Here is a 56,879-nt window from a genome sequence, read left to right as displayed (position 1 = left end):
CAGCGAGCTCAATCATGTTGTCCAAGTCGCAGCTCTCGTTGTAGATCCCCACTGTGTCGTTCTTGGCCCGTCTCTTCAGACGGTGGCGTGACGGGCTGTAGCTGACCCCGACCGGAGCCTCCAACGCCGAGGGTGACTTCCTGATCCTGTTGCTGCGGCGCACTTCCCTGGATGGCGAGGACGAGTTCCTGCCGTCGTCGCTGTGGGGGGGAGGAGGGCTTCCCCTCCCCCGAGTCTTCTTGCTGGAGCTGCTCTTGGCGCTGTTGTGGGTGACGGCCACCTCCACAACGTCGCTGCTGTCGCTGGAGACGTCCACCGGGAATTCCAAGTGGTCCCCATAGATGGCGCTCAGGTCGGACAGGAGGACCACGGGCCTGGCGTGGTGCAGCGGGATGTCCAGCGAGCTGTCCGACGAGTCGTCCGAGGACGAGCTTTCAGGGCTGGGCGAGCTCAGGGGCTGAGGTAGGTGGTAGCAGGTCGTCCCGTCCTCCAGCGAGGACGCGGTGGGGGACAGCGGCTCCACGATGTGGCTCACGCCGTCCTGGATGAAGGGCCCACAGAGGAGCGGCTCCTTCGCCGTGGACACCAGGAAAATGACGTCGGAGCCGCTGTCGCTCTCCTCGCCGCCGCTGCTCTCGGGGACTGGGCTGCCGCTCTGCTCGTGTCCGTAGAAACCCGGATGCCACAGGTTGCGGTGGTGGTCGTGGTACAGATCCAGGTCCAGCCCACGGGTCAGCGAGGGACCCCTGTAGCTCCCCAGAGACTCTGGATGTTGCTCCACGGGGGGAGGAGCCTCAGGGTGCAGCCGGGAGGACCGGGCGCCGTAGGAGGATGAGGACCGAGTTCTGAATGGGCTGGTCGGCCGGCGGTGGTACCACTCGGGCTTCTTGGCCAGGTCCATGGCTTCAGGATGGCTGCAGGCCAGTGGGGGGACAGAGAAGTTCTTCGACAAGTCCATGGCCATGAGAGAAGGATCCTGAGGGGACACTTCCATCACTGCAGGAAACACAAGATGAAAACTTTTACTGCAACTTTTTATCCCAGATCCATGTGTGTGTGCAGATAGGAGTCAAAAAATGATATTATAAAAATTGTAAATAATTATTCATAATGTTTATAAATGTTTTTCTAAAGGCCCCAAAACAATAATGATTATTTATAACCAAAGACAAGAGTCAAGAGTAATAATTCCAAACAAAAAGCACCAAAACATCAAAGAACACAACATATTTAAACAGCTCACACCACAAAATGTTATTACATGAAAATGAATTGCACAAAAATGAAAACTGATTGAACCTGTAATTTAACAGGGTTAGACTACCCAACAAACACATTTGACACTCACAAAATATCAAGCAGCAAAAATGATTTTATTTGCTCAAGAAATTCTTTTTTAAAAGTACAAGAATATTTGTAAATGTTTTAACTTTTTTTTTTTTTTTTTTTTTTTTTTTTTTAAACAAAAACTTAATTGTCCTCTGTTTTTTCACATGCTAAGGGTGGATTTTCAAACATGAATCAAAAGGGGATAAAATATTAAAATATATAGACGACCGAAACAATCACGACTTCCTCAAGGGGTTGGAGCCAAATACTAACTTGAAAAAAATGTGCTAGTTGTGTGTGAGGGTGTGGGGGGTGGATTACAAAAACAGTTTCTCTGTATTTCAGAATTCTACAAAATGTTTTTGTAGAAACAAAAGGAGCTGTGATTACAAAACCAACAGCCTCCGCAGTAACTGTTGACAGGTAGGCCTGCTCAAAGTGAAGGTAACCCGGCCCTCATCACTGACTGACTGACTGGCTAACTGTGGTTAGCCCAGCAGGTGGGCTCCTACCCGGAAGCAGGTGGTTGCGGGTCGGGCGACTCCGGCTCCTCGACGCGCGCCGCCGGGGCGACGCTTCCCCTCGGACGGGTGGAGGTAGCGGCGGTGAGCTAACACACCTACCCGGGGCCCATCGCCAGCACTGGATGTAAACAACAGCTGTCCCCGCGTTATGCTAGCGAGGCTAAACGTCACTCAGCCCCGCTGCGCTACTTCCGGTCAAGGGGGCGGCTGTCCCCCCGCGCGCACACATTTTTTTGTTTATCCGCAGGTGAATCCGGTCGAACGCGCCAAACGCTGGTGCGTTAAACTTGTCATCATGGACACCTTGAGCCCTCAGCATCAAGTCACTCCGAAACCGGCCGACTGTCGCCGGGAAAGAACGAAGTTCTTCACAATAAAAGCTCCTTAGTGATGTGCCTTTTCTTGCCGCACTCGCCCATTTTTAAGTCGTTTAAAACGCCGTAACCTCTCTATTTTGGCCATGGTGAATTAAAAAAAAAAAAGAAGCTTAGCGCTATAAATACATAATTTCTAAGTCATTAACAGTTTACGTTTTACATCAAAGTACCAGCGTTACAGAAAATCTATACTCGTTATGTAATTCAGTCATTTTCAAATGAAGTTTTGCCTTCTTTCGTTGTAAAGTAAATACAGAGAGTTGTTGCATACTTCAACTTTTGTTGATTTTAATGAACACAAAACATAATCCAGTTTGTGGCTCAAGGCTTTATTTTTGAAATACTCACTCAGTCGGTGTCACGACAGCGTTCCTCTCCTTAGCCATATCCTCAAATGTTTGAACATTTAGGCATCTTTCACATCTTCACAATATTAAAAGTAAGATAACTCTCAGAAAACAATTACATTCCGGAGCTAAAAAATTTAAAAAAATCTTCAAAGTGTTTTGTGACATAAGAGGCCCAGAATTCAGTGAATGGTATAGATTTAATCCGACAAGTACAAATGAAAGCAAAAGAACATAAAAGGTGCAGTGTGTGACTATAAATAAGACCTTGTGCACATGTGAGTTCACTGGAAGAGGTGTTACTTCACACAGCAGGGATCAGAGGATTAAAACCATTGTGACAACATATGAACACTATGAAGCTCAGTTTTGACGAGTCGCATACAATTCAAATATAGCTGTACAGATAAAATATATGTACAAAAACAAAGTGGCAAAGTTGCTCCGACATCATCTGATAAATAGTGACTGAAAGTAAAATGATGGTCCACAGAACATTTTTCCTGAACAATAATAACAAGCCAGTGCCAAAACAATACTAAGAACAGGAAGAGGGGAAGTTTGGGTGAATGTCTTCCGTCATCCAGGTCGTGTCAGCCTCTGACAGCTGGAGCAGTGAGCAGCTGGACACATGGAAGCTCTTTAAAAAATAGACTTTAGCACGTGATCTTCAACATACACGAGGAAGGAACTTCTACAAGTCCAGTTGTTTTCTATTAGAGCTCCCACAGGAAGTGACCTCACACATTGTGATCTGTGTGTGCGTGAGCGCTGTGTTTTCAGCGTGCCTGGTCCAGAGCGCAGTGGGCCAACCTGAGGTTCTCCTTCAGCTCCTCTACCTCTCTGTCTGCTTTGGCCCTCGTGATGCTCAGCTCGGTCAGCACGTCCTTGTACTGCTTTGTGGCGTTCCGTTTGTCCTGCAACACAAGGCGTGGGTGGCCAGTTGACTCGTTACTCACAGAATATTGTCTTGACGCTTCTTTCTGCTGTTTTCCACGTGCTCTCACCCTTTGCGCTGACTGCAGCTCTGCCTTCAGAGACGTGTTCTCCTGCTTCAGACACTGAACCTCGGACTCCTTGACTCGCAGCGTGATCTGCAACGGCAACACCAGAACCTTCAGCTTTGGTCCTCCAGAGAGTCAAACTGCTTTCAATAAACGACGCTCAGGCGCATTTGGGATGTCCTGACAATAGGGGCATCTAGTGGCCATATATAATAATGCTGTTTCAGCACAACTTGGCGACACGTGACGGATCCCGTTGCTCAACCTTTTGCTGCAATGGCTTAAAATTGACCCCCAGAGGGAGCCGTCTACTTTGATCGGGGTCACTATGACGTGAATGCGCTAGCTGTGATAAAACGCACTATTCCAGCTGGTTTTGACGAGAAATCACCGAGCTGCCCAACTACTGAAAGTACTCACCTCCATCTCATACACACACATCTCCTGGTTGAGCAGCAGGTCGTCCTGCTTGGCCAGAGAGCACAACCTGGTGATCTCTGCTGCCAGGTGGCTGCTCAGCTCCTGCACCAATCACACGGCAAGACGACAGGAAGTGATTAGTGATAAAAACATTCAAGATTCTTCTTCTTCTTCTTCTTCTTCTTCTTCTTGCAGTGCCAGGACCATCCCGTCCTCCCAGCCTCACCTGGTTCCTGGTTCTCAGGTCCTGGTTCTCCTGCTGGCACTGACACAAGGCCTTCCTCTCGGCGTCCAGCGCCTGGACCAGGTGGCCGTTCTCCAGGCAGCGGAGGGAGAACTGCTGCGACAAAACCTGGAGTTCCCGCTGGTGGGAGGTCAACTCCTCGCTGAACAGAGAACCACAGATTCATCGTCACAATGTGAACTTGAAAAGGCCGAATTCTTGAGAAATTCCAGCATTTTTCAGGACATGATGAGGATCCAGAAAGCAATGCTTTGTTCAGGAGATCAGGTGCACCTGTGTTGTCTGTAAACGTCCTCCAGGCGAGCGTCTCCCGTCCTCGCCTCCATCTGCCGTCTCTTCTGCACCTCCCTCTCCAGCTCCAGACGGTGGGCGTTCTTGATGGCCTCGATCGCTGAGACACATCAGAGCGACGCATTATTTCACTCCAGTCGTCGGGAATTCACACCCGATCAGACTTCCTTGTTGCCCCGCCCCCTCACCGGTGGCTGTGGCGGCGCTCTCCTCCTCCAGCAGTCGGTCTCGTTCCACCAGGAGGCGCTCCGTTTCCTGCTGGTGGCGCCGCTGCAGCTCCTCGACCACCTTGACGTGGCAGTCCTCCATGGAGGCGAAGCTGTGCGTGCACGTGACCTGAGGGAACACAGACTCACATTTATTCAGTGATCACTCAGAATTCAAATCAATCTGACGAGCACGTGCTCGGCTTCAAACAGCTCCCTCTAGTGGGACTATTATAGCGCAGCTTGTTTTGTACAATGTATTGTATATATTACACAAGAATACTTGAGCTACTCATTGATACAGTCTGTCATCCACCTGTCTGATCTTCAGGTTGACCCACTGACCTTCAGCTTCTCCAGCTCCTTCTCGTGTTGCGCCTGAACGCATCTAAGTTTCCCATCAAGCTCCTCCTTCAGCTCCTCCTTCAGCTGCTCCTTTAGCTGCTCCTTTAGCTCCTCCTTTAGCTCCTCCTTCAGCTGCTCCTTCAGCTGCTCCTTTAGCTCCTCCTTCAGCTCCTCCTTCAGCTGCTCCCTCAGCTGCTCCCTCAGCTGCTCCTTCAGCTCCTCCCTCAGCTGCTCCTTCAGCTCCTCCCTCAGCTCCTCCCTCAGCTCCTCCCTCAGCTCCTCCTCCCTGATGCTCAGCTGTTCCTCCAGGTCCTTCAGCCTCCTCCTAAGCGCTGACACCTCCTCCGTGTCAGAGCCCGGCTCACTCCTCTCTTCCGTGCCAGCAGTCTCCGGCACCTGGACGTCTTGGGGATTTCTTTCTGCCGTTTGACTCTCTCCGTCCTGCAGCTGAATCTCGTCGGTCTGGCAGCACATGCTGGCCTGACTCCTCGACCGCTGCGACTCTCCGTCTTCCAGCTGCTGCAGTTTTATTCTCAGGGCCTCGTTCTCGTCCGCCAGCCGCCGGAGCAGACAGGAAGTGAGCTGTCGCAGCTCCTCCCGGTGCTCCAGCTGTAGGCGGCTCAGACGGCAGCAGGAGACGGCCTCTGTGGCCGCAGAGCGAAGCAGCTCGCTGGGAGGGCCGGCGAGCCGTTCAGCGACGGGGCGGAGCTTCTCCTGGACGGAGGCGTGGTCTCCACCGGCGAGGTGGTTCAGCCACGAGATCTTCCTCTGCGTGACGGCCTGGAAGCGTTTCACCTCAAAAAGCGGGTCATCCTGGTCGAACCCGCTCGTCACCAGGTCCTGGTCGGACTGGGAGAGTCCCATCAGCAACAGCTGCGTCCCCGCTAGCATGTGACCAGTCACCTGGCGGACGAGTTCTCCAACAGGTTCCTCCTCCTTGACCCCCTGGGAGGATCTCAGCGAGCTCCAGAACTCCTCCTCCCACCTTAGCTGACCCTCCACCGTCACTTGCTCCTCCTCCTCTTTCCTCAAACAGACGTCCGACTTGCAGATCAGCTCCAGCAGCTCCTCCAACACCTTCAGCCTCGTCGTCTCTCCTTCAATCACCTCCTTGACTCTCTCAACAGAATCTTCTCCTCCTCCCAACCTCTCCTCCTCCTCCGGCTCTTCGTCCAGCCCTCCGATGTCGGCCAGTGTATCTGCAGCCGTTTGGCTGTGAAGGTCCACCTCCTCCGTCAGATGCTCCTCGGAGTTCTCTTGCGATTGGCTGAGTCGTGTCTCCAGCTCTGAAAGCGGCTCCTCGCTGGGCTCTGAACATTGCAGCGGATCTTCTCCCTCCCCCACGTCCTCCGACTGGCTTCCTTCGGCCTTTTGCTGCAGCAGCGCCTCCGTCTGCCTCATGTTCTCCTCCAGGGAGGAGATCAAGCCCTGTGCTTCCAGGAGCTTCTGGTTCCTCAAGCTCAACTCCTTCTGCAGAACTTCCAGCTCTGTGCATCCTGACTGCTCGTCGTCCTCCTCCTCCTCGTCCTCCTCGGGGAGGTGGCGTGGCTCGTTGTACCTGCTGCTCAGCTCCGCCTTCAGCCTCTCGATCTCGCGGTCAGCCTCCGTCAGCTGGTTGAGCATCTCCTGGTTGCGCTGGTTGAGGGCCTCGTTCTGGCTGGTGAGCAGCTCCACCTCCAGCGAGAGCTTCCTGGCCACGTTCTGCTCCTCCAGAGTCGTTGATCCGTACTGGCTGTGGTTTGTCTCCACCTGCTGGCTCTCCTCGGTATCGCTCCGAGAGAAGACCTCCTCCTGGAGGTCCGACGCAGGCGACAGCAGCGGCGAGGCCTCCGTCTCTGAGGAGGAGGAGTCCCTCAGTTGCTGGAGGTTCCCCTCGGTGTCGTGCAGCCAGATACTGGGCGGTGGCTGCGTTAAGGACCTGTCCTCGTACGTGTCTTTCAGGGCCTTTACGTGGCCGTTTAGCTGCATCTCATTTGGACAAAACTCTGAGTCAGAGCTGGGCGAAGGCTCCTGCTGGGCAGAAAATCCGAGATAACAACACCTTAAGTGGATCATTTGTTGAAACGTGTTTAAAAAACTGGAACTGAAGCACCAAATGCGTCCGACCTGCTGCTGAAAATATCCCGCCGACCTCAGCTGGGCCTCCAGCTCCAGCCTGCAGCATTCCGACTCCTCCAGTCGCACCTTCAGATCATCCATCTGTGAGTAGAAACCAGTGACAAACCACAACCTTCAGATGCAATTCTGAGACGTTCTGTTCTGCTCAGAACGTCAGAAGAACTTGGCTCTATTTGCACCTCCAGAGGAGTTCCTGTGCTCAGGTCCTCACCTCCTTCCTGCAGGCCTCCAGCAGCTCCTCCAGCCCTGCAGGCTCTCGCCGCTCCGTCAGCAGCGGGACGCTCCTGTCCAGCCGCAGCACCGTGGCCTCCACAAGCCGCCAGCACTCCTCCACCTCCTCCTCCACCTGCTGCTGCCACTTTGGGCTCAGCGCCCTCACGCCTCCCCCTGCTGGCGGGTCGCCGCAGGCACTGAGAGAGATGCCCAGCGTGCTCTCGTACCTCCTCCTCCTCTCCTCCCGCCGCTTCCTCCTCTCCAGGTCGCACAGCTCCAGTGAGCTGGGAGCCTTGGCCTTCTGGGGGTCGGCGTCGGGCCGCGTGGACCTGATCTGGGGCCTGAACTCGGCCCAGTCGAAGGTCCGGTAGCGCCCCTCCCGACGCCTCTCGGTCACCGAGCGGTGTTTGGGGTGAGGCTCTGCGGAGACTTCAGCCGAGGGAGTCACGTCCGGTTTGGGGAGGGAGTCGGGTTGGCCGCGGTGCCCCAGCAGGCTGCACAGGACATCGAAATTTAGGAAAAGAAGAAGAAGAAGAAGAAGAAGAAGAAGAAGTTGGATTAACAACTTTAGCAAATGACATCCTTTCAGAAGTACTTGTGTGTGTATAATGACAAAACAAAATGAATGAAACTCCTGCAGTAGACTGATGATGCAAAAAAGCAATAGACAGTAACAGATTGAAACAGGAAGTGATGCTACCTGGCAATGTTGGGGGCGTGACCTGGGTGTACGTTCTTCATCAGAGCCTGGATCCAGTTCTTACGAATCCCAGACGTCATGGCTGACAGCGTGTAGACGCCATTTGGGGTCTGTGACATTAAAAAAAAACCTGTTGAGTTCATTCAGAGATCATTTTTCTTCCTTCTTTGTGTCAGGATGATTTTTTTTTTTTGTTTCTTTACGTGGATCTGGAAGCCGTAGTTCCTCTGAACCTGATGCTCGGACACGTTGTAGCACTTGGATAAATCGATCTCTCCTTCCAGGGCCGAAGCCTGAGGGACGGGTGAGAGGTGTCTTGAAGTCTTGTGCAGGAGACTCGGTTCAAATAGAACTCGTACAGAAGTGAATTAAAAAAAATACCTCCTCAGCAATGGAGTCCTTGTAGTACCGCAAACTGTCAGTAGAGAGCACAAACCAGAACTTCTTCCACTAGAGGAGGCAAAAAAAACACAAAAGAGTTGGCAAGAAATATAAACAGGTTGCAAGAGTTTACATTTAAAAAAACAAACAAACAAATAATTTACCTGATCAGTTCCTTCCAGTTTGACCATCCAGCCCTTTTTAAAGTTTAATAAATCAGGCTGCAAACAGAGACACAAATCTGACTTTGATGCATTGTCAATGAGGAAACAATCATTTGGAAGTTTGGGTTGTCGAACAGAACAGCAGGGTGGAAGCCTGCGGCGGTGACTCACCGTCATGAAGGTCTCTGACGTGCGGCGGTCCAGAGAGCGCGCTCTCCTCTGGGGGGCGGCCAGGCGGGGGGGCGGCTCTCCACACGACTGGAGTTTCTGGGGAGACAAAAGGCCTCGTATGATGCGACGTTGACTTTCCCAACGTCTCCTGTCAATACCGTCTGTTTATGTTCTGGAAGCAAAGAACACTGCTGCTCCCTTCCAAACACGTGGAAGGTGCTGCAAGGTCTCAGGGTGACCTGGAAGATGGAGGCGTTTTGGCTTTTTTTTTGCTGGGTATTGAATCTGGGTTCATCAATAAAATTATTTATTCATTTATTTATTTATTTAAAGAATAAATAATGAAATAAAATAAAACAGAAGAATGCAGAAGAATCTTGAACAAATGAAGACTTTGCAGTGAGGAGAATATTGCAGGTTTGAAATAGGTTGGACTGGTTCCCCTCCAGCAGGGGGCGTGAGAGATCATCCTGCTGGTTGGGGGCGGGGGAGGGTGTGTTAATCCGAGGGTGGGGGAGGGGGGGGGACCCGATGGCCTTGTAAACTCTGACTCACATTAGTGGCAAAAACGTTTCGGAGCTTGAGATCAGATTTTTTTTTTTTTTTTTTTTTTTTTTTTGGTGGCAACGTAATCCCTGCCAGTGCTCACATTTCAGAGCGATGCAGCTCTGGATTACAAAGATTTGAAAGGACCAGTTATTTTCCTCCTCTGCTGCTGATAGAGGGATTAATCCCCTCTCCCCTCTTATATAACTACTCTAACAGTAAAAAGGGAGCACTTTAGCCGTGACAGAGCCTCCTTTGTTGTGTTTTTCTTGGCATTTATGTTGAGCGCCATCCAAGGACGCGGCACGCAGAGTTCTGGCTGCGCCGCTCGACTCCCTCCAATTCTCGTTCGCCCACCCCACCCCCCCAACAACGTCCAAGCGGTGCAGACAGAGGAAGAGGAGGGAGGCCCTACATGAACTCCAGGCAGGTTCTTTGTCAACCATCCGGCGGCTACGACTGAAAACCAACAAAGACGAAGGAATAAATCATCACGTGATGTGTGGCTGTGTTCACACTGGAAAACATATCTATGTGAGGGTGACACTGTGGAGTGAGACGGTTCTGTATAATCAAAGATTAACAGCTGCAGTGACAGCCATCTGTCCATCTGGAGTGGAGCCCGGGGTGGGGGGGGGGGGGGGGCTGAATCTGTATTAAATGTTTTGCGACTCCGCAGGGACCCTTTAAACTCTGGAATTAAAAACTCTGGATGCATCTCAAAAAAAAAAAAGATTAAAACTGTGTCAATAAAGCACGAGCCGTGATTAAACGTGATTTTCTAGCCGTGCCAGCGAACACGCACAGCGACGTTGTTTCACATCATCATATCTTCCTCTCATCTCGTAATCAAACACTCTCATGGTTCCAGCAGCACCGTGGAAGTCATGACAAACATCTGATGTGAAAATGTTTTCTGGGAATTGAAAATTAAAATAGAAAATTGCTGCTTAATATCAGTAAAAACCTATCTTTTATCGTCATAGTGATCAACTTGACGATGATGAACATCAACTTGATTAAAAGACAGCAAAAAAAATGTTGCCATAATAATTCACTAATTTTGGCATTAATTCTGCCATCTGCTCACATAAGCCGAGTTTCCCTTAGAGTTTTTTGGAAAAAAAAAGAAGCGGTATTTCCAAAACTTTTGACAAAGTACGATTGCCATCGAATGGTGTGAAGCGCATAAGCGCCGTAATTCCCGTAAAATCCTGTCCTGCGCAATTACGAGAATTCTCGCGGGACGAGATTTCATGAGATTGTTGTCGAGAATTGTTGAAAAAATAATTCCGTCTCCTCCTGCGTCCAATTATAACTCGCCATTTTAACTTGAACGTACAAATGCGAAAAAGTGTTTCCATTTTGCGATATACTTCTTTATGGATGCGTGTGAAAAGCCACCTCATGAGAAACTCAAAATACCTTTTAGCCATGTTTGAGAGGTTTTTCCAAGCTGCTGTTTCCATCACCAGTGTTTTATCGCCATATTTAAGTATTGCGCAATTCTAGGGGCGATGGAAACGCAGCCATAGACACAGTTGTCGGCGCCATACTGCAGTCATCCAGCAGGGGGCAGGAGTCTAATGTTGCCACCACATCCCACTCCCTTTAATCACCCACCGACTGTTGCCCTCAAACAGGTGTGCTGGGAGTTTCTGAGCGCGCTCAGTAGACGTCCGTCAGCGACTCGCGCTCGTCCCGCTGACGAGCCGGGTGACGCTCGGCTGCGTCTCGTTTCAGGAATCCCAGGGAGGGAAAAAAAAAAAAAAAAAAAAAAGCTTGCGAGCGGGAACGTCGTATTCCCAGATTCCGAGCTGGGACAGGAGGCGGCCTGAAGGCCCGCGGGGCATCACGGCCACGCAACGCAAATGTTCTCAGAGGAGAAAAAAGAAAAAAAAAAAAAAAAAACGCTGTCAATGAATCACTGCCTCGCTCGCACCTGCACGCACACGCACGCACGCACGCACGCACGCACGCACACACGCACACACACACACACACACACACACACACACACACACACACACACACACACACACACACACAGACGGACAAGCCCGGGCTGGTTGGGAATGGCCCGTCGCTCCACGTGTTTCGTGCCAAACTGTCGTCACTTCTGTTTTAAGCGGCAACGACGCACCGTTAAAGCACGGAGACGCTTTTTTTCTTCTCCTTTTCTCACGACACCTGGTTGCGGTGAATCACAGGCCGGCCCAGGACAGCCTGGGTGCAGCTACTGGTCTGAGTCAGAGGCAACGTCCAGCTTGAATCAGGGCTATTCTGTTGTGACTACCGCCTGACAAATTGCCAATGTTCCTGCTGCCGTTGCCGCTAGGTGTTGTGTTGACGTGTTGTGTTGACGTGTTGTGTTGACGTGTTGTGTTGACGTGTTGTGTTGACGCGTTGTGTTGACGCGTTGTGTTTGACGCGCTGTCTCCTTCATCGAAAACCCTGCACGCAGACCTGATGGGAGGTGGGCTCAGCCCTGAAAAGGTTTCCCCCCCGAGGTTTGAATTTCACGTCTGAAGTCTGGCACATCCATCTTGACAGTGTTCTCCGCTGATCTTGCTGTTGTTTACCGTGGCAATAAACAATCGAACTGGTCGACTTTGAATGTGACAGACCAACCAAACCCCGAAAAATCTTCTGTGGTGTCTTTTATACAGATAATAAAGAGTTCAAACAGGTGCCGTTAATACAGGTGGAGGACAGAGGAGCTTCTTAATGAAGAAGTCACACGTCTGTGAGGGACAGAATTCAAATCAATTCTTTTGAAAATCATACAATGAGATTTCCTGGATTTTTGGGTTTTTTTTTACATTCTGTCTCTCACAGTCGAAGTGCAGAATGGGTGGCTGCCGTTTTGACCCCACTGTACCTGTGAGCAGGTCGTCTGTCGCTACTGTGCCACAACTTTTTGATGGGGTGAAAAATACCTCTCACTAACTTTGAAAAAACATTTTGGGAAACATTCCATCTCTTTTTTTTTTTTCCTCCTCCTGCATCTTTACCTCTCGCTTGCTGGCGCGCGCTTCGCTCCGCCCCTTTCTCGACCCCGCCTCCACGTCCCCCGCTCCCAGAATCCTCTCTGTCGGGCTGCCGTGTCTGGGGGAGAAACAGGGGGGGGGGCAGGAGTGAGTGAGTAAACCTCCACCGGAGGGGAGGAAAACAAAGCGTGACGTACAAACACACATGACGTCAGGATGATTGTTGAGCAGCTGCTGCTGCTGCTCTGCTGGCAGCTGTGTGGTTTCCAACATTAAAATCCTTTCTCGGAATGTGTGCGAAACGTGTCGATGGAGTCGTTTACGTCTCCGACCTTCGGGGCGACCTCTGCTGCCTCACCGAGGGTCCTGCTGATGTCTCATGGCCACAACGTTTTTACAATTTTGGAATTTGCTGGCCTTTATTTTAGAAAAAGGGGAGGCACGTCTGTTTGTCTGTGTGTGTTTCCCAAAAAGGCGGCCTGTGTGTGTGTGTGTGTGTGTGTGCATGTGTGTGTGTGTGTGTGTGTGTGTGTGTGTGTGTGTGTGTGTGTTCTCCAGCTCTCACTCTGAGAAAGGAAACAAACTGTAGGAGCGTTGCCTTGAAGCTATATTTGAAAATGTGTTGCAGTGGGATGTCTAGTCGGGGGGTGGGGGGGGCGGGCTCCGTGGGGGCTGGAGGTGGAGGGGGTAGGCTGGGGGCGGGGCCTCACACAGGCCCTGGGATGTGTCCTCGGCGCTAATTGCTTGCACATTTCGCCGTGCGTCTCCGTCCTTTTGAAGAATAAAAAGCTTTTCTTTGCCGAGCGAGACGACGAGTTTGGTTTTTTGTTTTTTCCCGACCTTCGGTGGGGGCTCCTGCTGCTAGGCTCCGTCAGCTGGTTGCTGATGTTCCTGCTGGCCACCAGGTCCAAGGAGGCCGGCGGCTCTGCGGGCGGCGGGAAGCCTGCGAAGAGACGATGACATCACTGGAAGCCACAGACACTCAGAAAGGCAATAAAACGCTTGTGAAGCGCTAACGAGGCGTCGGCCAGAGGCGGCGAGTCACAGTTTCCAAGGTCAGACGCCACCGCTTGGTGAGACCCCTTTCCCACTGGCCAATAAAAACTCTTTCCAACACGCTAACAATCGGCATTTGGTGGCAGTGGGAAAAGGCTCGTCGACCCGCGTCAAAACAACCCCGGCAAGCCACCCGGGTTCGAATCGGTTTTAATCTCGCTCGGCTCAGATGAGCTCGCAGCCGGACCGCCAGACCCGCGTCCACGCGCTCATTTACGTGATGGCGTTGAGCGTTGCGCGACGCTACGTCATCACATCGCGGCGGTCGCGTACCGAAACAAAGCTCCGTTTGGCGCTGGAGACTGAGCTCATCCAGCAGGGCGCAGCACTGGCACGACAGTGGCGCTCACGAGCTTCTCCTCATCCGTGGGGGAGAGGTGGTTCAGCACCAGCACCAGGTATCTGGGACCGTGCGAGACCACCTGTCCTGCCGCACCAGGCCTCGCATCACATCGGAGGAGGTTGACTCATCACGCTCAGCTTTAAAAAGGCAAAGGTAACGCAAAGGTAATTATCGTAAAATCGCGCGGGATGAGATTTCACGAGAACTACTATCGTATTACTATGGGCTACAAAAATCGCAATTGTACTTTGTTGAAATTTTAGAAATATCGCTTTTATTTTGCGAAAAAACTGCACTGTAAACGCAGCTATTGTCTCTCTTTATGTAAGCGAACTTCCTGCTCAGAGACGTCGAGGCCTCAGAAGCAGCGCGAGAACATCTGCAGGACGTTAGGACAGATGGAGCAAGAGAGGACAGGAAGTGGCTTTGCTCTGTGTGTATGTGTGTGTGTGTGTGTGTGTGTGTGTGTTGTGACTCTGTGGCACCTGAGCCCGGGGGTCTGCCGTCGCTCCACATGGGGGCCACGCCCGGACCGCTGGCCCGCAGCTCTTCCTGCCACTGAGCGCAGACGGACTGTGGTGTTTTCTGGCTGGACGCTGGGAAACTGGAGTCGGTGGCGGCCATCTTGGCTGGACTGGGCTCCTTTCAGCAGGAAGAGCACAAGAAAACACGCACACCACAATGAGGACAGGGAGCATTCATAGTGAGTCAACTTCTTCTTTCTTCTTTCTTCTTTCGCTGAATCAGCTGTAAAACTAAACCAGAGTCCACCAGCCGTCTTCACTCATTTTCAACACTATCACTCTGATGACCAGCGAAACCCGACTGGATCTGACTGGAATGGACTGGATTTGCCTGGACTTGATCATCTGGACTGGACTGGACTAGAATGGATTTGACTAGATCTGGATCTAAGTGGACTGGATCTGGCTGGACTGGACTGGACTGGACTGGACTGACTGGATCTTATTGGACTGGACTGGACTGGATTTGACTAGATCTGGATCCAACTGGACTGAATTGTACTGGATCTGACTGGACTGAACTGGACTGGACTAACTGGACTGGATCTGACAGGACTGGATCTGGCTGGACTGGACTGGACTGGACTGGACTGGACTGGACTGAAATGGATCCGATTCAAGTCTTGGGTTTTGCGTCTACCTGCGTAGCAACTGGTTCCACTTTGCGTTTCTTCTTCGGGTTCTGCTTGTTGGTCCGCGGGTAGACAGCCAGCTGCTCGCTCCACCTGGGAAGGACAGACAAGGTCAAGAGTGACTCCGCCCACACTCCGCCTCCTCCCCGCCCCTCCTGTCGTCTCTCCCACCCTCTCACCCGCTGATGATCTCCTTATTGTCCCCGCGGATGAAGATCTCCTGCTCCGGCGTGAGGATGCAGACGGCGTTCTTCTGGCCCGTCCGGGGTTCGGCGTCGCCGATCTCCGTGCACAGGTTCATGTTGACGGTGCCCTGAGGCAGCGTGCTGGGCTGAGGACCAATCACAACACAACTGAATTCACTCCAACCAACAGCAGTCCAGCCGCCCGGGAACTCGTCACTTCTTCTGCGTGCTGGTGACCAAGTGGCCACGCCCACCCCACCTCCCCAGGTGCTGGCCCTGCCCACTCAGCTCACTTTGTTTTAGTGCCCTTCCAATTACATCGAAGTTCAAACAAAGCCTCAGTTTTTGCAGGGAGGATGCAAACAGAGGGCTAAACGGGCTGTTTTTGGACATCTGGAGAGGTTGTTTTTTTTTTTTAGGTAATTAATTCAATGACGCTGCTCCACTGGAGTCTGAGGTGAGAAAATAAAGCTCTGAGAACTGTGATGTGGGATCTTTAATTATAATTGTGTCAGGAAAAGCCCGTTTAAATGAATGAAAAATGTGTCCTTCTGTTCCGACCGTGTCGCTGAGCGTGACGAGTTTGTGGTGCGGAGACAGATTTGAGGGGATCACAGAGAGTGTTTTTGTGTGTGTGAGTGTGTGTGTGTGAGTGAGCTGGGGGTTGGGGTGTGTGTGTGTGTGTGTGTGTGTGTGTGTGTGTGTGCATTAGAGGACAGGCTAAGCCCAAATCATCTGCTGCGGTTCCGCACACGACATCTGGCCTAAAGATGGCTGCCTGCCTGATCCCAGCAGCGTTTGCCGTGTTTGCGTTGCTATTGTTGTTGCTGTTGTTGTTGTTGTTGTTGATGTCGTCGTCAGGAGGTTCCTCACCAGCTTGTCCAGGGCGAAGCTCAGGCTGCCGTCTTCGTACAGGACAAAGAAGCGACGCTGCCATTTCTGCAAAGCAAAAATCATCCACATCACGGCAGAGTTGGAGAGAGGATCTGCGACGTACAGGGAGCGCCGTGGTCGCGGTGGTCTCCTCCGAGTCCAGGACTCACTCACCCTGGAGCGCTGCATGGGGTTGTCGAAGTCCGTCCCCTCCGGAGCCAAACACAGCCAGCCGCCGTAGACGGGCTTGGCCTGGGATGGGACGGGACGGTGTAAACAGAAAAACAGGGACTCAGTTTCAGTCTCGGTCTCTGGGTGGTTACATAAGAAGAGTGAATCACTGCTGGAACTCTTTCATGATTCCTCCTGATGATTCACTCATTGATTCAGCAGCTAATTGTTTCAGCGTGACAATCGCACTTTACGGGTTTTTTTTTTTGTTTTGTTTTGTTTTTTTTAAAGTAACAAATGGCAGCGGGATTGCTCGCACTTCAGCTTCGAAAAAACTGGCACATCCATCCTGCCAACCTCCCCCCACAGAGAGCTTCGGCCTTCCTCAGAGGATTCCCCACCCAATCGGCTGTGAGGATCCAGCGGGCAGGGGAAGACAGGGTCGGGAAGTTAATCTGACCTCAGATGGAGAATCGGAAGAAGAAGAAGAAGCGACATGAACGCTGCAGCAGCGGCTGCTCTGACAAACCCAAGAAATACCACCAAAAAAAAAAAAATACAGCTTCTCCCCCCGTTTACTGTTAAAACCAGTGCGAAGGCGTCTGACTTGCATCCATACATCTCGAAAACACAAACAAGCTGCGCGATTGATTTGTCGCAGGGTTGAGCAACATCGTTCCTTTTTAAAATTACAGGCCTGGGTGAAAGCAGGCAGGGGGGGGGGGGGGGGGTATCGGGGGGGGGGGCGTGGAGTAATAACACATCTCAGCAACGTGAGGCATGTAGGAAGCTGTCAGGAGTGTCGGCTGACATCATCTCCACATGACAGACCTGCACCGACAACGTCTCTGGCGGGGGCGGCGGTGGCCCTGCACGCACGCGCGCGCACACACACACACACACACACACACACACACACACACACACACACACACACACACACACACACACACACACACATCCACCTTGAACGCGGTCGTGCAGGAGGAGAGTCGCTCCTCTTTTTAAACAAGTCGAGACGTTTTTATTGACGCTCCGAATGCTGCTGGCGGAGTCTCGCTTGTCTGCCGACAAAACTGCAAACAAGGCAACCAACACCACTGACTGTCCTACATGAATACATGAATGTTCGAGGGAGAAACGACAAATGTTATTGAGTCACATTGAATATAGGGTCCTAACTATAACAAGTTTAAATACACTCTGTTTTTTTTGTGACATTAATACAGTAAAAGTAAAACTTTCTAAAAAAAAAAAAAAAAAAAAAAAAAAAAAGTTTTAAAAACATAACGTTTGGCTTCATGTAATTTCAAAGTCCTCAAAGGTCATTCTCAAGTCAAAACAGTCTGTCGTTTTAAATAATGAAAATAAAATAAAGATGACAACCCTTCGTGATTTTTCGCCATTGGAATGGCAAAAATGCAACTGACAAGTTGTCAAACGCTCCTTCGGCTGTAAATAATTTGTTGACACTCCCTAAATTAACGAAAATTAGTCCCGTCTCCGGCTGGGGAAAACTAGCGAAAAACTTGGACATAAATGAATGAACAGAAGAAGAAAAAAAAATGCCCATTTAAATTCGATGTACGTTTCTTATAAAATAAAAAAATAAAAAAATTAAAAATTAATCATTTTCAGCCGATGCTAAAGTGCAGGCTGAGGGGCTCGAGTTAGCCGGGGAGAGAGCGAGTTCTCGGCCGTTACCTGCTCCATGTCTCGGTCGCCGAGGAGATGTAACTCGCGGGACTTGAAGCAGTTCTGACACTTGCTCTTGTTGAAGATGTTGGCCTGGAACTTGCCGCACGGACTCGTCGCCTTCTCCCCCGACATGTCGCTCCGCCGCCGGCTACAAGCAGCTCCGCACTCGCTCCGCCGCTGCCCAGCAAGCAGCTCCTCGCAAACTCCCGATTGACGCCGACCGACGGCCGAGACTTCGCAGTCCCACATCTGTCAAACACCGGGCTGCCTGCGGGGCGGGAGCGAGCCGCACCGTCGATATCCGGCAACACAATATCCGGCTAGAGCCTACAAAATAAAACGCAAGTATATGCAAGCGTTTTGTTTTAGATTACTTCGGTCAGGCATGGGCAAACTACGGCCCCGGGGGCCACATGCGGCCCATGAAGCTTTTTAATCCGGCCAGCCGAACTTGAGGAATTTATATTAATAGTAAGGAGGTAATAAAATAGCTGTATTTCATCATTTTGTCAGTGTTTTAAGAGTCATTTCAATAAAGACCTAAATACCGTGCGGCTTCAAAGACACATATTTTGTTGTAAAGCTTTTGTTCATTTTCAATTGACATTAAAGTAACATGTTGTTTTTTTTTCTCTTTCCTCTGTGAGGTGGGTCACCAAAACACTCCATCCATCTGCTGCTGCTCCCCCTCTGTCAAAAGTTTCAAAGTTTACCCAATGCTGACTTTATTTATTCTATATGTATAATACATTCTGATAAAACCCGCAAAACTCAGATATTAAAAAAATATTTAAATAGATTTTTAGCACTTAAATCGTCTTGATAAATATATCATAAAAAAAAAAAAGATGCCCACTGTAACCACAAGAGGGAAGTGAATGTTCATGTTCCTTGGCAAAACTGTATTGATACTTTGATATTGCTTGGAAATGATGAGGAAAAACAACAACCAATAGTGGAAACAAGCATTTATTCATGGCAATGGCAGTAGTTTGTGCAAATGTAACATGTTTTCACATTATTGGCCGTGATATGGACAAAATAAACAATCTAGTTATAATTAATTGTTTGTTGCATTTGATTTCTTTACAATAAAATAGGCTTCTTTTTCATTTGATGTGTTCAACTGTTGGCTCACTGTAAAAAAAATAAAAATAAAAATAAAAAAAAAACAGGAGGGATCCAAATGTACTTTTTACACACATACACATTTGTTTGGATGCAGATACATTTCCAAAATAAATAAATTCTTTGAATTCATTAAAGATTCTAAACAGTGCACAAAATAAATATTCTTATTAAGAACTTTTGACATAACTTGAAAAGTGCAATTTGAGTCAATTTCAGCATTTTTCTTTTATTTTGGCCCATCATGAAGTTTGACAAAAACCTCAACAGTTGAAAACGCTGACCACTCGAGCTACGTCGCAGAGTGTCACACACTTTACAAAACGATAGGCATTAAATTATAACAATGGGCTCCAACTTTAACATGGAAGACTGGTAACTACTGATTGAAAAAAATCAGCAACAGCCCCGATTTTAAAATTCAAGTAACTTAGAGTGGACATGAACAATGTAAATTAATCTTCACGTATCAAGTTTTCATATTTACAAAAATGGCCTTCATGGTTAAATAGTTTATGTTTCCACAGGAAAAAACAGCAGTTAAGCAGTGCAGGTTGGAGCATTTAGTCAAAGGAACATGACACATGGGAGAAATATAGCATTCTGAAAAATAAATACAAACTTTTTTTGTTTTTTAATTTTAAAAGCCAAACAGTAAATATGTCAATGGCTTATCAGACTGAAATCTAAGTGTTTGTGCTCAGGAGGAAACTCTAAACCTCCTCTCTCTCTCTTGCGGTGCATCTTCGTCCAGCACCACCAGGCAGTATTAGTCTAGTTTGGATACATTCATCCTACCACAAACGGATACTACAGTAGCTTTGAATTCAGAGTACGATGGGGGATATTAGGTCAAAGCTGAGGGTTAAATATTTTGTACGAAGAGAAGACGCACGCTGCAGTCCAGGTTGTTAGATAATAAAAGTCTCGTTCTCAGGTCGAAGACACATTCACGACATTCAGGGGAGTAAACAAAACAAGCAGACCAACAGAAAGAGTGAAGAAGAAGAAGAAGAAGAGGCAGAAGAAGAAGAAGAAGAAGAAGAAGAGGCAGAAGAAGAAGAAGAAGAAGAAGAAGAAGAAGAAGACACTCGTCCACGCCTTCAGAACTCGTGCCTGTGATACATGTCGGGATCGTAATATTTGGTGACCACAACTCTGTTGGCAAACTTGCGTCCGGTCAGAGCTTGCATGGCTTTCTGACATTCCGCGGCGGAGACGTACTCCACGAAGATCTGCAACGACAAGAACCAGTCTGACGGGGGCGCAAAAGCGGCGTTGCTGAAGGACTGCGTGTCCTGGAAGAAGAGCTGCTTGCACCCACCTTCCCGCAGCCGGGCACCTCCACGCCGTCCAGGGGCCGGGGGATCTCGATGGAGCGCACGCTGCCGTACTTGCAGCACTCCTCGCGGATGTCCTCCAGGATCTCCTCGTAGTCCTCCTTGTCCACCAGCTCCTCGGGCATCACCATGTTGAGGAGGCACAGCACCTCGGTGGGCATCCCCGAGTTCTGCAGCCGCTGCAGCCCGGGCACCTGCAGCGTCACCGGGGTCTCGATGATGGCCGTCTGCTGGAGGCAGAGGGCAGGAAGACGGTCAAGAGGAGGACAGCAACCAACCCTCGTTTTTGTTGTTGGTTAATCTGTTGATTAATCTACTGATTAATCTATCGATTAATCAATTAATTAAAATAATTATGTTTTTTAAAATTTGTGAATCAATTCATAATTGGAAATCTCAAGTCATAATCGCGATTAATCTAAGAATTGTCCCCCCCCCCCATGCAATTCAGTATAAATGCGAGTATCGACAGGGCCTGTAATCCACTACTTACTGCCGTAAAGTTACTGAAGTGAACTAGCGTTCCCTAAGCAAGCTCCGCTCCACGATTTTCCAACTGGTGAACGTAGAAAAAATGAAAGTATTATGCATTTGCGTCGTTGGCTGATGGTTAATTAACACATAAGGCTGTCATTTAAAAAGCATCTCGGAAATATTCATCCTCAACGTCATTTGTGACCTCCTCCTCTCTGAGGTGCGCGATGATTCAGCGGCTCCTGGTGGTCACAGTAGGTAGTGCTGCCATGGAGTTTTGGCTTGGAGTGTTTCGCTGCTTGACTTTCCGTGAAAGAGTCCCAAACTCGCTTAAATTTCAAAATTTAAAGTTTTTGCTGTCGACGCGATGGATTTACGTCGACTAATCGTTGCAAACACGCCGCCTCTGTCGGACTCTGTCGTCTTACTCACCTGGCTGGCGTTTTTGGCTCCCACGCTGGCTCTTTGGACGATCAGCTTTTTGTCCCCCAGCTGCATCCCGTTGAGCCCGGCGACCGCCTGCTCCAGAAAGCAGCAGCACCCGGTGGTGAGACGATGTACGACACAGAGGAAGGAAAGGAAGGTGCTGGGCGGCGCCGGGCGGCGCCGGGCATTACCTGATCGGTGGCGCTGACGTCCACGTACTCGCAGAAGGCATAGCCCTTGGACAGCGACGTGGCGCTGTCCTTCACCAGGTTGAACGCTTTGAGAGGCCCGAACGACGTCAGCAGCTCCTTGACCTGCAAAATAACAGCAGGGGACGACGTCATGAGGACAACGGTTGCCGCAAGGAGTGGAAGAGCACGACAGAACTGGACTTTCTCTTGACAGGTTGTAGAAGCCCAGAACGTAAGAACGGCCAATAATGAAATGCAACGTACGTCGTTGGCCCAAAGTTATTAACGTTATCGCTTCCGGACTTCCGTCACGTGACTGGCCGTTAGTAAGTTATCGGCTTCTACACAGGTTGTTAAATCAGAAAGAGAAGAAAATTGTATGTGCATCTCTTATGACGCCTTAATCCTTACACACATGAACTTTATATTAGACTAAGGACAAAGCTTGGAATTACTTTACGATAACAGGAGCAGCAAAGGATGGAGGCACTACAAGTGAACAACTGTTCTGTACAAATAAGTTAAAAAAAAAAAAAAAAAAAAAAAAAGAAAGACCAACTTCTTTATCCAACTAGGTGCAAGAAGAACAGCCGCTGTGTACGTTTTACACCCTGCGTCTCTTTACAAACTCTGGGCAAAAGAGCATCGCAGGGCCAAAACCGCCGAGCGCAGGCTGCCAGACGCGCTCCAAAGGCATGATGGGAGGAAAAGAGAGCGGCCCGCAAGCCGCGAGTGCGTCCGTTGTGAGGAGCAGAATGTCTTTACTTGCCTTGTGTTACATGTTGGCATGGCAGCAGTAGATGAGTACTACTGAACAAATTATGAGCGCAGACTTAACGATCTTACGGGCCCCTAGCTGGGGACAAAGTGGGGGAACAAAAAATGAAAGAGCTGTGAGTATCAACGAGGTGGCAGCCACTTGCAAGTATTTGAAAAGAATAAATAAGACGAGTCAGTGAACAAAAACACATCATGTGGTCTGATAAGGAACAAAAAAAGAGGAGTCGGGCAAGTTGAGTCAGTCGGTAAATAAAAGTTCCTGTGACTGACGTTGCCGCCTACAAGCAAATTTAACACTGCTGATTAAATGTAATTCATTAGAATTCATATATTTGTTTTGCATAGAAAGCTTATCTTTAAAATCTGAGAACTTAAAAAAATGTCTAACTTATAAGAATGACTTTTAAAAATATCTAATTTTTACACTTATTATATTATTTTGAGACTAATCTTTTTCGTTTGGGTCCGTAAAATGCAAAACAATCCTTTGATTTGTCATATGGACTGGAAAAATACTCAGTTCAACAAAAAAACAGGAGAAACATTTGATCATAAAATCTGTTTCTCTTAAGGTATTTCTGTTTGGGAATGTTCCGTAAAAAGCAATTTCTTTTTTTTATTGACGTATATCAGAAAAGTCCTCAGTGTTTTCCTGGATGTTGTCTCTCCTGGCTATCATCTGGTTTCTGCCAATCACTGTGTGTTCTGTGCAGGCGTGAGGTGCGAGGACGAGCTGGCGACGAGGGAAAAGCAGCGGCGGACCGAGCCGGCAGCTGAATACCTGGTCGTCGTTCAGGTAGTTGGGAAGACCTCCGATGAAGAGCTTGTGAGGGGAATCAGGAACCACGGTGGAGACGACGCCTGCGCAGACGACAAAGAGCAGAATTAAAAAAAATAAAGGCGTCGAAACTCGGCAGCCATGCACAGGGGACACGTGGCCACTAGGGGGCACCAACCCGGGACGTGGAACGCCGGCTGCTCCGAGATTCCCGGCAGTGGCCGGTAGTCGTGAGGCCGTCTGATCTTCAGCGACTGACCCTGGAAAATGATCCCGTCGAAGGCCATGGCCTGCGTCGTCTCGTCCACCGAGCGAAACTGGAGGTCAGAGGTCACAAGGTCAAACTTCAAAGTTCAAGAAATTCCACAAATAAAAAAAAAAAATCCAGCCTGAGGAAAAAAAAAAAACATTCAATCCGAAGTATGTGTCCAAACGTTTGACTGTTAGTGTAAAATAACTCAAATCCTGGGGGATATTTTTCACCACGCCGTCGACATTCTGCGTCTTCACGCTCAGCTGAGCTCAGCCGGCAGACTGAAGACAAAGAGGCCTGCAGGAGAGATCCATCTTGCAGGAGGAGCTTTTAGTGGTATCTGCCAACAGGAAGTAGCTCACCTCCAGGAAAGCAAAGTTTTTATCCTGATTGATCTGCACCGCCAGCACGGGGTTACTGGGCGCCTGCGAGAGCCCGGCCAGCTGCATCTGGGCGTTGAAGAACTCCGCCATGGACTCCTGCAATAGGCAACAAAGCGATGAACAGACGTCAACAGGCCGGCAAGAAAGAAAAAGAAAAGACACCAAAAAGAAACTTTGCTTCATAAAATTAAAAAAACAAATGAACTATAAATCAGGTGACAAACAGTCGAAATTGCGGAAACTTTGCTTTTATTTTGAAAAAAAACTGTCATGGAAACGCAGCGATTGCAGAGTTGGCTGACTCTCGACTGGTCTTGATCGAAAACCCACAGACCGAGACCAGACTCAGTAAAAAAGCCTCCGAGTCCGAGACGAGACCCGAGACCATGTGGTCTGGAGGCCGAGACCAATCTCCAGAACTGCAACACTGCCACAGACCTGTAGGAGGACTGGAGCAGAATTCACCTCGGTCACTCCAAAGGGGATGTTCCCCACGTAGAGGCGTCGGGCCTGTCTGGTCATCTGGCTGCCCACCACGGGCACCTGGGTGGGCGCGGCCGCCACGCCGGTGGTGGCCAGCAGGGCGATGGTGGGGATCTGTCCAGCCGCTGGAAGAGTAGTAGAAGTTGTTATGCATCGGTGGACGACAGCGGTGACGCGTCAGGGGTCACAGAACGAGGGCGACCTTACAATGACCTCAAGCACGAAAGCCGACATTTCAATACATGAAAAAAAAGTATTAAAAAAAAGTTTTTGGACTTGGCAGTGGTTTTTTGGCAGCGGAAGACGTGAAAACATGAAACAGTTTAAAATGAAATTTAAAGAAATTACATTTATGGGGTTGAAAGTCACGAGCCACATTTCGCTTGCATGTTTTGTTTTATTACATATGTAGTGTGTGTGTGTGTGTGTGTGTGTGTGTGTACGTTGCTTTTATTTGTGTGTACATGTCTGTCTGTAATCTGAATTTACGATGGATGGAGAAGGGCTGGGAGAAACAAGCTCAGCTTCCTCTCACTCCTTTTCCAACACCGTTCAATGGAAAACGCCTGCGACTCACAACTGCACTCTGTGGGAATTTTAGAAATAGCGCTTTTATTTAGGGAAGAACCGTCATGGAAACAGGATTACCTTGCATGGCTTTGTACTGCATTGGCGTGATGTGTTCGAAGCCGGGCGGCGGAACGTCCCAGTACCTGCAGGTCCGTTTCTTCCTCGTCCTTCTTGGAGAGTGGCTGCGAGAGCCAAGAAAAGACACGGAGAGAAACAAAGATCAGACTCTGCCTGAGTGGGCAAGTCGCTCACAGCAACCGCCTCCTCCTCCTCCTCCTCCTCCTCCTCCTTCTCTGCGTGCACCTGTGCTTCTTGTGGTCCCTGGAGGAGCTGCGGCGGTCCCGGCTCTTGCGATCGCGGCTGCGGCTGCGCTTCTCTCGGCTGCGGCTGCCTCGGTCTTTGCTCCAGCTGCGGTGCTTGTCGCCCCGGCTGAGCGGAGAGCTGCTGCGGCTCCTCTTCTTGTGTCGCTCCCGCTCTCGTTCTGTCGATCCAAGGCACAAAAGGCACACGGATAAACTTTAAAAACAAGCAAATGTCGATTTGTTTCATTATTGGAGGGGGGAAAAAAATCTGATTATTTAATGGTTAACACAGAGAATAGCTACTATATTAAATAATTCGTGGTCAATTTGGTCCAAGAGCAACTGTGGAAAGACAATTCTCACACACATTTTGTTTGCTAAGTTGTCAGTTTCAATGTCTACATTGATTAATGAATGTGATCTTTCCTGTAAGAAACAAAGACTCGGTCTCCTGTCCTTTTCTTTTTTTTTTAACTTCTTTGCAAAAGAAGAGAAAATGAGAAAAAAATTATTCAAATTGAAAATGTTTTTGATCAAGCTATTTAAATACAACTCGTTTTGTTTAAAGGAATAGTACCATGTTTTCAGGATTCACTCTGCTAAACTTGACTTCCAATATATCGGATGCCAAGATTTACAATGACTCATGAACACCGACATGCTCAATTTACAGCAGTCTGCTGCAGTATTTTAAAAAACTGAAGTGGAACATAAAAACACCTGCATTGTACTGTCATTTATTTGACCCAAGGATACGCACCACCACGTGAAGAAGTTGTTTCGCAATACAATTATACATGTCACTAATTTGAATTATGAGCCGAATTGACAAACACAACCAGAGGAGTGGGACGGTCGCCCTCTGAGGTGGCCTCGCTCTTTACACATCTTCATATCAGATGGAACCTTGGAAAAATGTTGAAAACTCGACGGCAGTTTGGTGCGTCGGTGCCCTGTGTGCGCGGTGTTCGCTCTCTCACACCGGCCACCAGACTGCGTTCAATATTTGATGAGTTCGACGATGAGCTCGACGTCACCGACATTTGCGTTCTGTATGAAAATGATGTAAACGTGAATTTCTGCCGTGTCACGTGTTCCCGGCGAATGATGCTTAAGGTAAACGGAAAGAGGGAGCCGATAGTGCGCACCGTGTCACCGCGTCGCTAGCTTAACATTTGGGGCACAGAGCGAGCGAGCGAGCGAGCGAGCGCCGGCGCTCACCTTGTCGATTCTCGCTCAGCTGCTTTTCAAATTCCTCAAAGTCAGACATTTTCACCGGCTGCCGTCAAAATGAAAAAAGAAGCAGCGGGAGGAGACGGTGGGGCAACCTGCCCGCAGTAGCGGTGCAGCCTGCCAGGAGTCGGACTGGAAACCTCCTCCAGCCAGCGGTGCGTCAAGACCTGCCCCGCACCTGCTTCTCAACTTCCGGCCCGGCGCTGCAAAGTAAAACGACATGCGGCCGTCAATGCGGAAGTTGTTCAATTTGCAGGAATGGATTCAGGAATTAATATTTTTCACCAACGCTGTTAAAAGAGGTTCATCATAGATAGATATAAACTATTAAACTAGAATTGTGTTAGTTATTTGCTTAGTTAAACAAAAACAACAACGACAACGACGACGACAACAACGACAACGACCACAACGACGACGACGACAACAACGACAACAACGACAACAGTGACAACAACGACAACAAAATAAATTTGCAACTAATTTACATTTTTCGCATTGGTTCCTCTGAGACAGGCCTCACCAAACATGAAGAAAGCTGCCCTCAAAGTGACCACCTATTTCAGCCACATTTCTTGGTGAGCAGCCCCTCCTCCCCTTCGCCACACCTGTCATTCTGGACATAGCACAGTGACAAGACACACACACACAGACACACGCATGCATGGAAAATAACTGACTCAGCTGTGCTGCTATTAAAAGAGCTCAAATCCCACAGTCTTGTCCTGGCAGGGCGGCCAGGCTGGACGTGTGCGGCTCCAGCTCGTCAGGAGGCTCCTGAATGCCTGCAGAGGCCCCAGACGCAGAGAAATCCTCCTGGCTCCTCACTCACTTCCTGCTCAATAAAGGTCAGACTTCTTTCTAAACTGTGCACAGACGTTCTATCAACCCCCAGGCCAGTTCCTTTATCATTGCATTTTAATATACATTGTACAGACTTTGCAGATGAAGAACACGGCCTCCATCCGGTGGCACAGAGACTTTGTGACAGATACAGATTCTATTTGTGGCGCAATTTTATTTTTAGAAGCTTTGGCCGTGGCAAACAGCCTGTGAACCTGAAGCAAAAGGTTATCCGCTCACTGCCAATGAGTGTCGCTAGTCAGGATTTGATAATAGTAAAAATAAAAGTTTATAAGAACACAAAGAAGCTCTGGGCAGACACCAACATGTGACAGTTCAAACTTCCCGTGAAGCACAAAAACTTAGAGGTTGTTTTTGCGTACTTGTGTAGTAAATTGTGTGTGTATTTTTGGTCGCTTTATGTCTTATTGTGGTTATTTCTCGTGTCTGTTCTTCAATACAGTCTGTTTTCTGCCTCTTTGTGGTGTTGGTTTCTTTCTTGTGTTGTGAGTCACAGACAGGTCTGTGGTGTGCGAGCGTTGCGAGTGTTATTATTTCTTTGCTTGTTTTCGTTTCAGCTCCCTTTTTCTTCTCTGTTTCTGGGTTACATTTTGAATTGTAGCAAAATCCCTTCTGTCAGCTCACTGATCTGTCTCTGTACTGAATTCACAATTAAGAAGAAGAAGAAGAAGAAGAAGACCTTTATAACAATTATATGAGTTTGTTTTGTCACTTCGTTGTGATTTGTGTTCAATTCTTGTTTTTGGTAGAATTCAAGCAAATCTGTGCTCAAGCTGACCATGAAATCTTTTATACCCTAAAACAGGTATTACTAACTACATGGCACCTGCTGTTCAATTTGAAACACTGATTACTATTGACGCACTATTTCCCTTTTTTTTATTCCAGAGTAGTTAGATTAAAAAAAAAAAAAAAAAAAAAGAAAGAAAAAAGAAATGGTGGTAGAAGGTGAGATGGACAACAATGTTACAGAGCCGGTGACATTTTGGGTAGGATTTATTTTTCTACGTATCTCATCAGATCCTAAACATCTCATCCCATCTCATCTCATCTCTGTAATGAGATGGAAAAAGAATTCAAATCATACAGAATAGTTCCGCAACAAAAACAAATAACCTTCATTTGCATTGGCACTGGATTATAACTTACATTTCCCAAAATACGGAATCACAATATACATTTTTTTCAGCATCCTAAACCAAAAACATTACAAAGAAAATGTGGCTACTGTGCAGGAGATGGACCCGACATGGATGACCACCGTGCTCCTGGTACCATGTGTGGTCGTGCTGACGGCTGGACTCTTCTACCTGTACGGCGCAGTCATCGGCCTGCTGTCCAAGACCTCGGTGCGCAACAAGGTGGTGGTGATCACCGACGCGCTTTCTGGACTCGGGAAAGGTAACGTGACGGCTTCGAAAGAACCTTTTCAGCAGTGGCCTCACGTTTGCGATCTTTGATATTCTTTCCCTTTTTCCAGAGTGCTCAGCAGTGTTTCATAAAGGAGGGGCCAGGCTGATCCTGTGTGGGAAAAGCTGGGAGAAACTAGAAGAGCTGGCCGACGATTTGGAGAAAACCTCGGACCCCACCAAGGTGCGTGGAAAACAGGGGGAAGGGTTAACCCTAACGGTGAAGTCTACAATGTTCACTGATGCTGCCGGGGATGAAGCTCATATCCAATCACAATGACTCAGCATGTCGTCCAAACTTGAAAGGATGGGCAGGTCAGACTAGGAAAAGTTATCACAAGCGACTAAACGGTGAAGAGAGGGAAATGTTCTTTCTTTTAATTTCCTTTGCCTCAGACTTTCCCCTCAAAGCTGGTGCTGCTGGACTTCGGGGACATGGACAGCATGCCCGAGGCCATCACAGAGATCCTGGAGTGCTACGGCTGCCTCGACGTCCTCATCCTCAACAGCGGCATGAAGCTCAAAGCCCCTGTGCAGACCATATCTCTGGAGATGGACAAGCTGATCATGGACCACAACTACTTCGGGCCAGCCACTCTGGCCAAAGGTACGACAGGCTCTGAGTTCCATCTGGGAGGGAGCGAGACACTGACAGTGACCACAAATGTTGCTGGGATTTCCCACCGCAGGTGTTCTGCCCTCCATGATCTCCAGGAGAACCGGCCACCTACTGCTGATCAACAGCATCCAGGGCAAACTCGCGGTGCCTTTCCGTACCACGTGTGAGTGAAAAGAGCTCAACCTGTTCCCTTCATTTATGCTGTTGACCAGGTTCAACCCTGAGGATTGTCCCAGTTCATGTTGAAAGGGAGCAAAGTCCAATTCAAAAGTCAACTTGAATAAAATAAAAGAAATTCCGCCCTCTCCTCCAGACGCCGCCTCCAAACACGCTGTGCAGGCTTTCTTCGACTGTCTGAGAGCCGAGGTTAATGAATACGGCATCTCTGTCAGCACCATCAGTCACACCTACATCAGCTCCTCGCTGTCCAAACACACTGGGGCGGCACCTGCCAGATCAATCTGGTCGTGTGAGTACAAGCGTATCATCGCAACATATTTAAATGTTTTCAGAAAACACACGGAAATTTTAAACAGTGGATTTACTTACCTAAGATGTATGAACATTTTCACAATAAACATATTTCTTGTAACTATTATTTCAGGGATAAAAAAAAAAATGATGGTAGTTTTTCTCACCTCCTGGCAGTTTTCTACAGTCAGAAGCCACTCGGCGTCACACCAGATGAGGCAGCGACTCAGATCGTGAAGACCTTGAACAACAAGAGGAAGGAGGTGCTCATCGCACCATCACTCCCTAAAGCTGCCATCTACGCCCGCTCCTTCCTACCCAACGTGTTGTTTGCGGTGATGGCTGCAGGGGTTGACCACGCTGCTGCCACCGAGAAGATGTAAAGCTGCCCACAAAACATCCAAGTCATTAAATTCTGGCATAAATAAAAACCTGAAGTGCTTTCCTTCCATCTGCTGAGGAAGCTTGGACATGCATGAAATGCAGAATTTGTAGTTTCTGAATTACCTTTTTGTGACAGTGAAGTTTTATGAAACTGTCTTTTATGAAAATTATACTGTGTTTATGTAGCAATAGCAAAACACTGTATGCTGTACTAAACAGGAGAACGCAAAAGGTAATCATTGATTTGTGTCAATGTCGCCCCCTGCTGTCCGGACCCGATAGTCAATGCCACATGCTGCCCAGAGTGACCGTTGTCTCCGCGGTTAAATAAATGGCCTTCAAAATACTGTCCAGACTTCCTGAGCTGACTCGACTCAAGTTTAGCCAGACTCCCATCGGCTCCTTGAGCTCCGGCTGCCGGTTCGAGGTGCAACATGACCGGCCGAACAATCGTTTCACCGTCACTCCTGACAGCGGGGCAGGTGAGCGGAGCGACCCGGCGAGGAGGCGCCTTTGGCCGGCAGGGATCCTGCACGATGTCCCGGTGTCTCCACACGGCCTGTTCGAACGCAGAAACCGGGCGGGATCGATTAAATTACCACTACTACGTAATATTATTTTCTTCGCAATAGTTCGGCATCATAGTTGATAGAAAATATTTTTCAAATTTGAGTCTTTTTTTAGTCGGATTGCTGTCGTTCCTTTGCTCCAGTGCGCCAGTAGCGGCCATTTATTTAGATGAAGTTTTAAATGAAGTCTGGTTGCTGTTCAGGACACATGCGAAAAAAGACATTTTACGGGTTGTTTATCCATAATAATGCCCCTGGACGTCGTTTAATAAATTGTCTCTTTCGATTTATTCCAGAAGGTTATGTCCACACTTTCGCATCCTGGTGAGTAGTTTTGTTGTGTCTTTTTCTGCCCACAGGCTCCAGTGACAGCGCAGTGTTGTACTACCGGTTCACCGGGGAGAAGGAGGTCGACCTCATGTCCACCTACGTGCCTGAGACATTCAGGGGTCAAGGCCTCGCAGCAGATCTCTCACGAGTAGGGAGTCAGACTTGTAAAATGCACATCGAGTGAGTTCTGCACGTGTTGGTGTTTACAGGGCACTTTTTTTTTCTCCCACAGGCTGCCATGGACTTTCTGGTGCAAGAGAACCTGAAGGCTCATATTTCCTGCTGGTATATAAAGAAATACATAGCAGAGCATCCAGAGGAGCGGTATGGAGAACGTGTCATTGGTTAAACTCCACCAAAAATGGCACCTGGAGAACAACAAATAAAACCTCACTCGATTCACTGGACTGTGCGTCCAGTCACACGCAATACATTGCAGTAATTAATGTTTAATTGTCTGTCAACCTATTTGATTGTTAATTGTGCTGTTGCATCTCATGTTTTCTTTGAGAACACAGTATTGTAATTATAATTATCTAATGTGAGAGCATTAAAATATTTATCGACATGAAATGTTTGGCTTACCGTGGTTACATTGGTTAACAAAGTGCACCGAGTGATATTCAAACAGTATCCTCTAAAGTCATAGTTCTGCCTTTCTTTTACAAAGGATAATATTCCCAAACACCATCGTAATTTTACAAACCTTTATTCACTAACGCGACCCTATACACACACACACTAGACGAGACACGCATCCACCCCTGCCGAGGGAGAAGTTGTCGTTTCTGAGATGAAACCAGTGCATGTCGGACAAGTACAGTATATCTTGGACTCTGGCCACGAGGAGAGATTATTTCTGCAACCAGCGCTCTGAGAATAAGATGTTTTGCAAAAAAGGCTCCCCGTTTTGATGAAGAGTTTTCATCTTTGGAAGAAAAGGAGTTGTGTTGATCTGAAGGACAACTGGATTATTTTATGGTTTGTTTGGTTTTTTTTTGACAGACAACTCTTATTCTTGAGCAGCAGTCTCAGTTTATTTTTGTATTACATCATCAGCTTAAAACTTTCAGATGGTACAGATTATTCAATCACTGCTGAACGTACAAAACCAGCCAGAGAGATGTCAGTATCACTCCACTTCCCATTACTCCTGGTTTCTATTGCAAATTTGAAAATGTCTACATGAATTAACGATGGTAGGTTTAAAAAAATAAATAAATAAATAAAATAAAATGGAGAGAAATGGTGGAACATGCACAAAGTCAAAGTCGTCGTTTCATTTTCACTGCCGGTCTCTCAAGCCGGCAGCTGTACTGTAGCAGGAACACGTCTGCAGTACAGATGATCTCTTTTGGCCAAATACAAGCTGCATGACAGATGATTCCACTCCAGATGATCTGCAAAAAACCATCTGCTCACACGTCAACAGCATCTTCTGAGCACAGATGTGTTATGGTCTGCAGGGATGGATGCCGTGAAGCGAGAGTCATTTTGTTTGTGGTTGCAGAAGTGTTTAAAAAAACAAAACAAAAAACAAACTGTTCCTAGTTATTTGGCATTGCAGTAACACATTGAGAATGAACGTCATCAGTCACATCCATCCAACAGTAACGCTGACAGTGAGCTTGTTTTCTGACTCAACTCAATGGGAGACAATGCGGTACCTCCAAGGATTTCCGGATGCTGTAGCACATCCTGTTCTTTTAACCCTCAAACCAAATAATTTAACATGGGAGGGTCTGAAGACGTGCTTTTATTCTGTATAGATACTTGGTGTGCAGCACCAGGCAAAAAACCTCTCTGGTAGTAGAAGTCAAACCCACGGATGAAAACTCTGTTTCGGACACGTCGTCAGCAGTAGGCCTCTCCTTGTGGCTCCGGCACATTGTCCATCTCCACTGCGTAGGTCGTCCCCGTGGACGGCTTGTGTCCGTTGACCGGCAGTTCCGACTGTGCCTCGGCATCGGCGGGTACGGCTGTCAGGTACATGTCCCACATCTGCTCCGGGAGGTCCAGCTCGATCATCTTCTGCTTGATCATCAGGCTCTTTTCGATGTTCCGCCTCTTGTACTTGAACTCTATGATGGTCTTGGTGTACCTGTTGAGCGCCGTCACCGCAGAGCCCATGCAGGTGCCAAAAGAGCCCCACGCTAAGCTGGGGAAAAGTTTGGAGACACTGTTAGAGCAATGTCATGGAGCAGTTTATTAAGCACTGGCAACTCCATCAAAATCAGTTGTTGTCGTGTCCTGTCCTGTCCTTACAGGCAGTTTTACTTCAAATTAACACGACTATATCAACTATTTCCGAGCTTACACGTAGGACCAGCTATAGTCCCAGGTTTTAGGCCTCCAGTCTTCAGGTCCCATAGCCACAGCCAGCTGGAATATGGTGGTAAACATCATGTGGGCCACCATCCCACAAAGGCCTGAGAACAAGAAGTTGGTTTCAGAATCATGTACATCTCTCGAAAAATGATGCGCTGTGTGTAAAAGTTCCTTCTCTCTGACCGACACTGACTTCAACAACTGCCACAGATCAGTTGCAAGTCAGCCTTGACAGAGACCGTGAACACCTTATGAATTTGAGTTCAATGTTTTAGCCCCATTTTTGGTCTTCCCACCATTGGCTGTGAGCAAAGGATTATGAATTTATGTGGCTTGATCACCCTGTAGCCACTAGAGGGTGCACATACAAGTACAATATTTGTACGTGGTTTTGGTCATTATTTCAACGTGTGATATTTAGCCTCTCTGAGGAGAATCTGCTGGCCCAGCGCTCTTATCCAGCACTCTGCCCTGCCACAGCTGCTTTTCTTGGGGATTAACTCAAAACAACAGGGGGGATGGGAGTCCGTGTGTGTGTGTGTGTGTGTGTACGTGTGTGTATGTGTGTGTATGTGTGTGTGTGTGTGTGTGTGTGTGTGTGTGCGTGTGAGCGTGCGTGCGTGCGCTTGTGAAGGGGTGTATCTCCTCTGGGCAGGTCTTGGCACAGCCCAAAATCGCTGCCCTGGCTCCAATCCGATTAGTCGACCACCCTGTAAATCCTCCACAGCAGCGCAGTGAGCTGCGGCGAGAGGCTGTGGGCAGCTTGACCCGATGCCCTGCCGCTTTCACTCCTTTGTGGCTAATTCCTTAACCTCTACATGTATCCATTTTTGCTCTTTAAGGTTTTGCCTTCACTGGTCTTGACAAAGTGCAGACACTGTGTCAAGGAAAACGAAACACACACACACACACACACACACACAGAAAAAAAAAAACAGGATTTTTGTGACTTAATCCAGCATTATGTGACAGGCTATCCCGCTGTGGTTTCGCCTTTTAATCTTGAAGTCCAGTTAGTGGAGCGATCCCCGAGACCAGCCCTCTGTACAAACGCTCAAAGGGAGTCGAGATGAACTTCGTCGCAGAGCTGCAGTTAAAGTCTGCGCCTGTCTTTGGCGGAGGCTGACATTACCCCCAAACCCCAATGAAGTACTCCCTGATAAGTGTGAGTTGTATCACAGGTAGCCTGTCTTGCTTTTTTATCAGACATCCACGACGGTGACCTCAGCTGCATAGCTTGTGTGGGATTTGGGCGTAATTTGGTCATACGCTGCTATGTGGGTATACAAGGATATACCCACACACACATAGCATACCCATGTATATATATACAAGATATTTTTTATTTTGTTTTGCCAGTGATACCTGACAGGGCAGTGCACATGGCGGCGAAGGCACTGAGCTTCAGCTTGTTCATGATGCTGAAGCAGGGACACAGCTCTAGGATCATCAGGGCGCCACCCATGAAGAGCAGGGTGAGGTACAGGCTCTCGGCCACGATGCACAGCCACAGGACTCCTGGAATACCGAGTCAGGAGAGAGAGGGAGGGAGGGAGGCAGGAATGAGTTGTGTTGCCTGATAATACCCTGACCAATAATCCCACTTGTTTGAAGGCGGACATGCATGTGGGCACAACAGGTCTGCTCCTTTTTGTTGAGGAGTTTGGAATCTGATCATCTGGGACTGTGCAGATTTATAAAAAATCAGGTCAGCAGCTGCTGCACTAAAGCTACTGGTCGCATTTGTTCGTAACATGCAGGGCTGAAAAAGGTGAGATGTTAAAGCTCAAGGGTAAATCTACAAACTTTGACAGCTTTCATTGTTTTCTCAATCTCAGGGAGCAGCAGAGGCTCGTTAGTTTTCTAGATTGTGAGTCCCGGCCTCGGAGCCGTCGGCTGTGTGGGTTCATTAAGGCGCTCCCGTTTTCTCCACTCTACATGTATGATACGTGTCATCTGTACACGTTTTCTCGACTCATTTCCATTCAGCACGAACAAAACCTGGATCAGATCACCAAGCGCTGCACAGTGGCTCCACCCAGTACTCAAACTGTCGCATTCAGAGAAGAAACATGTGTACTTTATATGGGGCTACCTATTGTTTGGCCAGCTATAGGAGGCATGGGATGGTTTCCAAACGCCACTAAATCTTGGCCTTCAAAGAAGCTGTCTGAACAGGAAATTTGAGGAGACTATAATTTAGCAAGGGGCAGAAAAGGAATGCCTTGACACAGGCTGTTGCCTTACCTACAAAACATCATCTGTGATCAGATTTACACACAAAAACGGCAAAGGAACAAGCACAAGAGTCACAACAAGACAACACAACACAAACCTCGTTCGTGCTCAGGTGCAATCTCAGAGAAGTCCCGACAATCAAATCCTGCGATTGGAAAGAAGGAAATTGTAAGAAATCTTCCTTAAACCAAAACCTGAAGATGACTTTGTTGTTCTATATATCATTGTATCACGGTATTTTTTTTTTTTTTTATAACATTGCAGACAGATTACATGTACTAAAAGCAAATTACTGTGCCGTATCAACAATACCAAGTCAGATTGCAGCAACCTGAAGAGTAGCCTAGCTTTGCAAGTTCTTCATGTTCCTGAGAAACGATGCTTTTACACACCGGCCGTCGTGGTCAGTAGATTAAACAGTTTGACTCTTAACTGCATTGTCGATCTTTTTGCAAAATTATTTTAAGAGCTTATGAAGCCAAATGGGACCGCTTGTAGGCAGGCACAAAAGAGAAATAGCTCATAATCCCGTTCAGTCTTGCTTGCTGCGGCTGTGCTAGCAATGTGGACAAAATCTTAACTGCACGGAGCTGAGGCGTGATACTGACATGCCTAACCCCAACACGCATGACGTTGCTCGGTCCTCATTTTGTAGCGGTACCCTTACTGGTTTAACGTTGGCGAGATTTCACTGGGAAAAGTCAATGTCATGACGATTTGAGTCGAGCTGCTGTGCCTTTTCTTCCCTTTGGCATCACTTCCTGCCCACGGCGATCATCAAATGGGGTCTTACCGTTCATGTCGGCGGCCTGCTCGCAGGAGAAGAATATTCCCGTGTGAAACTTGCGCATCAGGAATTTCTCCTCGCCGGTCTCAAAGATGTACTGGACCAGCCGGCTGTCATTGATGTTGGAGCTGTTGAAGCGGATGCAGAACCACTGCTTGACTTTGACCGGGGGTCCCGTGCAGAAGGGCTTGGCCACCTTCCTGGTGCCCTCACACCAGTAGCTGGTGGTCACGGCTGACACGGCAAACGCAAACGCCACGAAATTGAGGGTGAGTGCAAGACAAGCCCGCCACCCTCGCTCTAGCCTCATGGTCGAGGCCAGACCAGAGGAGATGAAATGAAAAGGCAACTAATCCTGGCTTTTGATATGTCGCCACCGTATTCCCTCTCCGTGCATATGTATCAAATCTTCATAATCTTGCTGCGCCGGAGGCTCCTCGGCTGAAAATTCTGCGTATCCATCGCCGGCTCTAATGAAGCACTTCCTCCCCGATTCTGTAGGGATTCATTCTGAACACTCGGAAAGAGACAATGGAAATCCATCGCCGTCCGGTTGGCTGCATCCCCTGCCAGATTTGAGTGAGGTCCGGCGACTTTCGGCCGCCTCGCACGTCGCTCCTCCCCTTCTGCAAATCTTTTGCCTTCCATATTATCCATTACAAATGGTAAATTATAGTCCAGACTTCCTGTGAGCACATTAATAAAAAAAGATTACAACATGCTTGGGGGGTGTGTGGTGGGGGGGGGGATAATCCAGGACGGGGCTTTTCCTGTTCACTTTTCTCTGTTTAACGTGACACTGCACATTTGCAGCCTCAAACGTGGTGGTGTGTCATTATTGTATCGGTCCTAAAGTCCGGAAGCAAATGTTTGTCATTTCACACGACCTTTTCCTTCCTAATAGTTGATCATCGCTACAAACCAACAACTCCTGCTGAAATATGTGCCACACCTTTTAACTCGCGCTCTGTACATTTGTAAATTGTAAATAAAAATAAAAAAAATACCTGAAGAAATATTTGTACATATTTTATACATTGAGAGAGCTGATGCTGGTTAATTTTCAAGAGCTTTCACCTTCTTTTTTTTTTTTTTTTACTTCAGTTAACTCATCTCTGATGTATCTCTTAGATATATATGATTATGATTAGCAGACATTGTACTTTTTGGGACAGTTTGGACCTGGGTCCCTCAAACAGAACATTGAACATGAACATTCTGAATAAATTACATTAAAAGGCAAAAGGTACAGGTGCAACTACTGTGTAAAAAAGGCACGTCATTCATTTTTATTAAGAATATTTTCAGCAATGTGTTAATCGATTCTTGGTGGGGAAATAACACGCAAGCAAAATTCTATTGGCAAAAATCTGATATTCGCAATGCATCGTTTGGCAAATTCTTATCCAAACCGATCAGCGGCACTTTGAACCGCGGCCAAGCGACTCGCAACGTAATTTCCCCCGAACACAAAGAGATTATTTTGAACATTAGCCCTGGCGTAATAATAAAAAAAAAAAAATGTAAACACTTGATGAGGTAGTAAGCCTGTTGTCCAGCGTTTTCCAGGCTTGTTATATTTTACATAATAAGTATCTTCCAGCAGCGGGGACACGTAGACGTATCAGCCCATAGGACTGGCAGATCAGATGCGGGAGGCGGGGATTGTTTAATTTCTGTGCATTTGACGGACAGAATCGCAATATTGAGAACGATTACGTAAAGGCGGGATAACATGATGAAATTCCAAGGACGTCACGACGATCTGGGAATTCCTAATCTGATGTTGCAAAGGTGAATATGCAGAGATCCAGGCAGATGTTTCTGCATTTCCATCAATGGCTTTAGAAAAAGAAAATCTGAGTTTTCATTTGCCAGTCAAGGGGACTCAAACGTTGTGCATGGCGCGTGGAACTCCAGAGGAGGGTTTTACCTCGGGATCAGCAAGTCTTGCTACATCTTTGGCCCAGTAAACAGAACCACCAAACCACCACGGCTTCCAAGTGATGAATAAATAAATAAATACAAGAATCCTGAGCCCTTTCCAGCTTAAGGTTTATTATCTCCTTGACGCTCGCTAAGACCCGCGACCGTCCCTGCTGCAGCCCACTGTGACACTCTGCAGCCAAGCAGCCTGACAGTTCTTAAATTGCCTTCACTCTAAGTGATTTTAGTGTCACTGCAAGCAGATGGTCATGTAATCTGTCCTGAGACTTGTCACACTGGAGACGTGGCTAATCCCATCTCATTGTGAAAAGGCAGCCCACGCCACGCAGGACTTCACAATAAAGCAACACTGGTCGTCAGCGGCCGCGCTGGTGTTGGCTAACGTCAATAACTGAACCGCCTTCAGAAATCATCTACGTACACTTGAGACACACTGCGCCTTCATAGCAAAGCAGCTTCAAAATTTGGTCCGGATATTCCCGTCCACCCCCTGATGTGCGACTGATGTCCAACTTAAAGGGCTAAAAATTAAATAGAATTTCAACTCTAGACGTTGTACTGTTGCATTGCTTGTGCGCCACAGCAAAAATAAAATTGGAAAAAAAATTAATTTTATTCCACGAATTTAAAAATGAGTGGAATGCTCTGTTGACGGCGAACCTCATGTGTCATTACATCACATTTCGCTGTTAATCCAAAAAGACGGCAAAATGGGATTGCAAAGTCAGCAAAAAGGCTGCGAGAACCAGTGGAACTCCCCATCCCAGATGTTGACATTTCTGGTGAAAGCCACCTGCTGCATTTAATCCTCTGCTTACACCGCTGCTTTCAGCACGTCTTCAGAGAGGTGTCACCGCGCTGTGACGTGGTAATCCGTTTTTAATCTTCAAGGCAGCTGTCTGGATTTAGGTAGCGATGACCGTAATCCTGTTTGGCACCTCAGACACAAAGAGGGAGAGCCGGACACGGATCCTCGGGAGCTGAACCCCCCAAAAGCGGCAAATAAAAAAAAAGGGAGTGAGAGAGGTTTTCGCCATTTTTTTGCAGGTTGTGTCCAGGATGGGGAACACCAAAAGCAGCGCACTGTCAAAGGAGCTCCTGGAGGACCTGAAATCCAACACAAAGTACACCGAGGCCGAGCTGTGCACCTGGTACCAGTCGTTCCTGAAGGAGTGTCCTGGCGGAAAGATCAGCAAAGAGCAGTTTGAGGGCATCTATGCCAGTTTTTTCCCCAACGCCGACCCCACGGAGTACGCCCGGCACGTGTTCAGGAGCTTTGACACCAATGCGGACGGAACTCTAGACTTTAAGGAGTACATTGTCGCGCTGCACCTCACCTCTGGAGGAAAGACTCGGCAAAAGCTGGAGTGGGCGTTTGCCCTGTATGATGTGGACGGAAACGGAACCATCAGCAAAAACGAGATTCATGAAATTGTCAAGGTACCGAAACTTTCCACATGCCCATTCTTTTTTCCAGAAAAACAATATTTGCTTGAAGCCTGTTGGAGGGAGGGAGGTCAACAATGTGCTTCATGTATTCTGTTATTGCGCCACGGTAAAAAAAACAACAAAATACTAATGTCCTGCAGTCAATATTCAACATGATTCCCGTTGAGGATCAGAAGCACCTTCCCGAAGACGAGAACACGCCAGAGAAGCGGGCGGAAAAAATCTGGGAGTTCTTTGGCAAGAAGGAAAACGGTAACTAATCAAGCGGTTTTTGTCACAAACCAGTTCCCGCATGTTGACACTCTTCTCTTTTTTTTTTTGTCCTTTCGCAGATAAGATTTCGGCAGCAGAGTTCATCCAGGGAGTGATGGACAACAAGGAGATCCTGCGATTGATACAGTACGATGAACCCCAGAAAATCAAGGACAAGCTTAAAGAGAAGAAGCAATAAAGGGGAGGAAAAGCTCTGCTTTAAGTCTGAAGACTGTCCATCTTTTCTGTTTCTTTTCTTTTGGTCTTTTTTTGTGGAAAATTTTCTTTGTACCCTCAATGCAGTGAAAGAGTGTTGGAGAAACTGACATGACGTTTAGGTGGTATGTGTTCAATAAACCGACTTCCTTAAAGGCATGTTGCGATATGTTAACCTGAATTTTTTGATATGCCACTGTTTTAAGGTGAATAAGTGAGGACGAAAAACAGAAACTGAGGTCCCAAATGGCTGCCGCAGCACACCAACAAGCTAAAAATGCCGTTGCTTAATCTTAACCTCTTGCCCCTTTGCCTTGATAGCCAATCAACTCTGGGCCACCTGACAGCATGTTTGTTTACACAGTGGTTCAATCATTAATTTGATAGGGGAGAGTGTGGATCAGAGCTGCTTTTGAAAGGAATTAGGCTCAGCACAACAAGCCAGCTGTATTAGCCAATCCTATTATGAGCTGAAGGTCAATTACTGTGGACAACCTCCTCCTGACTGGAGAGCTGTGTGTGTGTGTGTGTGTGTGTGTGTGTGTGTGTGTGTGTGTGTGTGTGTGTGTGAGTTGTTGATTTTTTTTCTCTCACGTTGGGTTCTTTGTTACATCCAGCTATGCAATGGTAGGAAACTGGCATGAGGTTGTAAGAGCTAGTAGCAAGTAGCCTGACAAGATGTAACATTCACAGATGGGAAGCAAAAGTCAGGTCGCCTTAAACAAGTTTAGTGACATTATGTCCAATTATTTGCTGACATAATTTAAAAATAAATATCATACACAACGTAGCTGAAACAAACAGGGGCAATGAAAAACACCTTAAAAGCAAAGTAAGTAATTTCTAAACACTTTAAAAAAAAAAAAATATATATATATATATATATATATATATATATATATCGATATAAATAGAGGCGGTACCTGACGCTCCTGCATCCGGTCAAGGTGCGCGCTGTTCGGCCAGGTGCTCTTCGTCATTGGTCATCGCTAACCACTGAAACATAGCTAACTGACGATTTCCCGAACGCGAGCTAGCCAGCTAAGCTAGCTAGAAGTCAGCTGCGTGCCGTCGTTTCCAAATCAGCTGCGTTCAAGACGATCCGGACAAACGCTGAGGACCCAAACGGCAGAGACCAAAAGTGGCCAGTTTGACCACCTAATCGTTCTGTAACTTTACCTTCTTGTTTCTTTTATCGGTTTAGGTTCTTCGTTATAGCGCCCACTTTGTAGAATACCCTTGCTTATGATTTATCGTTAAAAAGCTGTCTGAATGACAAACAACAAAGCATAAACCTATCTTGATTAGTAATTTATGAACCTGTTTAGATGCTAATAATAATAAATTCCATGACACAAATACGAAATACACATCACACTGTTAGACAGCAGCCAGTGTTCAAGGTACAGGTTGGGCATGCTGTAAACGGGGTCTAATCCACTCTGTTCCTCCAGTACGAGCTGGACTGGTGCCAGTGCACCTTGACGAGGCTGCAAAACCACCAGCAGGCCAAAAGGTTGCATGAAATGAAAGACTTCTAATTCATTTCTGAGAAGTTACGCAACGACACACCACGATGTTCAGTTTCCAAAGAGGAGATTTATTTGGGACACGGCATTGTACAGCACAGCGTCTGAACAGAGGTCATCTATGATCAAACATTCTCAAAAAAAAACAAAAAAAACAGCGGAGAACATCAGATTCGAATGCACGTAGTGCAAAAACAAAAACGTCAACCACAGAAGGGTGAGTGGCAAACTCAGGCATTACATCATTGTGGACACTGTAGATCTCTGTGCAGAACATTGAGTGGAAACATAAAGACGGGTTACACAAAGTGCACAACGCTGACACACAGATAAAAACCTCGACAACAGATATGCGATTGAAACCTGCGCGTGAAGCTTTTCTTTTCTTTTCTTTTCTTTTTTGGCCTTGACTTTTAAAAGACGACTTGATTTATGCAACGTGCATCACACATTATTGGCTCGTCTTTCTGGAGTCTGGATTAGAATTGCGACTCTAATCTCTCCCACTGGTTTGGCTTGACAACGGTGGCACGAGAAAGGTGAGAAATCAAAGCGACCGAGAGCAGACGGACCAGCAGACAATGTGTGATTAGACAAAACGTGTAAACACAGACACATACATGCAGTCTTCTGATACAAAGTGTGGACCCATCAATAACATCCAGGGGAAGAGCCGTTCAATATATATATATATATATTTTTTTTTTCCTTTGAGCTGCCACAATTTTTTTTTTTCCTTTTTTTTTTTTTCCTGCACATTTACCAAAAAGAATAAAACAAATACCAACGTACAGTACAAACACCTGTGGGGCCGATGGAACAGCTGACAGCAGAACACATCCAGCTCGTATGTACAAAATGTACACAGATGCAGAGTATAAGTCATGTCAAAGACATTCCAGGTAAATTACCGTTAGGCACTAAAGGGTGTTTCTGTGTAGCGTGGACCTCCTTCCTCCTGTCAGGACTGATCCAGGATCAGACCCCTGGCCTAAATCTCATTCCCACCAACAGTGTTCAGACTTGTGGGGAACCAAATTCACGTTCCAAAACACCTCATATTGTCAAGCCATAGTGTGTGTGTGTGTGTGTGTGTGTGTGTGTGTGTGTGTGAGTGTGAGTGTGTGTTCCTAAAAACTGCTGAGGTTACCAGATATTAATGCTGTGAGAAACCCATCGCCTACGCAGTCTCAATAAACTACAGCCCAGAGAGAAAAGAAAGAAGAGTACAAACGACCGTCATGGTTCCACAGATTGTGCAGCTCTCCACATACAGTAAAAGCGGGATATTTAAAACATGCATTTTCCACCAAAATGAGCCAGTGAAATATGAAAATAGATCATATTCATTCGTAGATGCCAATATGATTCAATATCCGTATCTAAAATAAATATCAATCATCAAGATAATAATAATAATTATTATTATTGTTTATTTATTTTTTTAGTCTGGCTTACTCGAAAAGCTAAACTAATAAAAATTGAAATACGTCTATTTTTTTCTTTTTTTTTTTTTTTTTCTTCCAACAATGTCAACGTTACAACAGGTAAACAGCAGAATAATGTCAAATGGCATTCAGTAAGCTAACGCTGATTATGATGAGGAAACATGCTGGTTCTTCGGTCTGTCGCTGCTCTTCCCGCACTGACAACGCGTCTCATTCCAACCTCGCAGTCGTCCCCATGCCGGCAGATGGAGGATGAGCGGTCCTCGCTGGTCTGAACCAACGTGCGCTGTCCCTGGATCAGCGTTATTCCAAGCATTGTGGGACTCGGCGGATGTTTCAAATAGTGGAGACAGGATGGCTGATCCCGGATGTGGCGGGCCTATAAGTCCATGTCCACGGGCCGCACCTCGCCGGTCTTGTTCTCCTTCACCCACAGCTCTCGGTCTTTGGCTGGGTCCACGTTCTGCAGCAGCTGGTCCACCGGCTCCACCACCTGACGAACACACAAAACATCACTTTTTTTCCCTGGTTTTCTGGATTTGCACAGGCAAGGCTGTTGGATTAGCTGAGAATTTCAAGTCTGAAATGTCACACATCCATCTTACCAAAGTCGTCCGTGTCGCATTTTAGAGTTATTTCAGTCCTGAGTGACAAATCAGCATACTTTTATATTTGGCCAAAGCAGGAAGTAGTCAGGAATAAAACACGCACACTGCCGTCCTGGGTTCTGAGATTAACGTGGATGCTGCAGTTTGATTGGAATATTTCTTTTCTCAATGAGCCGAGTGTCTTTGACAAGAACACACACAGAAAACTCACACTCTGGTTGAACATGTCTGTTTCGTGCCGCAGGGTGGTGTACTGGCGTAAATGCTGCTGAATCCACTCAATGCGATCGACCTCCAGTTTCTCCAGCTCCTGAACGAGACGCGCAAAACAAACACACGGACCGTGAGCTCGTTGAATATCAGATTTAAACCCCTTGAATACTGCCATTAAACAGGTGTATGTGGTGATTGTGGGGAAAATAAGCTTTCCGTGGGTTTTTACCATGCTGGTGGTGACCATCTCCTCGAACCACTTGGACTGGGTTTGGTTGTAGAGGTCGACGCAGCGCATCAAGTCATCTCCTGCAGAACAGCGAGCAAATAATCTGCACTTAGAAATTCATTTCTTGACCTTGACCTTCACCTTGACCTTCACTCCGGCTCTCAACGCTTTATCCATCTGCGCTCTCATATTGAGCAAACACCTCTTAGGAACCAGTAGAGGTGACTGAGGTGCTTCTATGATCTGTAACGGGAATCTGTCTGCTTGTCGAGGACGGTGATAATGTAAATCGCCAGGTTGATTATTTGTCGATTTTGCTTTTTGCCGCTCTGCTCTTTCCTGGCCTCGCACTGCTGGTCAAACATCAGCTACGATGCAGAAACATCTTATAAACGACAGCTAATGACTGACGAGGATCAGCTCCGCCTGGCGAGCGTCGTCGTCCATCAGGGCTGATCAGCGATTAATCAGGATTAATGATGGAGACACTGTCATACGTTTTGTCTCCTTGTGTGGCTTCTTTCCACTTTCATTCATAATCTTAATTGTGACTGCATCTAATTGTGCTGGAGCCCAAAGCATTGACTGGATGAAATTAAGCAATAAAATCTAATCGGTTTATGATGAAAAATGAACGACTGGGTTGGAAAGTGCTCCTGTTTGCCACTAGGTGTCCCCAGTGAGCCCTCAGTTATCTGCGGTATAAGACCTGCAGGAGGTGGATGTGGGAGGTTCAGACTCGGCATCTGATGTCGTTGCTAGTGTGTGTGTGTGTGTGTGTGTGTGTGTGTGTGTGTGTGTGTGTGTGTGTGTGTGTGTGTGTGCGCCGTGCAGGCGAGAGAAGAGGCAGACCTCTGTTTCCAGGCCCTGGTCTGAGGCTCATCAGCACCACGGCAACACTTTTCAAAACAAAACCTTCCTCGGAGTTGCAGAAAAGAAAAACAGCCTCTGCGACCTCTGACCTGCTTGCGTGGATTTCCTGCGGGCCTTCTTGATGTCCTCCTCCGTCTTGTTGCTGAGTTTGATCTCCAGCTGCTGGGTCTTCACCTCCAGGTCCTTCTGTCTGTCCGCCAGCGCTTTGCGGGCCTGCATCGCGCGCACGCACGCACACGCACACACACACGAACACACACACACACACACACACACAAACGTGGATGTGTAGATAAAGACTCCTGCCCTGCAGCGTCCAGGGTGTGTGAAAGCAGAGACAATGCGCCACTCAGTCTAATCCCCAGATTTACCGTACCGCCGTCTATCATAAGAGTCATTACAGCCTTTCCATGCAGGCTACTGACGTCTGCTCTCTGATCCCCGGACTCAGCCCTTAATCTGGTCTTAATCCATATTATTGAGTCGCTCCCTTTTCATTCTAATGGGGGACTTTTTTTTCCACAGTCACGCTTTAATGGGTGTTTGAAATGTAAACACGGCAAAACATCAAAACGCTTTTAAACCCCCGCCACCCACACCCAAAAAAAAAGAAATAGGGACAGCCGGCACCATTTTAGCTATAAGATGAAATAAATGAGTGCATATGGGAGGTTAATTAAAGAAGCCGCAGCAAAAGCACGTTGCTGAGTTCTTCATGGCTCTTTATGGGCTTTTAGAATCTCTCAGGAATACTGAAAACAACGTTTTTTTCTTGTTTTGTTTCCAAGAGCAGAAGGAAGCAGAAACCATTCATGAACTGCTTGTGCAGGTGGGAGGAAGTCGGCACAATATGTTGCTGCGAGTGTAGGAGTCGCCGACGCTGCTGTTATGTAATCTCTGCTGTAGACAAACACTGAGCTGCCGCTGCTGCGCCAAAGACCTCTCGGGCTTCCAGCTGAACCGGCAGCAGCGCCGCTGAGCAGCTTCTCAGCGGCGCCCCCTGCTCGTCGTACCTTCTCCACGCCTGCGTAGCGACTGGCCAGCTGCTTGCGGAGGTCGGCGATGTGGTGGTCGTACTTCTTCAGGTCCTTCTTGAAGTGGTCGCTCCTGAACGTCAACAAGGGCTTTTCAACCTCAGAGTGGAGCTGCGGGAAAAAAAGCAAAGACCCCACTGATCACAACCAGCAGTCGGACACATTCACAAACTGGCTGTCAGGGTGTCGACGCCGATGAAGACGAACTTTCAATTCAAATGTGAAGATCTTCTCCGTTTATCCTGCACCAATGAAAGTGTTGGCGCGAAAACAAAAGCGACAGAGGTTGAAAATCTGAAATGAAAACAACTTTGAGGCCGGCGCTGCTGTCTCGCAGCAAGACGGTCACAGGTTCAATTCCCCACCAGGGCCGTCCTGGGTCTGCAGGGTGTCTGTCTGGCTCCTCCCACAGTGCAAAGACAAGAACATCAGGGCTGATTGATGTGACCGTGGACCAGGAAGTCGTGCAGTTCATCTAATCTGACCACCGTCTCATTTCCTGTCTGACCAAGCGTGACTTCCTGTCCACGCGTCTCACCAGTGTCGGTGGACAACCTGCAGAGGCCTCGAGCTGCTGCTGCTGCTGCTGCTGCTGCGGCTGCTGCTGCTGCGGCTGCAGCACTGAGGAGCATCACGTCAAAGCACAGCACTAATTAATTAGACAACAGTGGGGGAAAAAAAGGCTCTGAGGCAGCGTTGGCGTTATTTAGGTCCGCCTGCGCTTTTCTGCCTCGCTGCTCATCGGACAGCAGCCGGGTCGTCTGCTCCAGCCGGCAGCGGCCCAGTCTGAGGGAAAGCAAGCTGCTGGGGGAGCAGGAGAGCCGAGCCAGAGGAGGCAGAGCTCGACACCGTGACCTCCTCGACCCCTCAGGTGCGGAAAAATGAAAAACAGAGGTGGATCAAAGTCTCCTTCTGTGATTCAAGGCTGGAGAGAAAATTATTATCCACAAGTTGGTGTTTTAATTTATTTTTCTTTTCCAACTGAGCCTCTCATTAACACTGGCTACCATCTGAAGTTTTACATTTATACACGAAAGAGAAAAGCAGCAATTCGAACATTAATGCTGAAGAACTCAAGAACACTCCTGAATTTTTTAAGCAGGTCTTGAGTCATTCATCTAACTGCTGGTTCGGGTGATTGAAGTCGTACAAAGGGAGAGAGAGAGGGGGAGAGGGAGAGAGACAGAGAGAGAGAGAGAGAGGAGAGACAGAGAGAGAGAAGAAGAGAGAGGGAGAGAGAGAGAGAGAGAGAGAGAGAGAGAGAGCGAGAGAGGGAGGGAGAGAGAGAGGGAGAGAGAGAGGGAGAGAGAGAGAGAGGTCACCTTGTTGGAGAACTTCAGGTGAACTTCGGCCTCGTCGTGGAGACTCTTCTTCAGCTGAGTCCAGGCTTCTCCAAGAGTTCTGCAGGAGAACAAGGCTGTGAGTTTACAGCTGCACACAAAGCAGAACCACGGTCAGATCCTCAGATCCTCCCCGTGCAGATCACTGAGCACTTGATCTTGACATGGTTAAGTGATGATTAATGATACGAGGCCTGGTGAAGGCCTCCTGTGCTCATTCAGCTCTGAGGACAGAGAACAATATTTAGTCTGTCGACGTTTCTCTCGATTTAAGGTCATTAAATATCAACATCTCACTGCAGACCTTCTGAATGCAGGTTCCTCATGCAGTCGTTACTATCGTCAGTATTTCTAGTGCACTAGATGGTGCTAAACGCTCACTGTCTGGTGAGACGGCTGATAGCAAAAGGGTGAAAGGGTGGCACAGACAATCTGCAATACACTCTGAAAGGAAACATTTATTTCCACCTAGCAGCAGAAAAACAGAAGAAGAAACCAGGAAACAGAATCTATTTCAGCGCAGTTGTCGACCGCAGACTGCGATCTTTTAATAACCAAACCTCCTGCTTTGCACCCCCCCCCCTCCATCTGCAGCACTCACCCTTCCTCCTGCACCGCCAGAGGACTCTGGGAGAGCTTGGAAAGGTTCTTGGCATATTCCTCCTCAATCTTTATCCTGAAAGACACACGCGAGACACCAATGAGCTTCCATGAGGTGGGAAAAGAGAAAGACGCAGTTTGAGCACAGCCGAGGACTCCAGGCTGCAGAGGCTGCAGCACCAAACCGCTGCGATCACTCTCAGCTGGTCTCTCTCCGCTAGGACGAGCACGTCCCTCCTCTGAGGGAGGCTCCCACGTTCACCTCCCACACCTGAGGGAAGCTGTCACCTCAAGAAGGTCAGTGCCAGAGGTCACATCCTTCACATCCAAACCACTCTGACCCACTGTGAGTGTGAGTCTGAGATGCTCTGTGGAATTAGGAGGAGCTGCTAATACAGAGAGCGGGAACTAATTATCCGCTGCGGTTCCTGACACTCAGCAGGGGGAACCGGGCCGGGCTCCGACTTTTCCTCAGCGGCTTTGTGAAGGTGCCTTAATTACCGACTGGGAGCTTAAATTTCAGCCTTCAAGTTCAAAGACAAAAAAACCAGCCTGGAAGTCTTCAACACTCTCTGACCACAGAATCGTGGAACTGCACACACGATTGTTGAATCAGAAACATTTTACATTTACTTAAAAACAAAAAAAGCCTCAGGATGAATTCCAAATGGAGCTTTTTTTTTTTCCAAATACGCAGTCAACTTTGGCCACCAGCAGGAGGAGAAGATGTGAAGCTTTCACCACCACGACAACACAACAATCAGTTTGATGTTGCTGCTCTGGCAGAGGCCCAAGCATCACCTCTCATGCACAAACTCGGCCATCTCCTTCTGCATCTGCTTGCCCTTCAGCTGCTTCTGCAGCAGGACCTCGAAGCCGGCCACCGAGGTGGTGCCCTGGGGGTCCTTCTTGTCGGTCTGTGGGTGGAGAGTTGAGAGAGTGGGAGAGAGAGAGCGAGAGAGAGAGAGAGAGAGAGCAGATCATTAAAATGAATACATAAAACATCAGCCAACCAATAAACTGACAATGGCCTCTTTTGTTGTGCGTCGTTGACAGTGTGTAGGGGTTTGTGGGAAGGAGCGCTGACGGCGTGACTCACGCCTGTTTGGCGCGTTGGCGTGCGCTCGTCAATCACGCAGACATGTGGACGTGTGTGTCTGTGTGCCTGTGCTGCTGCTGCTGCTTTGTCCTGCTTGTGACAGGAGCTGCTGTGCAGAGGTGTCGGGAGTTATTCAACGTGGCCTGCGGGGGAGCCAGCGAGCAGCAGCAGCAGCAGCAGCAGCAGCAGCAGGGAGGAAACAGTGATAGCGGCTTTACAGTCCTTCTAAAGTCGCTTGAGAGGCAGCGACTGGATAGGCTCCAGTGATGGTCACCATCAACAAGGATGAAAAATCTGTCCCATCATCCCCTGAAGGAGCGGAAATCATTGGCTGATCAAACCCCGCCCCCCAATTCCAACCCTGGAGACTGAGTGGCATGCGGGGAAGCAAGGTGCGACGTGCTGCCGCTGATAGAGAACCAGACTGAGTCCAGACTGCAGTGTCAGGTTGAGGAGGTGTCAATGAAGGCTGCTACAGCAGATTTCCGCTTGCACTCGCACCGAGACAAAACCACTGACGCGGTTTGCGAGCGTGTAACAAAGCAGTCGAACAAACAAAGGCGTGCGGTCAATGAAGATGACGGCGACCAACTGGCCAGTCCACCCTCCCCCCTCCTCCCCCACCCTGGTGCCGCTGACCTGGCCCTAATATCAGCCTTTCAGATCCGTATCTTCCCTCAGCTCAGTCTTTAAAAAAAAAGCAGCTGAAAAAACATCTTCATCACTTCCTGTCCTCTCCACTGCCTCACATCTTCATTCTATGCCTCTTTTTTTTTCCTTACAATGAATTTTGCTGGGATTTCGTGTCTTTATTCTTTAACAATGTTTCAACATGAAGCACTTTTTCCATGATTTTAAATTGCACACATTACCGTGCGCACGCCTGAGAGGCGTCGACGTCTGCCGCAAATATATCCTCGCACCAGCTTCACGTGAATAATTGATGCATATTTATACACGATATACATCATCCTCATGCAGTGTGAGATTGGAAGCAGATCACCGGCCCCGCACATTCATTGTGGGATTTTGTACGGCGTGAGATTCACGTGTTGAGTTGCAGATTGTCCAGAGCAGCGATGGAGAAGAATCTCACCCGACGCTTTCATCCCAAAAGATGAATTGATTTTTAACCGATTTCCAAACAAGAACGTTGAAGAAAAGCCAAACTGCACATTTTGTTTTCCGAGACCACCCGACAACCGCTGCCCCCCCCCCATCCCCCGGCCGCCCCACCCGCCCCCCGAGCGGCTCATGAAAGCGTTTTTGCCTGCGTCAAAGCCGCCGGCGTCCTGCAACTTTGGCTAAAAATAGTTGAGATGTTTCTTCAAAGGGCTTCAAGAAATTGGATCTCAGAGTCGCCGCTAAATCATCACTAAAATATCACAGGGAATATTCAGCCGGCTGCTGCGTCGCCCAGGCGGCGCTCAACTCACCCAGAAGTAATCGCAGTAGCTCCATTCGTTGGGCTTCAGCAGCTGCTGCTCCGGACCCTCTCCGGGCAGAGGGAAGGTCACGCAGTTGATCTGAGGACGCAAAACAACCACAACTCGTGAAGAAGAGAGAGGTGAGGAGTCGATGAGAAGGAGGGGGAGATGTTTTCTGTCACACCGTGGGACCGTGTCCTGTGTTTAGGGGAGCGGGGGAACGTGGCTGCATGCAGATGAGGGGGGGGGGGGAACAAAAGGTCAGACGTGAGTCAACAAACAAATGTGGCTGCGTTGTGCGATCCAGAAGGTGAACCGTGATTCCTTCAGGGGAAGAGAAAGAGAAAAACACACCGACGCAAAGAGGAAACTGGAGGAAAGAGGAGGCTGCGACGTCGCTTTGCTTTTCAATGAAAGGACAAAAATCCTCCAGTGGAGCAGCATCGCGTGATGAACGAGACAAACAAACCAACAAACAAACCAACAAACCAACAAAAACTCAGCGTCTCCAGAAAGCAGCGTATTTAGCCCAGTGTTTGTAGTCCACGGCTAAAACTGAGTTTGGGGCATAAATGAGGTGTTCTGTCAGAGGGCGGAGCCAACACCTGGCTGGGGGTGTGGCCACTAGCCCAGGAGAGGCATGAGTGAGCTATGAGTGCCCTTAGTGACATCACAAAGGTCTGATTTCCAGAGCTGTGTGATTTATAGCTCACACTGAAGCGACTTTAGAGGCACAGATTGTCGTCGGAAAAATGCAGCATTGTCATTTTTGCACAATGTGGACGTCCCGCCACGCCTTCACGCACCGTCGACAACGCTGTCACCACACCACACACTGCAGAGCGCACACACTCCACTCACTTCTTCCTCTGCAGACAAACAACAGCCGGCGCTCGTCCCCAACAGCCGCAGCGCCCAACATTTCCTCACGTCACGTCGGGAGCTGCAATTATGTAACGCTCAGCCATCAGCAGCCGACTGGCCGAGACCCCAGTGAGTGTGTGAGTGTGTGAGTGTGTGAGTGTGTGAGTGTGCGCACGACTTCTACCTCCAGACGATCCCTTGAACGACAACCCTGCCTGGGCAACTTCCAACAACACGCAACTGGCGTCGAGAGAGGATTGTGTGTCTGTGTGTGGACCCACAGGTTGGACACCCGCATGCCTTCTCACCACAGTCACCACGTTCACCACACGGCGATGTCACGCATGTGAGCATGTCATGTGTTGTCACAGTGTTGAGAGCTGATTTATCTCTTTAGCTCAGCGTCTCCCGATGTGTGAGGTAGAGCGGCCTCCACCTGCAGCTGGAGGCGGAGCTCAGGTGATGGATGAGAGGTGATGCCACCAGCGCCACCAGCTGGGACCCACTGGTCAGCGCAGAAGAAAATAACAGCGGCAACAATGATAATAATGATAATAATAATGGATTGGATCTATATTGTGCTTTTCAAGGCAACCCATTATTCAATCACACCACATTCACACTGGTGGTGAGAAGCTCCATGTATAGCCACAGCTGCCCTGGGGGGGGGGGCAGACTGATGGAAGCCTGGCAGCCAATCAGAGCCAAACGGCCCCTCCGACCACCAACCACCCAACATCCACTCACAGGCGTACAAGGCAATGTCGGTTAAATGTCTTGCCCAAGGGCACAACGACAGACTGGGATGGAGCGGGATTTGAACCACCAACTCTACCTGCTGAGCTACAGTACCCCCCCCAACGGTTGTCTTCCTACACATCTGCATGTTAACGCCTGTGTTGAAGCTACAGGGGGAGAGTGCGGCGTCAAACTGCACCTGCAGCAGCAGCAGCAGCAGCAGCAGTGTGGGAAACACTCGCTGCCTGGACGGCTATAAACACATATTGAGCGTGAGAGAGCCGAACCTCCGGCCAAGGCTCCACATCGACCTCCTTCATTATCTGCACCGCTGCCACTGCAGCTGCCGCCGCTGGCCTCGGTCCAGATGGACTTTAATAAGCCAGTTGAAGAAAAGCAGATGAGCAATACTCTGGTTATATAACACCTCCCCGCTCCCGAGGAAAACACCAGCGTGGCCCGGCGACACTTCACGGAGGCCGCGGTGATGTTGAGGGCGAATAAACAAGAGGCACAATAACTCTCCCGCTTCATTTTCCGCCTCGCAGATCGCGCTGATTGTCACCGGCAAGCGGATTCTGCGTCGCACTCGCGGCACATTCATCACCGCCGCCGTCCATGGCGGCGCTCGCATCCAGCAGGGGATGAGGCCATTCATCCAGCCGACGGCCGTCTGGCTAACTTCCTCTTTATGGCTGCTTAGTAAGGTCAGGAATCAGACGTTACTATAGATTACCTCCGTGGCAGCATGTGTGTGTGTGTGTGTGTGTGTGTGTGTGTCATAAATCTTGCCTGAGGTTCTTTGAAGTGCAGCGAGCGGCTCTGAGGTGATGCTGCGTCTCCTCCCTCACTGTTTCAGCTCCACTTGGAAGCCACTCAGGGGTGATTTGCGGAGCAAAACGGGACATTTTGTCCTCTACTTGCAGCTGCAGCTTTGCTTCTATTTGCTGAATGGGGAATAAATCCGGACGTGTTTCAGGGGGAGTCGTGCTGATTGAATCACAGAAAATCATCTGGCTGGAAGAGACGCTGCGATGCTCTGCTGCTGTTGCTTAGCAACAAATTACTTTTGCTGTCAAATAAAAAAGCCCCTCCCATTCCCACCCGCCCCCCCCCCTTCTTGCAAACCCCCCACCCCCCACCCCCCCTTCCCCACACCCGACCTCCTGATCCGTGCTCACACAGACACACACTCGCGCAGCAGCACACCTTCCCGCTGCTAAACGAGCCTCGGACTTCCTCTCTCGTTTCCCCGACGCGTCGTTCCTCAAGGGCCAATGGGAAGACGGCGCCTGAGGTTTTCAGGGGGGCGGGGCCGGACGTTTGGAACCAGCCGTCAACAGGTGGCGCCGCACGTGAAAGGCTGCTCGATGTGAGACAGCGCAGGGCCGTGGCTGAGGCTCAAGGTGAAAACAAGGTGACGCCTCCGAGATCTGACACCGCTGTGGGTTTTTTTTAACCCCCCCCTTATCTCTCTCTCTCTCTCTCCCTCTTCAAGCAGTCACAGATGTGTGCCCGTTTCCATGACAACTGTGGAGTAGAGTAGGGTTGTGTAACGTGAGGTGCACCGCAACAAACGAAAAGACACCTTGGTGGTGTGACGTCAGCCTCACCTGCGTGTCTCCGTTTAGGCTCCGCCCCCTCAGTCAGTCAGTCAGTCTCACACACACACACACACACACACACACACACACACACACACACACACACACACACACACACACACACACTCACTCCATCATGTCCATGAGTGATTTTTAGATGATCAACTTTAAAGAACATAAAGCGTTAAAATGGGAGCTGAATTTTGTATTTTTGTTGAGAGTATATATTTTGCAAATTTGTAAGGTTTTATTTTCTATTTTTGTCATTTTATTGCACAGAATTTAATCATTTGACATTGTAAACGACAATAAACTATTCATTCATTCATTCATTCAAATGACTTACTTTCTTTGTTGTCAAGCTCAATTTAAAATAAAAAAAGAGAGAGAGAACTGGATTAAATTTTTTCCCAGTTAGTGTGAAGTCAACAGTCCACAGACTGTGTTTAGATCTGGAGGCGGGGCCACAGCATTGACCAAATATTGATGGTTAAATCTCCTGGCGATGAGGAGCCGCGAACCATTTGTTTCAGTGACATCAAATTAAAAGGGAAAAAAAAAAAATCCAGCAAACACCCAGTATGATCAGAACCACTGCACTGGCCGACCACTGAAACCAGTTGGCTGAAAAAAGAAACACGTGTCCAGTCTGGTGGTGATGAAAGGGGGAGGAGTCTTTAAGCTCCTGTGAAAACCTGAGAAATTGTCCCTCCTTCACCTTCTCATCCAAGCCCCCCCCTCCACACACACACACGCACGCACGCATGCACGCACACGCACACACACACAGACACACACACACACATACACACACACACACACACACACTCCTTATCTCAGCGGCTGAATTCTTGCTTCCAGCCTTCAGGCGCCCGGAGATCAGGGCCAAAAAAAACAACAATAAAGCTCAACAATACTCAGAGTACAATGATTTATGATATAGAGGAGCATATTAAACTAATAAAACAAACAAAGGAGGGGGAAAGCCATGAAAGCCGCTGAGATGCTTCAACTGGTCTCGTCACGAGAGCAGAGGGGCAGAAATCACCGGCGTATGTCTCCATCCATCCATCCATCCATCCATCCATCCATCCATCCATCCATCCATCCAGTGTTTCCCTCTCGGTGCCCATTAATCATCCCTGTTGCCTTTGTCACCATGGAAACTGGACTTGCTGCATCTGTCAGGGATTCACCACAACACTGGCGGCTGCAGGGCTGAGCGGGCGACACTGAAAACCCACCGACAAGAACCTCCACCGCCTCCCCTGCAGAGCCGCCAGGGAGACGTGCCGAACCAGAAAGCCACCACACGTCCCACTCATTATGTAACCCGCGCCCACCAAGCGTCACAGCGCCGTGGTCAGGTGTGGAGCTTCAGTGACAGCGACGCCTTCGACACCAGCTCAGTGAGGGAGAAAAAAGAAAATAGAGGGATGCAGCAACAGCACCTGCTCAGTGGAGGACCGGGCACTCTGCTCTGTGTGCATATCGCTGCTTAACATGGATCTAGCGGAGCTGCTCAGAGTCGCTTCATTCACACCAACACTGGCTGACTGGAGTCAACAGATGATGGAAGGAGGAGACGTGAAGTTACTGTGCAGGAGGAGGGGGAGGAGGAGGAGGAGGAGGAGGAGGTGGAGAAGAGGGATGAGGAGATGAAGAGGAGGAGGTGCTGCTGGCGACTCACCGTGGTCTTGGTCTCCTTGACCTCCTTGATCTGCCGCTTGGCCGGAGACACCGAGCCGGGGGGCTGCGGGGTGAGACAGGAGGGGTCGTCAAAACTCTCCTCGGTGTCAAAGCTCGCCTCCATCATCATCCTCCTCCTCCTCTTGCCACCGCCTGACGCTGCTCTACTCTAGGAATGTTTTTTCCTTTAAAGAAGAAAGGAACCTCGCTCGCTCTCTCTCTGTCTCTCTCTCTCTGTGGCTCTCTTTCTCTGGCTCTCTCTCTCTCTCTCTCTCTCTCCCTCTCTCCTCGCTCTGCGCTGCCGAGGCTGCCTCTCTCTCTGTCTCAGCGAGTGTGAAGAGGAGTCGCGTTGCGGTGGGGGGAGAGGAGAGTAAGTGAGAGAGAGAGAGGAAGGGAGGGAAGGGGGAGGGGGGGCGGAGGGGGAGGGGCTTGGGGAGTAGGTGGCGGCTGCGGGAGCGTGACGAACTCCTCGCCTTCGGTGAAACTGCTGCTGCTGTCGCACGAGTTTAAGGTCGAAGGGATGGGAGTGGGGGGAGGGGGGGGGTGAGGTGAGAGAGGAGGGGGAGATTTGAGTCACTCCACCATCCTACCATCCCCCCCCCCTCCCCCTCGAGAGTGGCCCTGACATCTCACCTCCACCTCCAACATCATGCAAACAGAGAGAGGCAGAGAGGACTGAGAGGGGGAGGAGGGCGTGAGGGGGGCGAGGGGGGGATGGGGGGGGGTTGGCGGGGGGGTCAGTGATTGAGGCGGTGACACCGTCACAGATATCTGAAAAACTAATTACTGCCTGGAAGCGGGCGGCCAATGAGACGCAGCTGATGACTCGACACATCGACGAGGTGCCGCAGTGACGCACTTGTTTGGCGGGGGGGCTGCGTCATGTGACCAGGACACCCCCCACACCCCCCGCCCACTCGCCATAAGAGCTCGACCTCCTGCAGCCGACGCTCGCAAACACAAAACTAAACAAAACTGGCGTTCTCACCTTCGCCGTGCAGAACATGGCGACGGTCCCAGGGCAGCTTTCCACTGATCCCAGTCGTCCCAGTTCTACCACTTCTCCCAGTCGTCCCGGTTCTACCACTTCTCCCAGTCGTCCCGCTTGGCCGGCCTTCTTTTCCCGAAGCTAACCAAAAACTCTGACGGCCAACAGAATCGCACCACCCCATATGTGCCGTCCGCCCGTTGGCGCTCCCCCGTGCGACTGTGACACGGTTCCGTGTGACTGGCGGCGGGGTCACATGGTTCTGGCAGGTGGCCGCGGTTGGCCGATGAACTGGGGCCAACTTACGGCACCCAGCAGCCTTCCGTAGCAAATACCATGGAGGAGGAGGGAGTGGTGGGGGAGAAGGAGGAGGTGCCAAGATTGGATGACAGGCACCCGTTTCATTGTGGGGTTTTTTCCCTCTTACTGACTCCGGACTGTAAATCTTCTGAATCTTCAGTCCAGACAAACCTGTTTGTTTGCGGCGGTCGACTTCCTCCGCGGCACCTCGCTGGAGTCTTTGGGCCTGCTGGTCTTCCT

General features: G+C 48.7%; 7 protein-coding genes across 9 annotated transcripts; 3 read left to right on the top strand and 4 right to left on the bottom strand.

The window, feature by feature from the left end:
• Positions 1-818: 818 nt before the first annotated feature.
• LOC142881436 (uncharacterized) lies at positions 819-18,130 on the bottom strand. The gene is made up of 23 exons (XM_076015722.1): positions 17,859-18,130; positions 16,158-16,235; positions 15,984-16,049; positions 15,105-15,256; positions 14,934-15,018; positions 14,255-14,411; positions 13,211-13,313; positions 12,395-12,488; positions 8,835-8,930; positions 8,664-8,720; positions 8,500-8,568; positions 8,322-8,411; positions 8,119-8,228; positions 7,417-7,912; positions 7,194-7,286; positions 5,088-7,097; positions 4,725-4,872; positions 4,519-4,636; positions 4,228-4,387; positions 4,002-4,103; positions 3,585-3,671; positions 2,579-3,494; positions 819-996 (listed from the first exon to the last, which is right to left on the bottom strand). The coding sequence occupies exons 1-22, from the start codon at positions 18,099-18,101 to the stop codon at positions 3,357-3,359; spliced, it is 4,752 nt and encodes a 1,583-aa protein (XP_075871837.1). The 5' UTR covers positions 18,102-18,130; the 3' UTR covers positions 819-996; positions 2,579-3,356.
• A 681-nt stretch (positions 18,131-18,811) lies between these two features.
• LOC142881445 (splicing factor U2AF 65 kDa subunit-like) lies at positions 18,812-26,379 on the bottom strand. 2 transcript variants are annotated; one of them, XM_076015734.1, is made up of 11 exons: positions 26,182-26,379; positions 24,962-25,139; positions 24,737-24,840; positions 24,071-24,213; positions 23,585-23,701; positions 23,148-23,286; positions 22,973-23,052; positions 21,412-21,534; positions 21,227-21,313; positions 20,305-20,550; positions 18,812-20,215 (listed from the first exon to the last, which is right to left on the bottom strand). In XM_076015734.1, exons 1-11 carry the CDS (start codon positions 26,228-26,230, stop codon positions 20,084-20,086), a joined length of 1,398 nt encoding a protein of 465 aa, XP_075871849.1. In that variant the 5' UTR covers positions 26,231-26,379; the 3' UTR covers positions 18,812-20,083. The 2 variants fall into 2 exon arrangements, with proteins under 2 accessions (XP_075871849.1, XP_075871850.1); XM_076015735.1 differs by having other exon boundaries at positions 20,305-20,547.
• Positions 26,380-26,891: 512 nt separating this feature from the next.
• LOC142881452 (dehydrogenase/reductase SDR family member 7C-B-like) lies at positions 26,892-30,099 on the top strand. Of its 2 annotated transcripts, none has more exons than XM_076015746.1 (7): positions 26,892-27,041; positions 28,273-28,458; positions 28,538-28,650; positions 28,863-29,073; positions 29,156-29,248; positions 29,399-29,554; positions 29,734-30,099. In XM_076015746.1, the coding sequence occupies exons 1-7, from the start codon at positions 26,975-26,977 to the stop codon at positions 29,937-29,939; spliced, it is 1,032 nt and encodes a 343-aa protein (XP_075871861.1). In that variant the 5' UTR covers positions 26,892-26,974; the 3' UTR covers positions 29,940-30,099. The 2 variants fall into 2 exon arrangements, with proteins under 2 accessions (XP_075871861.1, XP_075871862.1); XM_076015747.1 differs by having other exon boundaries at positions 26,925-27,041; positions 28,293-28,458.
• Positions 30,100-30,190: 91 nt separating this feature from the next.
• On the top strand, positions 30,191-31,412 carry LOC142881464 (protein NATD1-like). Its single transcript, XM_076015761.1, has 3 exons — positions 30,191-30,422; positions 30,869-30,987; positions 31,072-31,412. The coding sequence occupies exons 1-3, from the start codon at positions 30,272-30,274 to the stop codon at positions 31,186-31,188; spliced, it is 387 nt and encodes a 128-aa protein (XP_075871876.1). The 5' UTR covers positions 30,191-30,271; the 3' UTR covers positions 31,189-31,412.
• A 1,280-nt stretch (positions 31,413-32,692) lies between these two features.
• LOC142881456 (germ cell-specific gene 1-like protein) lies at positions 32,693-36,737 on the bottom strand. Its single transcript, XM_076015752.1, has 5 exons — positions 36,199-36,737; positions 35,503-35,550; positions 34,533-34,685; positions 33,157-33,268; positions 32,693-32,997 (listed from the first exon to the last, which is right to left on the bottom strand). Exons 1-5 carry the CDS (start codon positions 36,500-36,502, stop codon positions 32,694-32,696), a joined length of 921 nt encoding a protein of 306 aa, XP_075871867.1. The 5' UTR covers positions 36,503-36,737; the 3' UTR covers position 32,693.
• A 2,446-nt stretch (positions 36,738-39,183) lies between these two features.
• rcvrna (recoverin a) lies at positions 39,184-40,197 on the top strand. The gene is made up of 3 exons (XM_076015758.1): positions 39,184-39,579; positions 39,729-39,840; positions 39,921-40,197. The coding sequence occupies exons 1-3, from the start codon at positions 39,199-39,201 to the stop codon at positions 40,037-40,039; spliced, it is 612 nt and encodes a 203-aa protein (XP_075871873.1). The 5' UTR covers positions 39,184-39,198; the 3' UTR covers positions 40,040-40,197.
• A 2,816-nt stretch (positions 40,198-43,013) lies between these two features.
• gas7a (growth arrest-specific 7a) lies at positions 43,014-55,632 on the bottom strand. Its single transcript, XM_076015744.1, has 10 exons — positions 55,353-55,632; positions 50,466-50,555; positions 48,732-48,847; positions 47,932-48,006; positions 47,313-47,391; positions 45,970-46,101; positions 45,046-45,169; positions 44,084-44,163; positions 43,853-43,951; positions 43,014-43,526 (listed from the first exon to the last, which is right to left on the bottom strand). The coding sequence occupies exons 1-10, from the start codon at positions 55,479-55,481 to the stop codon at positions 43,413-43,415; spliced, it is 1,038 nt and encodes a 345-aa protein (XP_075871859.1). The 5' UTR covers positions 55,482-55,632; the 3' UTR covers positions 43,014-43,412.
• Between the last annotated feature and the right edge of the window lie 1,247 nt (positions 55,633-56,879).

The sequence above is a fragment of the Nelusetta ayraudi genome, unplaced genomic scaffold (assembly GCF_046127955.1).
Source record: "Nelusetta ayraudi isolate G7.1 ecotype Tasmania unplaced genomic scaffold, CSIRO-AGI_Nayr_v1 ptg000195l, whole genome shotgun sequence".
NCBI lineage: Eukaryota > Metazoa > Chordata > Actinopteri > Tetraodontiformes > Monacanthidae > Nelusetta > Nelusetta ayraudi.
Note: the sequence above shows the minus strand (reverse complement) of the source record. Positions and strands in the feature narration are given on the sequence as shown.

What these genes read in the sequence shown, in the direction of transcription:
- LOC142881436 (XM_076015722.1), bottom strand. Translation starts at nt 18,101, where the DNA reads ATGTGGGACTGCGAAGTCTCGGCCGTCGGTCGGCGTCAATCGGGAGTT. An exon ending in AGCAGGAGCCCCCACCGAAG is followed by an intron (nt 12,489 to 13,210) that starts GTCGGGAAAAAA and finishes TTTCTCCCCCAG; the next exon opens with ACACGGCAGCCCGACAGAGA. An exon ending in GAGCGCCGCCACAGCCACCG is followed by an intron (nt 4,637 to 4,724) that starts GTGAGGGGGCGG and finishes GATGTGTCTCAG; the next exon opens with CGATCGAGGCCATCAAGAAC.
- LOC142881445 (XM_076015734.1), bottom strand. Translation starts at nt 26,230, where the DNA reads ATGTCTGACTTTGAGGAATTTGAAAAGCAGCTGAGCGAGAATCGACAA. An exon ending in GCTGAGCGAGAATCGACAAG is followed by an intron (nt 25,140 to 26,181) that starts GTGAGCGCCGGC and finishes TTGGATCGACAG; the next exon opens with AACGAGAGCGGGAGCGACAC. An exon ending in AAAACTTTGCTTTCCTGGAG is followed by an intron (nt 23,287 to 23,584) that starts GTGAGCTACTTC and finishes TCTGACCTCCAG; the next exon opens with TTTCGCTCGGTGGACGAGAC.
- LOC142881452 (XM_076015746.1), top strand. Translation starts at nt 26,975, where the DNA reads ATGCCTGCAGAGGCCCCAGACGCAGAGAAATCCTCCTGGCTCCTCACT. An exon ending in AAACCTCGGACCCCACCAAG is followed by an intron (nt 28,651 to 28,862) that starts GTGCGTGGAAAA and finishes CCTTTGCCTCAG; the next exon opens with ACTTTCCCCTCAAAGCTGGT. An exon ending in GCCAGCCACTCTGGCCAAAG is followed by an intron (nt 29,074 to 29,155) that starts GTACGACAGGCT and finishes TTCCCACCGCAG; the next exon opens with GTGTTCTGCCCTCCATGATC.
- LOC142881464 (XM_076015761.1), top strand. Translation starts at nt 30,272, where the DNA reads ATGGCCTTCAAAATACTGTCCAGACTTCCTGAGCTGACTCGACTCAAG. An exon ending in CACTCCTGACAGCGGGGCAG is followed by an intron (nt 30,423 to 30,868) that starts GTGAGCGGAGCG and finishes TTCTGCCCACAG; the next exon opens with GCTCCAGTGACAGCGCAGTG. An exon ending in TCGCAGCAGATCTCTCACGA is followed by an intron (nt 30,988 to 31,071) that starts GTAGGGAGTCAG and finishes TTTCTCCCACAG; the next exon opens with GCTGCCATGGACTTTCTGGT.
- LOC142881456 (XM_076015752.1), bottom strand. Translation starts at nt 36,502, where the DNA reads ATGAGGCTAGAGCGAGGGTGGCGGGCTTGTCTTGCACTCACCCTCAAT. An exon ending in TGCACCTGAGCACGAACGAG is followed by an intron (nt 34,686 to 35,502) that starts GTTTGTGTTGTG and finishes TCGGTATTCCAG; the next exon opens with GAGTCCTGTGGCTGTGCATC. An exon ending in GACTATAGCTGGTCCTACGT is followed by an intron (nt 32,998 to 33,156) that starts GTAAGCTCGGAA and finishes ACTTTTCCCCAG; the next exon opens with CTTAGCGTGGGGCTCTTTTG.
- rcvrna (XM_076015758.1), top strand. Translation starts at nt 39,199, where the DNA reads ATGGGGAACACCAAAAGCAGCGCACTGTCAAAGGAGCTCCTGGAGGAC. An exon ending in AGATTCATGAAATTGTCAAG is followed by an intron (nt 39,580 to 39,728) that starts GTACCGAAACTT and finishes AATGTCCTGCAG; the next exon opens with TCAATATTCAACATGATTCC. An exon ending in CTTTGGCAAGAAGGAAAACG is followed by an intron (nt 39,841 to 39,920) that starts GTAACTAATCAA and finishes GTCCTTTCGCAG; the next exon opens with ATAAGATTTCGGCAGCAGAG.
- gas7a (XM_076015744.1), bottom strand. Translation starts at nt 55,481, where the DNA reads ATGATGATGGAGGCGAGCTTTGACACCGAGGAGAGTTTTGACGACCCC. An exon ending in CTGGCGGTGCAGGAGGAAGG is followed by an intron (nt 47,392 to 47,931) that starts GTGAGTGCTGCA and finishes GTTCTCCTGCAG; the next exon opens with AACTCTTGGAGAAGCCTGGA. An exon ending in GCTACGCAGGCGTGGAGAAG is followed by an intron (nt 45,170 to 45,969) that starts GTACGACGAGCA and finishes CGCGCGATGCAG; the next exon opens with GCCCGCAAAGCGCTGGCGGA.